The 72,089-nt window shown below is 39.8% G+C and overlaps 1 protein-coding gene across 1 annotated transcript; it reads left to right on the forward strand.

Moving 5' to 3' along the window:
- The first annotated feature begins 6,736 nt into the window (after window positions 1-6,736).
- Window positions 6,737-51,204, forward strand: PLPP4 (phospholipid phosphatase 4). Its single transcript, XM_041415754.1, has 7 exons — window positions 6,737-6,792; window positions 24,448-24,556; window positions 28,458-28,548; window positions 30,593-30,656; window positions 31,839-31,963; window positions 46,141-46,311; window positions 51,005-51,204. The coding sequence occupies exons 1-7, from the start codon at window positions 6,737-6,739 to the stop codon at window positions 51,202-51,204; spliced, it is 816 nt and encodes a 271-aa protein (XP_041271688.1).
- The last annotated feature ends 20,885 nt before the right edge of the window (window positions 51,205-72,089 follow it).

The raw sequence follows: 72,089 nt of genomic DNA on the forward strand, positions 1-72,089 counted from the left end.
TAGCATGATGTTAAACAGCTTCCTTTCTACCCCCAAACAGCATAAAAGCTCATTATTTAAAACCAGTTGATTAAAATGTGTCTGCAGTCTCAAAAAGTAAAATATGCATGAACTGATTTTACTTGAGTTTGTTCAATTATCTCTATTTATAAATCAATGCAAAAAAATTGCATAATATGTTTTAAAAGGCAAATAAATATTTAATATTTGCCTTTGGCTTTCTGAGGGGAAGTTGCCCAGTGACAGAAATTCCTTATTTCTACTTCTGAGAGGAGATAAAGTTGCCTCATAAAATGAAACCTAAATATTGGTGACATAACCAGTGACCAGAATCCACACTGGAGGCACCAAGCTCAGGGGAGATAATCTAAATCAGCTGCCTGTGATTGGATTTCATCATTATCAACAGATGTTATCATTTCCCACTTAGATATGGTCAGGGATTTCTGGCTCACCTGGAGAAATGCATTTGGATGTGCCAGCTCAGAGAGCTGCTGGTGTCCAAAATTGTAGGATTATTACAGCAATGCTGTACACTTCCCCTGCTAGGCAACATTAATGACAAAACTGTCTTGGAACACTGACTGCTTGGGATTCAATCACCCTTTAATTAATTAGTAGTCTTTACTTTGAGGAACTGCAGCAAAATGTGCAAAATTAGCAGTCACACACATACACACAGACTCAATCGGCTCCTTAGCCTACTCAAGTTGCAGAGCTGCTGATTTTTTAAATATAGATAATATAGAAGGCAAAGAAAATGAGGCTGTCACAGTGCAAAAATAAGTACCAAGCTTATCTTTCAGCAAATAATGAAATTGTGAATGCATTTTCCAGGCATCCAGAAGTTAATACTTCTCAATGCTTTCTCTGTCCTTCATCTTCTTGAGAACTGGTAAAATATACCTTCTAATATATATTGAAAATGATACAAATTAAACTAAGTATCTTCATTTGACAGTAGCCTACATCATGCTAGATGGGCCGGACAGAAATGACTTTGGCATTTAAATAAGCACATAAATTATGACTTAATAAGTGCTGAGAAGAATGAATTCCGGGGTTCAAATTGGGAAACAAAGTTTTGCCACCTCAGTTCCAAACAGCACAAAGGGTTCATGTCTAATTTTAATGTGCCTTCAGTGGCATTCAAGGATGTTTCCAGTTCTCCTCTGACCCGTGCTATGACTCTGACAAAACATCATCAATGTATCCCAATTAGCCATGGAATTAAGGGTGCTTCCACTTCTGCACTTACTGACCAGGCACTGCAGCCTGCAGCTGATGTGAGGAAAAAGTAAAATGCTCCTTTTGCCACAATGCACCCAGTCTCACAGCATCACAGAATTTAAAGAGGAATTGGGTCCCTGATGTTGTTTCCTGGGTTAGGAAATCGCTTTTGCAATCGCTCAGAGCTACAACTTAGAGATTGGTCTCATTCACATTGAGCAGAAAATCCTGTTTTTCTGCTCCTACAAATCACTGACATGATCAGTGGTTGAGGAAGCCCTCAGAACAGCAGCAAGATGTTTCCTGCTGGGAAACTCCTGGCACATTGCTCCTGAAGCCCTCAGGTAGCACTGCAGAGAGCACAGTTCCCAGAATTCAGTGTTTCCCAGGCTGGGGATGCAGATCCTGTGCAGTCACAGTGTGGGATTCCTGGGGCAGAGCAACAAATGGTATGCTTAAAGGGGAGTGCAGCCTCAAAGTGTATTAATACACTGTCTCACCCTACTTTACCCTTCCTGGAGCTATTTCCACTAAATTTGGGTTAGAACAAATTCCTGCTGTGAGCAGCTTCAAAATTGTGGCTTTTTTATTACACAGAATCCGGGAGAAATGGCTGGTGGTTTCCAAGAATCCAAGTGAGAGATGAACAAACAGCCCTTTATTGTTACCAGTACCAAACCATGAGGCCATGTTCAAGGTCTGGAGTGTTTGTTTTGCAGCTCCCTCCTGTCCAAGACAATTGGCCATTTTATTTTGTTTTCCTCTACTCATGTAGAGCTTGTTCTTCCATTTACCTCTTCTATTTAATTATCCTGCATCACTGTGCTCCCTTTCAAGTCAAGAGCAATTTAAAATGACTGCAGAAATGGTTGGCAAGTTTCTACTACATTTAGAAGACCAAAAAAAAAAAAAAAAGAAAGAGAAAAAGAGAAAAAAGTAATTACACAACAATTTCGTTGAAGTCAATAAGGCCATTCTTGGCATGAAGTGTTACTCAAGATTAAAGACAGCAGATGTCTGCTTTAAGTCACAGTCTCCTGTTAAACCCTGCTCAAGAGCCCTAAATATTGTAAAGGTTAAAGACTTGAATTTATCACAAGTTTATTATAAAGCATGAATACTTTTACAACAGTAACCCCATAACAATATACACAGTATATTGAGCACTAAAAGCACCAGTGCTGTAAATGTCAATTGGCTCATAAATAATTTATCTCAGTTCCATGTATAAATGAATTTAATTGTTTAGACTGATCAAATTTTCCCAGGATGCTGATTATTAGGGGCAGTGGTGTGGTGGCTGAAAATATGTCAGTTCTTGGTCTAGAAGAGTTATAAAGGACACATTTTGAAACGAGTCAGTGTTTAGTAGAGAAATTCCATGGACAGCAGACAGAGGAGAGTGCAGAGGGCTGGCTGTTTCGTAGGGTGGGATGTCTGGGATGCCAGGGAGTGGCCAGCTGAGTCAGGGCTGGATGTCTTGGCAGAGTGGGATGTCTGGGATGTCACAAAATTCACAGAATTCACAGAACGACCAGGTTGGAAGAGACCGCCCGGGCCGGGCAGCAGCACGTTCAGTGCATTGTAGTTCTGCTCCACCAGATGGCCCCAAGCACATACACTCACCCCCCAAAAAACTCCCAGATGAAACATTCGACACAACTTCATTAAACGGCAACTGCTGAAGCTCGCTGATGCATTAATGTTTAGAAGTGTTTAATTAGGCACAATCAGGAGCCAGTTGGAGGCACCTGCACAGTAACTAAACAGAAGCATTAGCGGTTTGCTTTTATAAATGATTTAAATATGATATCCAGGGCAATTAAGATGTGCATGGCTGCATCAGGCTGATGGAGGTTTTTAATTCCTTTGGAGTTTTATTGCTTGAAGTTTCTTTTGTCCACCAGAGTACCAATAACTACTTAGGAAAGAGACCAGCAGCAATGTATGTGGAACAGCAGCCAAATCCAATGATAATGGGAAATTCCCATTGCCATATGCATCTGTGTAGACATGTGCAGAATAAATAAAATGATCTGTCTTCATTCTGGTTTTTTTTTTTTTTTTGGTTTTTTTTTTTGGTTTTTTTTTTGTTTTTTTTGGTTTGTTTTGTTTTTTAATCAAACCCTCCATGGCTTTGGAGCTCCTCTAGAGCTGAATCTCCAGCCAAGGGCTGTGCACTGCATCTGGGTGTGCAGACAGATCAGACCCTGCACAGGGAATGCGTATGCAGGAAATGAAGGGAAAAAAGGGCTTTTCCCTATTGTGACCTAGATTTAAATACTCAAACGGGCAGGAAAAGAAGTGGTTAAAGGTAAAAAGAAAAAAATACTGACAGAAGTAAAGGCAATGTAAGAAACAACTAAAATAACCCTTCATTTATATCTTTGAAAGAATAAGTAGGTTGTTTAGTGGACTGTAATTGCTAAAGAATAAAAAGCTGCCCTGGTGTCATGTCAGGCTGGATTTTAGTGTTTCTTTGACCAGTAGCTTTTGTTTAAACATCTGGTTGCCTACAGACTCAGGTAATGGAAAACTGGAAATGTTGTTCATCCAGACATGTCTTAATATTTTATCTCAGTGGATCTGAACCCTCATCAGTTTTATGTCCTGTGACAAATCTGAGAGTATATCACTCCAAAAGGAAACTTGTCTGCCAAGCTGTTCCTGTTTTTGTGTCAGAACTATTGAAGGTATGAAAACTTTATTCAACATCCTTTGAATCCTTCTTAAAACATGGAAAATTATTTTACTTTTTTGTTTTGTGTTCAGACTCTTGCCTGGTTTCAGAGTTTCAGGTGTTACTGCCACCTGTGTTTTTGCCATGTCGCTTCTGCTGCAAGCTTGCTATTTTCCACAGCCCTTTGGCAGGATAAAGTTAACCTCCTTTGATAGAAAAATCACTTTTTTTAAGCTCAGCTTACCATCAGCTGTAAGATTTTGCCCCAGGGCAGGTAAGAAGCATGCAAAAGGCTGTAATCTCCAGAAAAGCCAGGTCAGCTGTGCTGCTGGTTCTGGCTATGAACATCTCTTTGAGGACTGAAAGTTGGCTGCAGGTGGCTCAAAGAGAAACTAATCTTTGGGAGAGAAAAGTACAGAGAACCCAAGTGAGCCCCCTAAAAGGATCAGGGTGGGATCAGTCCTCTCTCCTCTGCAGTCACTCTTAAAAACATAAACAGCATCGAGGGCAGCTGCTGTGCCTGAGATAGGGATGGATAAAAATCTGGGATGTTCCCAGGGCCACTGTGGTTTGCTCTAGGAATATGCTGTACCTCCTGTTGCCTTGTAGCTTAATTCCACAATGTAACCTAAAATCTTTTCCTTGCTATTTACCGCTACAGCTCATATTCAGTTTAAAAGTCAAAGCAAGTTTTTGTTCAGCAGCCAGCTGCAAGCTGGGTCTAGTTTAAAAGCAAAATCAGTCTGAAGTATTTATGCTTCATAAATCACCATCAGCTGATACATGTTGGAGAGCCAGAACACTGCAAGCAGATGAAAAATCAAGAAAATCTTGTTTCACTTGTAATGAGAACCCCTTGTTTTATGAGTGGTTTGATTCACACAAATTATGAGGCTATTTCTGTCTATTAATAAAAGTAAAGATTATTCCAGTGCACACCTATCAGGAATGTAGGTACACTTTCAGTCAATGAGGGCTGAGCATCCTCAAAAGAAGGTGGCCTGTCCTTTACCATCACCACCAGTTGAATACAAAGATTTCACAATTTAGCTTTGCTTCCTGAGGGTGAATCACATTTTTTAAAATCCAGACTATAAGTAGTTGACTGAGCTTTGTCTGGAAATTAATGAAATAAGGTGTACAAGGGAGAGAGATCTCTTTTAAGTAACATTTTTAGTGTTCTCTCCGATGCCAGTCACACATCTGGGTTTTCTGGGTTTCAGTCCTTGCAACAAATCTAGCACTGGTGTACTTCTCTAGCACTGGTGTAGGTGAGTTCAGCACAGTCTTATGTCTCTACTCTTCCACAAACATGGTCAATAAAAGTTTTACCACTTAGTAGTTAATTCAGAGTTCAAAGCTTCCCTTTAATGCACAGTGCATCTATTAGGCAGATAGGTTTAACACAGCCTCTCTGGCATTAATTCTCCAGTAATAATCACGTAGCAAAGTGGATTGGATTCCTGCTGCAGTCCTGATGGCTGTTCTGTAGCTATGTGCAGTGTTATAGCTACGAACACTTTCCTGAAGGACATCCCCTTCAAATGCCCCAAGAAAGCAGATAATTAAATACATTTAAATGTGAATTAGTTTGCTGCATTTCATGACTTAAGGCTGAAACTCTCTTACACTAAAGATGTTCAGGAGTCTCTCCATGCTTAGGAAGTTAAAGGAAGAGGAACTTAAATGAACTCTGTGCAAAAGTAGACTAAGGCAATATAAGGATTTGGGCAGTTCAGAGAATTCCATTAAGAGGAATGGTTCATGGATTGGAGGGATCACAGGAGCAAACCAAGTCATTGGTTGTTTTGCTGCCTTTCTCCCATCTCAGCAATTTGGGGTCCCATATAACTACAACCTCTGCATATTTAGCTAAACTCATCTCTGAAAGAACAGGCGCTGAATTAATGACATCTTTAGGCTATAATACCACATATTACACAGAATCTGAACCGGCGTGCCACACTGGGTTATCTGCATTAACAATGAGGAGTAGGGTTTAAAACGGCACGGATGTGCGAGCAGGTGAAAAGCCTGTTACATAAATACATCCAGTAGAACGTGTCCGAACGCTGTTAATCCTTCATGCAGACATAAAGCGAACAGGCCAAACTCAGCACGGCTGGTGTGGGATTGCCCTTGGCACAAGCGGCCGGCAATTCGAGTTTTTATGAACACCCGCCGTTATCTGTGCGCGGCGATGCTCCCTCCCGCCGGCCCCATTTATTATTGTTCTTCTCCATCTTTTCCAAGCGCGGGGCTTCATTATGAGCCAGAGATGAGCACCGGAACGCCAGCCCACGGCCGGGGCTGCAATCCAGCGTGTGGCGGCGGTGCCCTGGGGTGTCAGCCCCTCACACCGATGGGTCCATGGCCCTCCAGGGAAGGACGGGGAGCGCTGCGCTGAAAGGGGCAGAGAAAGCGCTCCCACCGCTCCCCTTCCCCGCGTTAGGCAGGGACATCACCCCGGTGCCGGGGAGCCGCGGGCTGTGGCGCAGGGCGGCCCCGAGGGGCGGGCGGGACGGCCCCGGCTCGGCCCCGGCTGCGGCTCCGCTCGGCAGCGCCGCGGGGGCGGGCGGGAAGGCGGGCAGGGGAAATCCCCAGGATCGCCGGCGCCCTCCCCCCGAGCGGGGACACCGCGTTAGTCACCGGGACCCTCCCCCGAGCGGGGACACCGCGTTAGTCACCGGGACCCTCCCCCAGCGCTCCGCTCCGCTCCGCCGCGCCAGCGCCGCGCCCCTCACAGCGCGCGGCGGCCTGAGGCGGCCCCGCTGCCCCCGGGCGTGAGAGGCGGCGGCGCGGGGCTGCGGGAGCGCCGGACCCACCATGCGGGAGCTGGCGATCGAGATCGGCATACGCGTGCTGCTCTTCGGAGTCTTCGTGTGAGTAGCGCCGGGCGGCGGCCGCCGGCGGCACCGCGGCAACTTTGCTCGGTGCTGTCTGACAAGCGAGTGCCGCTCGCAGTGCGGGCAGTGCGGGATGGAGGTGCGGGGCTCGCCGGGGCATCTCCCTCGGGATGCCCGAGCTGCCGCCGGGGTGCTCGGGGGTGGAATATTTCCCCCGTGTGAGTCTTTGAGGGAACTCTCCCAGCCCCGGGGTTTTGCCGAAGAGCCGAGTGGAATTTCTCTTGGAGAAGCTGCTGTTTGTGAGAGAAGTATCCAAAAAGCGACTAGCCAAAACAACGCAGCCTCAAAGGTGCTGGTGGGTTGGCTGCAGCGTGTGGGGTAAGGTCTCACCTGGCGGGCTGTGAATGCGCTCCCGCAGCTGGTTCGGCGGCAGCGGAGCCCCGGGGCCGGGGAGCTGCAGCGCCGGTGCTGGGGCTGAGCGGGAGGCGGAACGCGTGAGAAAGGGTTTGGGAAGCTTCTCCTCACGCTGTTGGGCAGGGAGGAAAGTCATGAAAATCTGGTCGTTGAAAGATGTGCAGCTGTCGCTGCAGGACCATTCTTTGCCTCAGCCTTTTTTTAGGAGAAAGCAGTTAGGCATCGTTTTGCTTTGTGTATTTCAGCCCTTTCTTTCATGCAGTTTGTGTTCTGCGTGCATTTGAACAATGAAAAGTTCCACTCTATATAAGTTTGCATTTCCACTGCTTAATGTTTAAAGATGAGTGGTTTCAGTGTTTGTGATCTCTCAGGAGTCTCACAGAACCGGGATCAGATTCTGCTGTTTGCTCGTTTGTTTTCCTGAGGATGGATGCTGCTGGTCACAGGTGCAGGCAGTGTAGGACATCTGTAAAGCTGTGATATTGACTTAGACCCGGTGACACTGAATGCTTTGATGAGTCCTTTCTCAACCTCTCATGGTTAATTAATAACTTGTCCAATTTACTGGTGTTTGATTTTTTTCCTCGGTGCTCATTTCTCTTGAATATTGATGCAAATCTTTTGATTTGCAACAAAACCCTGTGAGGTGCCTTTGATATCTGTCAGTTCAGTTGCATCTCACTTTGAAAGTAGACCTGTTCCTGTCAACAGAACTCCTTTCTGGAATACATGGAATTACAGGGTGAGCAAAAACCTCAGAGGCTGATGCTACATCAGAACCTTCCAATTCTTTATGATTGTGTGTGTAATTCATCACCTGCACCACCCCTGTAGGAGATATCTTCATGTAGCTTATTACTATGATATGGAAATCGTGATCCATTGTAATCAGTCATTTCTTGGTTGTGCTTTTCTTCTGTCTAGATTTCCTCTCTAAAAGATTCCATTATTTTCACCATTCTTTTTGCCTTGGTTCCAAAATTCTCTGAGGAGGGGTAGCTAACAGAAAAGCTCTTGGTGGAGTTACCATAATGGCAAATGCCTATGGAAGAATTCCTCATATTTTCACACAGCTCAGCTCCTGCCTCATTGGGATTCTGGGGAATAATTCTGCTATTTCAATAGGTCATTCAGAGCATTCATTGATATCTGAAAGTGATGGGCATGGTAGTGTTCCAAATTCAGGTCAGTGTTTAGTTTTGTGAAGAACTGCACTTTATTTGCTGGTAATGGTTGCAAGAATACAATCTCTAGGTAGACCAATGGAAGAGCTTTCCTATTCAGATAATATTAGCCTAACAGAAGTGATCTTTTGCTATTGCAATAGGATTCAGTAGTTCTCTCAGTTTTCTAAAGTGGCAGTTACTCACATTTTGAAACTTTTATGTTGCAGAGGTTTAAACTCTGTTTCCTGTGGTTTTATAGAGAGCCAGTGCAAAGATCTTTACGGAGCATTGAGGTCAGTGGAATATCTTTTCAGAAGTGAACATTCACTGGTGAATTTGGAAGCCCTGGGACTGGAATCCAGGCAGCAGCAACTTGAGCTCTACTGCAGAAGAGATTTCTAGGAATGGAAAGGCTGTTCAGGTTCCACCTCCCTTGGAGAGGAGTGCCATTAACAGAAATTAGTTGAGGCTGTGTGAGCTCATCTCTGTGCTGAGTGCCAGAAATGAGGAACTGGACAGAAGAGGAAGGAGCTCTTTCTGAAAAGGTCTTGATGGCTTTGTGTCATTACCAGCCCTTGCAGTGTCAGAAGCCTGACCTTGAAGGGAATGGCTCCGCAGCTATTTGAGAGTTCTGAACCATCTGTGCCTCCCAGATGTCTTTGGGCTTCAACCTAACAGTTCATGTCACTCACAGCAATAATGACTGGCATATTTTGTACCACAGAATGCAAAAGAAAAAAAGTGCACATTCCACTCTGGTGCTTTGCTTGGTAATAAATGTCATCTCATAAAAATGGAGGTGTGAAAACTTCTGTTGGTGATTGCTGAAATTGAATGTATTGCCAATTTGAATGTATTTTAGATCAAGAACAACCATGTTTTCTATGTTTAAGGCTGGCTTTTTTTTTTTTTCCTCCAGTTGCCATAATTATCAACGTCAGTCATTCCATCAAAGGCAGAAACCTGTACTTTTTATATAAGATCTCTTCCATCCTGCAGATGGGCACCCTTAGAAGCAATGCACGTTTTTGGTAGTTGAGTATTGATTTGGTTGAATTCAGCAGCCATTTAGGGAGGATAATGATAACAACTGACTCAGTTCTAGGTGTTGTGTTCATGGCAATTGCTGAGAGCTCACTTAGCAATTAAAGACCAGATTAGGTATTGAAATTTAGCAACTCAAGCTTCTCTGCCTTTACAGAGATCTGTGCTAAAGAGCATTTTAGCCTTCAGGATTTAGTGGTATTGAAGGAGGGATTAGTTAGAAGATATTTATTAGAAGGACTGTGTTGGTCTGAAATTGAGAAGCAGGAGTTAAAAAAAAAGACAACAAACCCAGACTCCAAACAACAGAGTCAAAACCCAAAAACAAGTGGTTGCAGTAAAAAAAGACAAACCTAAATACAAACTTTACTGCAAAGTTAAATAGGTATTCTTTGAGTACCTTCAGCAAAATAGCTCTCAAGCTGGAAGTTACAAACTGCAAGGATAGTGATATTTCTGTTCTGCTCCACAGTTTCTCCCAGTTTCTAATGATCAAATTGATTTTTAGCATTCAAAATATTTATCCTTGCACCTTTTGATTGTGCTGACCTGATCTGATGGAACACGGGTGGTTTGTAAATTTCAAGGTGAAGAAAATTCTCATGCTATAATTTGATTATTACATTTTGAAGTTTCAAATATTTTCCAGTCAAATCCTGACTTTGATCAATTCTCACTTCATATTTTTAGTTTAATTTTTTTTTTTTTTTTTTAAGGAATATTTGTGAGTACAGAACTGAGTTTAATTTTTAAAGTGAGGTTTTCATGTAAGCCCTCAGAAGTAGGAATGGTCTATTTAATATAACAGCCATGAGGGTGTACTTTTTACAGGAAAAATCCAATGCTAATTTGCTAATTTGAAGAATGATTGAATTAAGGTCATGCAGCTCTGTTTTTTTTTTCATTTTTGTACTTATTTCTATAACATGGAGCATCTTAAAATGCCTGATTAGTGCTAAAACATGTTAAAAATGACCAAACTTTCATCTCCATGTGTGCAGTGGCATTTGTCACTTACAGGTTGCTTGAAGAAAGCAAATTGTTTTGCCTGACTTGGTTTTATTCAGATAAGCCAATTATAAAAGGATTTGTGAGCAAGTCTGATAGTTTTACACAGGAGTGATGCCCTTAAAAGAAAGTTTTTCATCTAAAATGAATTCTCTGAGTAGCTCAGAGTGAGCCTGAGGGATGTCTTTATTTCTTAGTGCTCCGTTTTAGGTGTCTTCTATTAGGAAAACTTTTTGCACCTGTTTCAGGAGTTTTGGAAGACCACACTGTTTCCTTCTGGCAGGGAGAGAGGATTTGTGTGTGTTGTTGTATACTTAACCCAAGGACTTGTCAACAGCACGTCACTGATGTTTAGAGAGCTAATTGATTAAAAACGCAAAGTCTTTCAAGGATTGCTTCATCAAACCTCGAGCTCTTCAGTGCATGTGATGTGATTAAAATATAAATGTCATTTGGATTAATTGGATATCTTCCCCACAGCAGAGTCTCATTAGCAGCCTCCCTTGGGAATAAATGTTTATCTGCAGGCTAATATACAGATATATATTGCACATGTGTGAGTTTCCAGCACTGAGTAATGCTGACATCCTTTGTGTGTGTGCCATGTTCTGTTTCTGGTGTAAGTAAATAAAAGCTGTTTCTGTGCCTGTTGTGTTTCTTACAAGTTTACAGTATTAATATTTTAATCGAGTTATGAATATGCATGAAATAATTTGGTGTGCAAAGCTCTTTCAAGTAGCTTTCTTTGTCAGGGGATGTTGTCTTCTGGATATCCTGCATATGTTGCCTTTATAAATGATACTGTGTATTGTCTTGTTAACACAAACAGAAAATCAATTACCCGAGGAAATTCTAGAATGCTGCACTTTTTGCACTGCTCTTCTCCCAGACTGGGTTTGCCTTTTATCTCTCCTATGGATGGGATTTTTGGAGGATAGACTGAGCTGAAAATTGTGACTGTAGGTGGCAAAGGCAAGATGGTATTGAGAAGAAATCACCAGAATGAGACATTAAGATTTATTTTCTTATTCTGACTCAGGTGCTGTGAATTTACACAAATCAGTTGGACCAAGAATTCAAAGCACCTCTTAAGCCTTGGCTCTCTAGTGAATGTTTCAAAGTTGGTATTTGGCCACTTCTTAGTGGTTTTATGTCCTCTGTTCTTGATTTGAATATCCCATCATTCTGACTTTGTTTGGAACCTGATCTTTGGCTTCTGATCCTCACAGTCTTGGACTTCATTTCTGTGTATCCTAATTTCTCATCAAGAAAGCAAGGGCAATCCTTCTTTTCCTCACCCTAAGCCTTCAGTTAATTGATAAATTCTTTGTCATGAGGTAGCCAAACACATTGAACAGTCTTGGAGCTTTTTCAGTGTTAGTTTCACAAACAGTAATACAATAGGAAATGAAAACATCAATATGTTTGCTAACCTGCTTAAAAATAGCTGCATCGTTGTAAACTGTAATTTACATGTGATTAAAGTGAGGGAAAGATTTGTTTTGTGGTGCAGGTTGAAGTCTAATTCACTGAGTAGAGTTAATGAAGCAGTGAGGGCAAGACCTGCTGTAGAAAAGAGCTTTTCTGGTGCTTGGGATTTGAGAGCACCTATCAGAGACTTGTTCCAGTGCTCAGCAGAGTCAATCACACCTTTGAAGGGATGGGAGCTCTGAGAGCACCTATCAGAGGTTGCATATTGAGCAGTAGACTTGTTCCAGTGCTCAGCAGAGTCAATCACACCTTTGAAGGGATGGGAGAGCTGGAATGGAGCTCCTGTAACTCCCTGATATACCACAAAGTAACCTGAATTTTAACTTTTCTCTGTCTCCTGGACAGGTTACTATGAAAGCAAGAGGCCCCAAATGCCAATAATACCTGGTGTTAGATGAGGCACAGAACAAAATGACTGTGTGCCTGCCCTGTGTGTGAAGTACCAGGGTGCTCACAGGAAACTTGGTGCTGTTTTGGGTTTATGGGCAGGTTTTGGTGGCAGGGGGGCTGCAGGAGTGGCTGCATTCCCCACCCCCCATACCATTGCAGGGGAAGAAGGAGAAAAAAATTCCACGTTAAGCTTGGGGAGAACGGTGGGAAGCTGTTTTAAGGCTTAGGTTTTATTTTCTCATTTTCCTCTATGATTGGAATAGCTTCCCTCAGTCAAGTCTGTTTTTCCCATGACAGTAACTGCTGAGTGATCTCTGCCTGTTCTCACCTCAACCCAGGTGCCTTTCAGGGAATTTCCTCTCCCCCATCCAGCTGAGGAGGGGAGTGATGAAGCAGCATCCACTCAGTGCCATCCTGCTGTTCATCTTGCTTGGGGTTTCAGCTAGCTGAATCTTATGATTTCATTGTTTCTGTATTTTATTTATTGGAGTAGGATAGGATTTTACTAACTTTGATAACAGTTATTCGGGAAAAATTGTACCTGCCTGTTTTTTTGTGCAGACTCTGGTCTGAGCAAAAGAAAGACTTTTTGTACAGACTGTTGTATCAATACTTTTAGATTGTGGAACTGAATTATTTATTTTGTCTTCCCTGAGTCTGGGGGAAAGGATGGGAAGGGGATTTAATGGTAGGAATTCTAGTTGTCCTGCTAATAGGATAGGATTTACAGTTGATCTCCATGGCTAAACTCACAGCTGAATGAATACATGCTAAAAGAGGATGCTATTGTAAATGCCAAAGCATCTGCTCCAGATTTTTTGAGAAGTAAATGGTGACTTTGTGTTTCTTGTTGAATCTTGTTGTTGAATCCCATTTACTCACAGGCTTTGGCACTTTGTGTTTATTTGCTTCTAGCCTGATTGAGGATGTTTTATAGGGAGAATGCTACTGATAGGGTTCCTGGGGGGAAAATTTTTCTTTAATAAATTGATTCTTATACTTTGATCTAAGCATAGTCAAGATAGGGCACAACTGTGATTCTTATGGGAAAGAATTTAATAAAAATTATAGTCTTACTGCTGAGAATGTACTCATATCTGGCACAGTAAATCAAGATCTTTATGGTCTCCCAATCTGTCAGTGACTTTGAAAAGGCAGTATTTGGAAATAGCTGGCAGAATTATTGATGCTAAAAATGAATTAAGGGTAAAACTTAGTGTGTCTTGTAACTCTTTTGTGTAGTGAGGACTGTGCTGGAACTGAACAGGGGATGCCTGAGTGCTGCATTTGTATTGGCAAGAATTAGTGGACAAGGACAGAAAGCTACACACAGCACTCGTGTCCCTAATTAAAGTATTGGTTGTGATCCACTAATGAGCAGCAGGGACTTAGTCTTGGATGGTTCAGGAAAGCTTCCCTTGTTTCTGGGTCAGAACAGCTCCTTTACAGTGGATCCAATTTCATTGACTGCATGGAAGAGACAAAGCTGTCACCAGTTCTAGGACTTGAACTAAGATTTTCATGACTATATGGTTTTTAAAGTACCTTCCATCCCCATTTTCCCCTTGCCTTTAAATGTTAAATTTGTCATCATTGGACCACAAATCATTGATATATAAAAACTCTGTGATTGATTGATATGATTCTGTAGAAAACTAGATTGGGGTTTTTTTTCTTCATTTTAAATCAGATTGCTGCAGTCACTGTGTATTGTATTTGTTTGTTTCTCTGCATTACAAAATGCTTCTAGTTTTACTATCTGACTGGCTAAATATTTTCCTTGTTAAAATTTGAATTAAAATTGCATAAGAATGCAACAAGTGGAAATTGTTTTACTGTAGGGTAGGTATCAGGGTGACAATTGCTGTTTTCATAGTAAGTAGCTGATGGAGATTAATTATTTAGGAAGATTGAGATTATGAGGAAGATTGTAAGAGAGGTATAGAAAACTTTTTTCTTTTTTTATTTCTGGCAAAGGTAGAAATAATTCAGTTGTTTTATCTGAAGATCTGAAGAGACATGGCAGTGATCTTCACAGGTAAGCAGCTCCATAAAGGTGTATGAAGATAACAAGCTGCTCTTCACATCCTCTGGGAATTAGGAAGGAAAGATTTTTAAATTTGTAGCAAAGGAAACTCAGGTTGAGTGTGGGGAAATATATTCTCATGTTAAGGACGTGGAGCACTGTGATGGACTGCCAAGGACAGGGAGAGTCTCCACCAAGGGAAGTTTTAAAATGCAAGTTGCACTGAAGTGTTTCAGGAGTATTTTACATCAAGTTTTGCTTTGCTGTGAGGAGACAGACTGGCTGCTCCTGTAAGCTGGCACTGGGTGGACTGAGGTTTCCATTGCCTGAGAGAGTGGGTGAAAGTTTGAAATGAAATTTCTTGTAAGAGATTTTTGACTCATCTTGGTGGGTGGGAAAGGAAACAGAGACAGCAATTTGAAGTTACTTGGAGAATATTTCAGCAAACCCTGAACAGAAGCTGATGGTCCCTTCTGCAGGGCAGTGCCCTGCCAGAATTTGTGTGCTAAATATTCTGCATTAACCAGATTGTGGGACAAATGATATCCTAGATTAGGCACAATGTTTTACTCCACAATCTGGCATTTTAGGCTTTTTTGGGTGAGAAGTTTTACTACCTCTTTAGCATGTATAATGGAGCTCAGAAATGCTAGCTCAGAAATGTTTCAGCTGTGAAGGGTTTGTGTCTCCCTGCCAAGTGTTGTGAAGCCTTGAAAAGGAAGAACAGAGGGGAGTACCACCAGATAGAAATCTTCTATTTTCATTAACTGCTAATTCTCACTAATGGGAGGACAGATCTAACAGCCTGTCTGAGCTCTCACAGCCTGCAGAGGCCATTAATAATTAATAATCAATAATTTATAATTGTGTTTGTCTCTGTCCAAGGTGCTTTCCAGGAGTAGAACTATTGCTATTGCATCTCAGCAGGTGCTACAAACTGCAACAAGTGATGTTCCTATTCCCCATTACTAGATCTTCTTCTCTTAATATCATTATTTTTTTTAATCATTACTGTTACTCTGGAACATGTAGGTTTCACGTAAATGTTTTTGGACTGAATGATTTTAACACAGTTGGATTTTATTTGGAATATCATTAGGAGGAGGAGTGAGGGAGGGACAGAGATAGCTGAGAGGGGGAGCTGTTGTCACAGAGAGAAAACTCAGCATGTTTGTGAGTTTACCCCAACTTTCACTTTAGGTCCAAACATACTCAATAGTGTGTGACATGCAGATATGAAAAAAAGGAAAAAAAGAAATTTAACTAGACTCATCTCCATCAATTTGCTGTGAAGCTGTGTAGTTGTGCAGGGAACTGTGGAGAGTTTGACTGAAAACAGTTTGAGATGTAATCAAAATAAACATTAAAAACATCAAGAGGAAAATTTTGACTGTCTGCAGTGTGTTTGGGTTCATTATTCAGGCATGTGCTTAGTTCATTTAAGCCTGTAATATGAATTCTGTTTTTCACTTTAGGATGATCTTCAGCTGCCAGCTTTGACACTTCTAATGGCTGCAAAACTCATTATTTTGTTTTCCTCTACTTTCTCCTCCCCAAAACCATATTAAAATGGCTTTTGTGAAATATCTTGTATCATAGGGTATATTTATAAATGTAGAGGATAGAGGCAACAAATAATACCATAAATAATTTTTTTAGTAAATAAAACAGGAGGTGATGCAATGAAAGCAGGAGCCAATAGTTTTCATTTGACCGATATTGGTTATTTCTATTTAATTTTAAATTGGTTATTTCTATTTCTGTTTAAAACTACCACTGTTGATTATTTCTGGATGGCTTGAAGAGTTGCACCTTGACAGTAAGCAGCAGCTCTGACCTCCTTGCCTTGTTTTCCAAGGGCAGCACTGCTCCATGTCAGCAGGGATCACAAGGGCTGAATGGCTGTTTCAACCCAGGAGCAGCCAAAACAAAGTTGTTTTTGTTTCAGAATGGTTTATTTTATACTCTGCTGACCAGAAAGCAAAGCTGCAAAAATTGCTTTCAATGTTAGGTCAAGGAAAGTTGTGAAAATTAAAAAACGAATTAAAAATTAAATATGACTTAGACTCATTTTGCAGTAGTTTTTTCATGGTTCAGTATAGTCACTCTTGTCTTCTGCTCTTTTGATCAAAGCTGCTTCATGACCAACTATTCCCTCTTTGTTCCTTCCACTTCCAAATATCCCACTCCTCTGAGGAAGATATGATGGTGAAAATGCTGTATTGAAGCTAATTAAGTGCTTTAAGGCCTGGAAATCCATTTTATTCCCATGGAATGCAAGTTTTCTAGATTTACAATAATGATGCTCAGTGATATTTAGCTCTACTTGCTATCAAAGGCTCAGCCCCTAACAAGGAGAATGCATGGACTGGAAGGTTTTGGAATCTTTCAGGTGCACAAGAACAACTTCCTAGCTATGTTAACCTCTTGTTCTTGTGCTGTTCATGCATGCTCAGATAATCCTTTCCCTTTCCTCTGTATCACAGGAAGGAAATTTTTTTACTTAGAGTTCAAATGCCAGGGGCTGGGAAAACAGGGATAATATAATTTAAGTGCAAAGAAACCTAACATTAGGTTCTAAAACTCCTCTCCAGGCTGTTCTTTCTGTTTCAGCATTGTGAAAAGATTGTTGGTTTGCTCTTTCATATTATGTATTCTAAGTATATATCTCATTGATATGTGATTTCATAAGCTGCAGAACTCCTGTTGTGAGCCTGTATTGTTTTTAGTTTGAGATCTGAGATTTTACGTGAGCCCAGGCTCCACAGCTGTTGCCTCCTTGCTGGGTGCAGTGTTGGCTGCAAGGAGGAGAGGCCATTCGTCTTTGGAAGAAGTTCTACCGTGATATAAATCTGTAAAATCATGGATATGTCAGGCAAATCTAGGAAACCTATCAGTAAGTCTGAAGGAAAATACTGGAAACTCTTCTTATTTAGCACTTCAGGGAGATATGGCAGCTGTGGTAATATGTGTGTGTTTTAAAACCACATCAGAATTTATTTTCCATCTTTTCTTAATCAAAATGATTTCTTGTATATCTGAAGGGCTAATGGAGGCATATGTGCTAATTAAATGTCACACTGCAATTGCTAGCTAATTTAAAGTATTCAAAAATATTTTCCATCAAGTCATACTGACTCATCTGAAGCCAAAGCTACCCTCCAGAACCAGTCCTCTACTTGCCAGTGACATCAAATAAAAACCCCAAAAACATTGCCAGTGCCCTTTGTCTTTATCAGTCCCAATAAAGCTCTACATGGGGATTTCAAATTGTTAATCAGGTGTAAACACTGCTCTATATGGGGTTTTCAAATTGTTAATCAGGTGTAAACATTGCATGGCATAGTACTAGGAAATAAAAAGTTTTTAGCTGTTAAAAAGGGTTAATTTATTGATACTGGTGTTTCTGTGTCAGTGTGAGTGTACAGTACTTAACTGGTTTTAGTGCAGTTAAAAATGATATTTACAGTGACATGTTTCCATAAAAGTCTATGAGGAACCAATAAAACATTAGGTCTGTTCTGATGGCAACACCTCATTTGCATTCAGTACCTACTGCAATATAAATGAGGATATGTATTTAAAATTAACTATTTGCTTTTGGTTTCTCTGGAGAAGTTAAAGCCGTTGCTGGGTGTTTGTCAGCAGTGCATACTTGGCATGTGGAGCTAATAAAGTCCAGTTAATAAACAAACTGCAGAATTCAGAGTTACTGATACTGGAATGGTTTTCCCAACCTTGCTTTGTAAAACCATCTCAGGAAAGATCACATCTCTTGACTCCCAGTGTTGTGCCTTAACTACAGAGAACACTTCTATCAAAGTAGAGTTTATATTATTGAAGTTATATTTTTAATTCATGCCAGCTTCTTCCTTGCTCATCATTCATAATTGAGTCTTGGCCAGATATATTGTAACCCTTCTTGATGGCTGAGGAGCTATGGATTTCCCAAATTACTTTAGATATTAAATGTCTCAGATCTCTTTGCTTGTGCTAACCTGAGCTGACACAAAGCTGTCTCATCGTGCTGATACACACAGGCAGCAGCATTTCAGAGTATGAATTGCTCTAGCTCCTTGGAGAGCAGAATCATGGTGATAAACCACAGGCTTTGCTTCTTATCTCCCCTCATCACTATCCTCTCTCCTTCAGTTTTGTTAATTTTATGTGCCAGACACAGAACTTCTAAAGCTTTTCAAATTTTGTCAGTTTTTGCAGGAATTTGTAAAATAACCTCTAAGATGTTAAGGTTTTGGTTGTTTTGCTTTTTTTTTTGGGTTTTTTTTTTTGTTTTTTTTTTTTTTTTTTTTTTTTTTTTTCCCATGACATTATTTGTAGGCAGTAAACAAATCTAGGTTTTCTCATGGCTTGAGAATCAGTGGTTCTCTCCAGGTACATCAAGTAACACGAAATGAATGTTTTCCCCTCTATTAGTGTTTTTCAGAAAGGGTAAAACTTGAATTCAAATGTGAGCCAAGGTGATGTGAAGAGTGTTCAATGCTGATGCAAACTCTGGGGCTCTCTCTCTCAGCCTGGATCACTTGTGTGAAGCCCCTAAAGCAAATCCTGAGTTATGAATTGTGCACATCCTCTGCAATTAGGGCAACTTCATTATTACCAACTTCAGCACCACTGACACCACTCTCAACTTTGCAGAACAGCTGATTGCACAATTTAACATGGCAGGCACACCAGAAAAGCTTTTACTACTAGCTTTGAGACCCAGCTTGGGGTATACTAGAGGAAATATCCATGTAGAAACATGAGAAATGGAGTTCCAAGAGTCCCAGTTAATCTGTGGTTTTGGGAGAGGCAGCAGTGTTTGCTGACACAGAGTTCTGCAGTCAGGGAGTGGTGGTCAGAGCCAAATGTATTCCCCACAGGCCCCCAGAGGTGATTTATAAGAGAAGTTGATGAACATGCCATGTTTTTGTTGTTTGCCCCAGTGGGGACATGCAGACAGAGCCATTTGAGGATAAAATCTGCTTATCACCAGATGAAACTTAGAAAAGAGGAGGGGCATTCATGAGGTGTCTGGGATGAAAGTCTGGGTGTCACAATCCCAAGTTTCTTTCATTCTCTCCTCGTGCTTTGCCATCCCGAGTATACTCCTCTATCCTCTCAGCTATTGTCACTTGGTATTTGGGACAAGATTTGTCTGTGAGAGGAAAACTGAAAGGCAAAAAAACCCAATTTCCCTTTTCTCCTGCCAGCCAGCCAACCAACCAACCACCCTTTAGCTGATGCTCAGGACCAGGCAGAAATTTCAGCTTTGCTGTGTGGTTTATGCAGCTGAGGGCCAGGCAGTGCAAACAATAAGGTGAGGTGTCACTGTCATATTTTCTGAAAAATCCCTTGGCCAGGATTACTTCTCCTGGGAAGCTGAGAAGCCTCAGAGAAAAATGTAAACAATAATTATCTGAGGTGCTTCTCCTGTGTTTTGCTTCTTTGGAATGTGGTAGGTGATTGTTTCATTGGGTGCATGTGAATTGTTTTTAGTTATTGGCCAATTACAGGCCAGCTGTGTCAGGACTCTGGAAGAAGTCAAGAGTTGTTCATTATCATTCTTTGTAGCCTTCTGTCTGTATCCTTTCTCTATTCTTTAGTATAGTTTAGTATAGCATTCTTTAATATAATACAGTATCATAAAATAATAAATTAGCCTTCTAAGAACATGGAATCAGATTCAATCATTCCTCCTTCGTCCTGGGGACCCCAAAAATAGCAGAGTGAAATGCCAAACAATATCCTGCTGCTGCTTATGGGGCATGAAAACCCCTGTGGAAACTCAGGTCAAAACATCTATGAAGATATTTATGCTCTGTTTGATTCTTCCACTACCAGTGAATGGTTTCATAAAAAGATAACCCCAAGTTATTAGTCCATAACATCACAAAACTGCTTTTAGTGAGCTGTTACCTGGCTCTGGCTGTGCTGTGGTGCTGGCATGAAATGATCCTAAAGGGCTGCACGCTGTGAAATGGAAATGAAGTTAATGTACCTCGAAGACCTGGGAAAAGAGCAGCGTTTTTACTCAGTGTGGAGCTGTAAGCAGCAGTGCTGGCATGGCCAAAGCAACCCCAGGGACTGGGGCACCTGTTGCTCACTGATGCTTTTAATGGAGTTTGGACTGCTCTTTCCCTTGGGTTGCTTTGAAAGTCACAGTTAAAGGCTCTCGAAGTTAATGGAAATGCTTTTATGCCTTAAAGACTTGTCATCAGGCTGAAGTGTTTGAAATCTTGCTTGCTAAGCTGTTAAAAACGTTGGGCGAATATGTAAAAATGGAAAAAGGCCAAAAAGCTAAGACTAAATTTTTCTGTACTAAAACAAAGGAAGTTTTTTTGGGGACACTTCCATGGCTGAGGTTGTACTTTGGGCCATAACACAAAAGGATCAAAACCAGTTTTCTCTGTCCGAGGCCTGCATTCATTTCTCATCACATCTTGTCCTTTAAACAAGCTTGAGCTGACTTTTGAATAGTGATAGACTGCACTTTTGGTTGGGACAAAGGAACATAAATGCAAGTGTCAGGCAGCTTAGAAGCCAGTATGTCCTCATGATTGTTTAATGGAGTACAAAGGGAATTGCCTTCAAGCTAGTGAAATCTCATATCCACTCACCCATTGGTGATGCTTCAAAAAAGAAGAGAATTGTTCTCTTATGAGTCTTGGCATAAAAATTTAATTAGCAGTTGAGCTCTTTTGGAAGCTAAAAAAAAAAAAGTTATTTCTTTTTTACAGTCTCTTTCCTTTAACTGTTTACTTTCTATTTCTGTATTGTTCACAGTGACATCTGCTGCCTTCTGCAGATATGTTTTTTTTCTCCTTCAACAGTGATTCTGAAATTATTTTGCCTAGTTTCAGAAAACTTTTTTGTTTGTTTGTTTTCTGGGGATTTTTTTTTGCACTATGTTGCACTAAGTTTGAACACAATTTTGGGGAGATATTCAGAACACAAGTCAAAGAAATAGATGAAAACCTAATCAGATTTAATATATAGTGGTTACAAAACTGCTGCTGTTGCATAAAATAATAATAATTACAGTCATTGATGGATTTGTTGAAATTACTCATTCTTTATATGAGTACAGATGAGTATATATTAATCAAAAAATCAGTCCTCATCTGAAATCAGATACTATTTATGTTATTTATTACATTTCATCTCTTTAGCATGTGTTATTTTGCTCTTAAAGGCATTAAATCTTATGACAGTATGTACCTGCAGTGTGTTTCCTGTGAGAACCGAGTTTGATTTTTAAAAAATTAGTCAGATTTAAACAAAAATAATTTCAGCTTTCTTACATCACAAGGGGCAGGAAACAAAAGATCAAGAAGAGCCCCAAACCTTTAACTCTGTTGGCATTTTTTCATAATGTCAAATGTCTTAACATCAAATTAATTACACTTCTGATCCACGGTGACAAATTTTCCAGAAGTGCACTGGTGCACGGATCTGTCATGATCACCTTGAAGCACAGATGTTTGTCTGTGGTTTGCACTCTGCAGTTACCAGAAACACTTCAAATAATGGACTTTAGGACTCTCTTAGTTGAGATTTGGAACCAAACCTGCTTGCATTGTCTAGGAGTTGACCTTTATTTTTCTAGTTGAAAACTAGAAAATGAATTTTTCATATGGGTGATATGGAGCTGTTCTTTAGAAATGTTTCCTATTTTCATGTCTTGTGTAAGTCATTGTCTTTTAAACTTAAAAAAGATTTTGAAAACACTGAAACAAATTGTTTTGACACTTTTGAAGTTCACTTTCTTGGGAGAGCAGACTCAGACTGTGGGTTTGGAGAGGCTGAGTACAACAGTAAATATTCCCCTTGCAAAACCAGACTCCTTAAGCTCCCAGAACAATCTTGTTGTGCATGTAGGCCAGTATAGAAACTGAAATATTGTTACAAGTGACAAGGCTGTGTTTGACCTTCTTTGGTCCTTAAATTTGGTTGTTTTCCTTTGGGAAAGTATCACTGGAGGGGTGTTGGGGACAGCCAGAGGTGATACAGAGACTCCATCATCAGAAGGCATGAAAAGACACTTTATTATTGGAAATCTACATTTCTTATCGAAACAATGGTGGACCTAAGACCTGATTGGCATTTAAGAATCTTCTCTCACACCATTGGTGAATAGCACACTCTGGAGAAACATATCTGTAAACAATGGTTACAGAAAGGGAGATAATAATAATTGAATTCTTACCTCCAAGTTTCCCACAGTTCTACACAGCTTCCCAGGATTTTCTTGGTAGAACCATGTCTCTCTCTGTTCAGAGGGTATGTAATTATACAGGAAAGGAGAGGAAGAAGAGGTCAGGGAGTCTGAGTGTGCCCAGATAAAGGGGTCAGAGAAGGGTTTGGGGTGGAGGAGACCTTTGAAGATGCCCTAGTTCCACCCCCTGCCATGGGCAGGGGCAGTGGCTTGCTTATCTTGAGGAAATTGCTGACCCAGCAGGGTTTTTTGAGGTTTGTCTTCCCTGGGGAGAGCTGCATGTGTGAGTATGGTTTAATTTCACTCTGCTCTGCAAATTGCTTTGGGCTTTTTCTCTTTGCAAAGTCACTTGATGTGCCTGCTACTATGTAATTACACAGGAAAGGAGAGGAAGAAGAGGTCAGGGAGTCTGAGTGTGCCCAGATAAAGGGGTCAGAGAAGGGTTTGGGGTGGAGGAGACCTTTGAAGATGCCCTAGTTCCACCCGTTGCCACGGGCAGGGGCAGTGGCTTGCTTCTCTTGAGGAAATTGCTGACCCAGCAGGGTTTTTTGAGGTTTGTCTTCCCTGGGGAGAACTGCATGTGTGAGTATGGTTTAATTTCACTCTGCTCTGCAAATTGCTTTGGGCTTTTTCTCTTTGCAAAGTCACTTGATGTTCCTGCTACTGATGTAAAACCTGTGTTTGGAGAGGTTTAAAGCCCTTGGCTTTGGAAAACTTCCAGAAAATAAAGATTTGGACTACTACACCTCTGAGTTCTGGCTCTGGTTTATCAAGTGATACCAACCTGCAGGAAACTGTCCCTGTGTCCTCCCTCAGCACCCATTCCTCGAGCCCTAATAAACTAATAAACTGAAACGAGCAGTGGAAAACAAAGGCCAAACTTCTCAGGTTGTCTGATATTAATTCAAAGCCAAGAAAAGTTGAAGAGCACTGAAGGACTCTGTGGAAAAAGGAGTATGGTTCAAATGAAGTGAGATAATTTAGGTAGCCATGGAAAGCTTCTGAAACTTGCTACTGCAGCCACAGATCACAGTTCCTGCTTTTTCTTTCAGTGCATGACAAAAGATACCCACACAAATTGCTTTCTACAGCACAATGGAGCCTCAACATTTTATTTTGATGCTCTTAGTTGTAAAATAACGTATTTACAGAATGATTAAGTTTTTCATGTGTTTGGGTGGATTTTATTGTTTTTGTGGTTGCTTTTTTTCTGTTTTTTTTTTTTGTGTTTTTGCTTTATAAGATGGCTAATAGACATAATAATGAAATTAAAATTATTTCGGTAGAATGAGATATTTCAGCTAGACTTAGATTGTTCTTCAGCTTGACAGTCCATCCTGTTTTAGGTGTAAGTCTCTTTTGGAGATATCCACTAAAGTTATCTCTTTTTATCAGTAGAAGAAATTTTCCGGGCTTCTTCTTTCTTTTGCTTTGTGATCCTGCAAATGCAGCTATCAGGCTTCAAAGTCTAAATCTTGACATTTGAAAGACATTTAATATTTTACATTGCTTGTATAATTTTTTCAGGAATTATAAACAATAATTATAAAAGACAGGATTACATGATTGTAAATTGATAATAAATGACTACATGATTTATTTAATCTCACAGTCTTATTTGCACACTTTTCCCAAGAAAAAAAATAAAATTGTTTTCCACAGCAGTGTTTATGTAACTTTTACAAAGTTGTAGAACAACTTCAAAAGTGTAGGCTTTTAAAACCCATTTTCTGAAGGGTGTATTTATAAAGTTTGTCTTACTTAAATGCGGTGAGGTAGGATGGCAAGGTAACAATTTACTAATAAGGATAATTCATGCATGCTGTGTCATAGTCAAATTTGGGGGAAATTCTAAATGAGCAGAAATCTTCTGGGTTTTTTTTGGTCATCACTTCAAATTGTGAAACATCTGTACCTTTCATTGTTTTTTTCAGTTTTACGGAATTTTTGGATCCATTCCAGAGAGTGATCCAGCCAGAGGAGATCTGGCTGTACAAAAATCCCTTGGTGCAATCAGACAACATCCCCACACGGCTCATGTTTGTAAGTACTAAAGGCCATTTGATGGCTGCAAACTGAGTAAATGTTCCTTTGATGAGCAGCAGGAAATATTTCACAAGTAGAGGACGTTCCTTTAATGCTAAAGACAATCCTTTTCCAAGCCAATGTTGTCCAAAATGTAGCAAATTATGGGAAGTCTTTAAAAAGCAGCATTATCAGTTGATTGAATTTATGAGTGTTGATTTTTCAGTTTAGTATTGAGAGCAGTGTTAGCTGAGAGGGATGTGAGAGAAATGAGTAGAGAAGTTTTTTCAATTAGCTGGTTGGGTGACCTGGCAAAACCTTGCCGTGCTCTTAGAAGGTTAACTGCTTAAATTTGGAGATCCGATTTGTTTTAGTCATGTTAGGCACTGAGATACTGGACTCTGAATAATCTTTTTCTTTTCCCTAGAGGCAAAACCTTTGTTTTAGCTTCTGCCAACACTAAATGTATCACAGAGCTGCCCTGCTGTCGCTGCTCTTCTGGCTCTTCCCTGCTCAGCAGATACAGACTGGATGGCTGAATTTGGTTATCAAACTTCATAATTGTGACAATCTTCACCAACAATGATTAATAATCATGATAATCTCTATATATGACTGCAGTAAAACAGACCACCTCAGAAATGCTGACATTATGACTGTAGTTCAGGCTGTAAAAGTGATAGTTCAGTCTTCCCAACAGCTGTCTCAAAGTCATCTTTTCCTGAGTCTTCAGTGTTGCCAGGGTTTTATTTTTCAAACTTGAATTCAGATTAAATGCAAATCAGCTACATAATTTCTATTCAGCTTTATTTATAAATGCTTAATGCTTAATTTATAAAATGTTTTAAATTAAGGAACAGTTTAAAGGTATCTCCTGTGTATGAGGCAACCATTTATCTCAACCTTCTAAGACAGATGCTGAAGGCCTGATTTTTAAATTTGCCTTTATGAACAAGAAATATTTTGTTTATATTGCACTAAGAAGCAGCTCTATTTTGGACTTTTTAATCTTGGATGGAAGAAAATATATGTTTTTCCCGAAATGGAAGACAGCTGTGTAAAAAACACCAAAACGAAAAATCAAAAAACAAACAAACAAAATAACCCCCAAGCCAAACATTAAATTGTTGTGCTGGGAAGGACTGACTTTAATTGTGTGGTTTTTCCTCCTGCTCAGCATTACTTTGCTGTATGGTTTCTCTAATGTGTTTGTAACTGAGGAGTTCAAGAACCAAGAGTGAATCATGGTACAGGGTTTTACTGAAGTGCTGAAACGATTTTTGGAACCAGTTGGAATAATCATTAGTCCATCCTCTTACTCCCCAGGCAATAGGCACTGGGAAGCACAATTCTGGGATATAATTATAATGTATTCCCATTTAATGTGTTCCCATAGCCCCAGATTTTGGGAGAGTTTGTGGTGGGTGGAACTTTGAGGCAACTCTGTGTCAGTAACATTTGTATGGCCTGTGTTTTCTTTCTGGCTCAGATTTTAAACAGTCAACAGCTTCTTACATTAAGAAACATTGGTAGTTTCTGTATTCTTTTCTTTTTATTTTATTTTTTTTTTAATTTAAAAGAAGAAAAATCTGGCTCTGGCATTGCTCATAATCTTTCATTGTGAAAAGAATTTGTTGCCACCACTGTACTCTGATATTGAAATTATGGCCATGGCTTATCAGAAAGCAATCTCTAAGACACTATGAATTGCTGGATTATTTTATTTGCTATGAGAGACTTGAATTCAAGAGAAATGTTGTGATTGCACATCCAAATTAGACAAAGCTGACTTCTGCATGGGTAGCAAAAACTGGAATGAGCTCAGCGTGGTTCTGTCTCTCTATCAAAGGACATTCCTCGTCTTGGAAAGTGCAGGTAACTGCCAGCTTTCCCTTGGAAAAGTGGAATTGTGTCCCTGTGACTTCAGCACCTCTCTGGCTTGCCAGGATGGATAATAAATGACAGAGATTTTGTCCGTGTTTCACAAAAGCCTGGCAATGCTGGAATATTTCACTGCAGGGAAAGGAAACATAGCTGAGATGCATCTGAGGAGAGTATTGCTCATTAGAATGTTTCCAAATCTGTTTTAGATATGAGCCATAGAGAAACTTTTTTTGCAAAATAAATAAAAGGAGTCTTTCACAAGCCAAAATTTATGTGTGTGTGCATTTTGCTGCAGAATAAAAAGCACCTTCCAGCTAATGCATTTGTGTAAGGAGCAGCAATACACCACGAACATGAATAGTTCATCTCCCTAAAAAATTCACATGCTTGTGAAATATGAGGAAATCTGCAGTTTTACCAGATTTCTGAAGATGGATGGGGAAGCGGTTTGGAACAAGCTGCCATCTGAATGCTATTCTTTGTTGATAATTTCTGATGCTCCTGCTTGTTCAAAAGATTTCTGACTCCATTAAACCACCACTATAAGCCTGTCAGCCTTGGCTATATTTCTACATGTTCTTCAGTCCTGGAATGCAGATATTTTTCATCTTTTTTTTCCTGGTGGCAATCCTTATTTTTAAGAATGAAACTAGAAATTCTAGGATTTGCTTCAACTTTTTCTCTTTATTTATTTTTAATTTCACACTGTCTCTGAAAGCAGAAATTAAATTGTTGATGAGGAGAGAGTGAAGTGAATATTTCTGGAGCAGTAAAGTGGCATTGGCATCCAAACTTGAATTTCACACATACTTAGACAGGGGGAGATTTTAAGTGGAAGTGACTCCTCTTTTTGCACAAATTCTGGTGCCTGCTTTCCTAAATGTAGAAAAGGGGAACAGACTGCAGCCTGTGTTTTAATCTGAATGGTTCGCTGAGTTAGTATTTTGGAGATGCAGGCAAGGACAATCTGGTACAAGATGCACAGCCAGAATTACAAACATAGCCCACTGTCATGTTGTTTCCTACTCAGATTGTCTGAAATCATAAAGTGAGGGCTGGGATTAATTTAAAATTTGAATTAATTAAATAAAAAATTAAATTCTATTTAAATTTAAAGTTTAAAAAGAAGACTGAATCACGTGTCTTTTGCCATAATATATCTGTCTGGTCTGGTTTTTCTATCACTGGGGCTATTTAAGAAGTAAGGCTCAATTCAGCTTCAGTAAAGAAAGCATAATCTTACTTAAGACCTGGCATCCCTTTTGCCATTTACAGCTTAATTTTTGCCTTGTTAAAAAAAAATAAAAACCAAACCCAAACCTCAGCCAGTAACTTTCACTTTTTTAAAAGAGAATAAAGTGTGTACACTGAGGCATAGATGCCATTTCAGGTTCCTTGTAGGAGGATTCCTGTCCTCCAGCACTGACAATTCCAGGATATTCTGTTTAACCAGTAACTAAACCTGTAGTTGCTCAGGTGTTGTTTTTCTGAGTTTGAACAAAACAAAGCAGCTCGTTCCACATCTGAACACTTGTAAACAAAAGAATCATAAAGACAAAATCTTCCCCATGCATTCAACATGACAGTTGAAAAGAAAACAAAAAGTAAGAAAAAGAGCGTTTTAAAATGCCAGGTGCTGCAGGCTGTTGTGTTGAGTAGGGGCTTACTGAGCACTCAGCCTGGGTGGGTGGGCTGCCTTCCTCAGCAATGCACCCTGAGAAAAAAATGTCCAAAATCTGTGTCTTGGAATTTTGTGGACCTTATGGACTGTTACTTTTTCATTGGAGGAGCTGACATTTTAAATGCATCTCTGGGCAATTACAAATCAATTATAGTTGAGGGCTATATTGGAATATTAATGTGCTTGTCACCCTGGAGTTGCAAAGACAAATCATCCCACTTTGCTTAAGGTCAGGAGTCTGATAAAGATCGTTCAGCCTTTCAGTTTAAATGGAGCTGGCTGCAGCTAATTATTAATCAGTGGGACTGAGAAGGAATTGATGCTCTCACACATGGTGTTTGTTATCTCTCACAGGCAATTTCGTTCCTCACGCCACTGGCAGTCATTTTTGTGGTGAAAATAATCCGTCGAACAGACAAGACCGAAATTAAAGAGGCTTTCTTAGGTAATGTATGTCATACTTCAAGGTAGAAAAATGTCTTATGGCTCTCAGAGATTGATTCCAAGTGTAGTTCAAGCCTTGAAGAAAACCTGTTTCCATTACAGCCCATTATAGTCATTTTCAGTGCAGTCTCAGGGCATTTCACAGAAGCCTTTGGGTTTATGTGTTTGTAGATGTACAGATTCTGTGCCTTAATTCCACAATCTAGCCAGCAAGGACTGGAATTTGATCAGCAAAGACAAGTCCATCTGAGAGGCTGTTCAGATGTGTATTTTTTCTGTCACACCCAATCTATTACTTACCTCTTATTTGTACTTGCAGCTATTCTAAATCAAAGCTTTGACTGGAAAGTCCTGTGCAATTCAGCTGTTTAGTGTAGGAAATTACTCCTCTCATTGTTTTCTCTGATCTTCTCCTGCAATTTACTGCTACCCATTGCAAAATCCATGCTCTTGGCAGAGTTTTTCTAATTAGAAGCTGTTGTTTCATCCTTAACTGCCAGTTGAATTAGGTGTGCACTTAATCCTGGGCTGTGAGCTGTAGTGACTGTGCTGTGGGTGAGGTCTGATTACAGTTGTAGGCAAGAAAACAGAGCAGAGGACAATGGAGAGGGTAAGTTTTAAGCTGTTCCAGCTAATTCTGGCTGTGCCTATCTCTTGAAATCTTACAGTAATATGTGCTCAGATCCTTTTTATTTACAGATATTGCCAGAGACCAATATTGATTCAAGCACTTTCACTGGCAAGGGATACCTTGAAACACTAAGGAATGCAAATGTTTTTGTTTGTCTTATGTTTAAAACATTCATAATTCTGAAATTCTGCTTTACTGGCTAATTTACACTTTTTTTATTGCCCTTTACATGGTAAAATCAAAGCAATACTTAACCTTGCTTTAACTAGGTAGGATGTAAATGGCACTGTGTAATTGGAAAAAAAAAAACTTATTTTTGCTTTGATGAAGGTCCCACTTTTTTTTTTTTTTTTTTACTTTAAAAAATATAACACACAACACTATAATACATTTTTATGATCTGTAATATCCTCAGGCAAAGGTTTTATGGAGACAGGATGAGTGCTGCTGAAGTGCAGCATCTGGGGCAGCAGCCCAAGGAGAAAATAGCTCAGTGGCTGTCATAATCAAAGCTATATTACTGTAAATGTTCTGCTGGAAATGAGACATTTGCCTGATAATTTTTTTTTTCTGGTGGGAAATAAGATTCATTGGCTCCTGGTTTGCAACAGGGAGCTACAGTGTGGACTGCAAAATTAAATCAGTTTTAATCTAAAATGTGTGTATGTGCAGGATCCAAGTGCCAGTAAAATCAAGGCAAAGATCTCCACAGGCTTGAGGTGAGGTTCTTTGCAAAGTCTGGGGACTTGGCATGAAAGCACAAATAGAAGAGATGATTAATTCTCACCTAGTATGACAGTTCCTTCTTGTTGTCCAATTTTATCAGAAAAAAATTGTTAATAATGGGTGCAAATGTAAAGGGAAAACACTGAAATATTTAATCAAAACATCCAAATCCTCTTGAAAGAGAAATAAAGTCATCTAATTGTAGTTTTGGCCAAAAGACAATGCTTTAGCATGAAAGTGAAGTGTTTAATTGCATCACACACGCATATATACACTTGTGTGTGTACATATATTTCTCTATCTTGTGTATTGGTCTATAAAGAAATTCTGCTTGACATAAAGAAAGGGCATGAGAGTTTAATCCAGTGAATTACAAAACACAAAAATTGCAAACCCACCGTACTTCATTCTCTAATTTTTTCCATTTATTAACTTATGCCTGTGCGAATGGCATGGTAGGAAGATTGGCTTTGTGTAGGGAAATAAGAACAAAGTAAGTCATGATTGTTACAATGCTCTGAGGTCTGTCCTTAGTCTGGGTAACAACAAAAACAATAGGCTGAAAAGAAAGATCATTCAATTTTCAGTCCAGTAGTGGTTTAAGTCTGTAAATCAAATGCTGTAATGCTGCAGTTTATTGCTTGGTACTGAGGTTATTATTGTTCTCTTTGTTCATTGTGTTTTGTAGCTGTTTCCTTGGCTCTAGCTCTGAATGGTGTCTGCACAAATACTATTAAATTAATAGTGGGAAGGTAAGTCCTGTCATGTTCTAAATGATGGGTTTAACTTGAGAGGAATGGAGACAGACTGACAGCTACAGCAAATCCCAATAAATAGAGAGCTGCTGTTCCAGTGGAGTCAGAGGGGCCCTGTGGAGCTGTCCTTGGCCTGGTGAAGGTGTTGTACAACTTCATTAGGTGACACCCCACTGTGGCAGGAATCCGTGCCCGTGTTCTGCTCTTGTTTGACTCGCCGGCAGACCCAGACAAGTGAGGGCTCTGACAGGAGTGGTGAGAGCTGAAATCAGTTCATTAAATTGGCAGCATGGGAGGGGAGAGTCACAGCATGTGGGAGCTCAGGTGCCAGTGCCCCTTGTCTGATTAAACAGGAATCAGTTCATTTTGTGAGAAGTACAGTCTGTGTCCAGGTGACATCAACATGCACAGCAAAACAAACCTGGGAGCTGCAGTAAATGGATTCCTAGGTAGAACATTTCTTTAGGGAAGCATTACTTTGAATGAAGGGCTCAGAAAATATGTTTTAGGTACTTTTTGCCTCTTTATCAAAATTTTGAATAATTTCAGCTGAAAAATACACATTTGACTTGAGTTCATACACTGTTTGACAGAGTCCAGTGCTGCTTTTGTTGCTGGGATGTTTTGCAGCATTGAGGAATCAATATTTGTGTTTGGTTTCTGATGAACCCTCTCTGCTGCAGAACTGGTGCCCTGACAGTAATGGCACTTGGCACTTTTATTTGATGGGTGCTTTTAAAATAATTAAAAATACACCCACTTCTTTAGACAGGAATAAGCTCATTTTTCCTGCACTCCAAGCCAAGTATTTTGCTGTCAGCTTGTCTCTGAATCTTTTCTTCTCCACGTGGTTTGTTAGCTCAGGGTCAGTGTGACACCAGTCAAACCTACAGGCCCAGCTCACAGAGGGTCAGGAGAAGCTCAGAGGTTTTCTCAATGCACTGAGCCAGTCAGCATCAAGGCTGGTTTAGATTTTGGTGGCTGTTTTTTGAATATTCTGAGTTGCACTTTTTGGCAAGACCTGTGAAAATTTGGGATTCATTACACTTTCTGCAAAACTGATCACTCTAGTCAAGAGTAACCTGCATGTGTGTGATAAGCAGTAAATGTAATAATCACTCTGAGGTTTGTTTGTTACTACAGCTTTTGTATTTTTAATATCCATGGTGTTTTTTGTAGACCGCGTCCCGATTTCTTTTACCGCTGCTTTCCAGATGGAGTAATGAACTCTGAAATGCACTGCACAGGTGATCCAGACCTGGTCTCTGAAGGCAGGAAAAGCTTTCCAAGCATCCACTCTTCCTGTAAGTTCATTTAAACACAGTGCCTCTTTTGTCAAAAGCTGTCCTTTCTGTGCTTTGGGGTTGCTCTTTTTCTTCTGGATTTTGAACCTAATTTTTGCTGGAGGAGTCTGAATTTCTGACTTTCAGAAAGTCAGAAATTTCCTTCTGGAAATAAAATTGTGAGCCTGTGACCCTTCCTCATATTGGGAACCACCTGAGATCATTCAGAATCACAGCTGGGCTGTCAGAAGAGTGAAGAATATTCAAGGTTCCAGTACAGTTCTTTTGGTTTTGAGGTGGTCCTCAATCTTGGTCTCATGGTTTGATCAGGTACCCCCAGTTTGTGCTGTATTCTGACAGGTGTTTAGGTGGCTTTTTGAGAATTCATCTGCCTATTTTAATTAGTTGTACTAACTTAGGTGTTTGTAAAGGTTCCTTTCTCTATCTTGGGAAGATGAGTTCTAGTGTGTTTTATGTCATGTTTGACAAAACTTCTTTGAATCTGTTAAATAACTTGATTACTGTAAGCTTCTTTGGGGTTTTTGGCCAGTAATGTTTGTTGCTTTCAGCAGTTCTAAGTGTTGCCAATTGAGAACCAGTGAGTTGTAGCTATGGAATTTTTTGGAAAGTGGTGACTAATTGTACAGAAGTATATATTGCACACAGGTTGGGTGATGAGATGAATGAAATTGTGAGCTGATTTTGCTCTTTCTTTCTTGTCTGAGTCACAGAAATAAATAAGAGAGTAGTAGATGTTTGTGGGTATGTTATAAGCTTCAGTTCCAAGCCAATGGGGCAGCCACAGGAGGAGTCTTGGGGTTTTCCTTTTACCTGGCACTGGTTGTATAAGCTCTGAGTTATGGTGCTGCAGCTCACACCTAATTTATTGGAGCAGAATGATGTCCCAGAGTATTTTGATCAAAATTATGAGAGCAGCTTTCTCCATCACTGGCATAAGATTGGTGTGGCTCAGTTGACTGTATTTCCCACCACAAAGCCTTTTATTAAAATGTGATAAGAATGAAGAGATATTATATATTCAGTAATTTTTATCACTTGGTAAGTGTATGTTAGAGAGGAAATTCTGCAGCTGCTTGAGCTACTTAGCTGTTTGAAGCCTGATGTTGTAATATCTAAGTCTCTGACAAGCCTTAAAAATCCATACATGTTTTAGTCTCGGAGAAGGAAACCATTTAATTTGACAATCATACAATGTTAACCCTTCTTCTCTGCAGCAAAATTATTTCCATAACCAAAATTGTCAGTTTTATCAAGAACAGTTTATGGTTGTGATCACAAATTTAGTTTCTTGCTATTACTTTATTCCCAGTAGTATAAAGAGTGGAAACCAAATTATTATTATTATTATTATTATTATTATTATTATTATTATTATTATTATGGGAAGCACACCATTATGTTACTTTCCTACACCTATGGAGCAATGAGGATGTTTGGGATATAATAATTCATGTTTGCAAATTGTGCTGTAGTTTTCCATTTTCTTAGCTCAGTTTTAAAAACTGTCCTTCCTGTCTTCTTAGCGTGAGCATTTATGAACTTTGCTTCCATAATCTCAGTCCAAAATTTTTCCTTGGCACCTTTCTCCCTTCCTTCAGCACAAGGTTGTTACGAGGTAAATTGAAGGAGTTCCACTCTTCAGATTTCTGTCATCCTTCAATGTGTGTTGTGAAACTCATGAAACAGCACCAAAAAGGGTTGTTTGGTGGCTTGTTTTTTTTTTTGTTTCTGTTAGTGTTTGGGGGATTATTTTTTCTATTTCATGACTGCAGAAATTTAAGTGGTGAGGATGAGAGCTGACATAATGGTTTACAAGTAGCCCACTACAATTTGGTATTTTCTACTTCACTTGAACCCATGGGGAAAATGTTTTTTGCTTCTGTTAGTGTTTGGGGGATTATTTTTTCTATTTCATGACTGCAGAAATGTAAGTGGTGAGGATGAGAGCTGACATAAACTATAGTACCTCTCTTGGTATGATGGTTTACAAGTAGCCCACTACAATTTGGTATTTTCTACTTCACTTGAACCCATGGGGAAAATAAATCACAAGTAAAAGCTGCCAGGCAGCTCATAAAGTGGGGTTAGAAGCTTCAGTCAAGAGCCGTTCTCATCTTCAAAACAGTTTTTCTTAAGGCATTTCTAGGATAGGCTGTCAATCACAAGCTTTGTTATACCAGAATCTAAAGCTTCATCCATGCAAGACGAGGCCTTTAACAAGAAAATCCATGGTGCTGTAAATGGGGAGCTGTAAGAGTGTAAAATGCAGGGATGTGTGTCAAGAGTGACAGCACTGGCACTCCCAGATGGCCTGGCCTGACCTTGCTTACTCCATAAAAATGTTGTGAACAACCTGTTACCACTCTCAGAGCCAACTTGTGCCCTGAAGGAGAGTTCTCCTTTCTTGGAGCACAGATGATTTCCTTGGCTTCACTTCCCTGGGCCAAGGAGAGCATGTCATAAAATAAGAAAAATGTGTGGAGCACAGACTGTTTCATAAAGCCAAAGAGTGACTTGCACGTTCCACTGGATCAAAGAAATCTCTGGATCTTTTGGATTGTTCGGAACCCATTTTCCTTCTTTTCCAGTGTGCTGCCAATCTTTTGAGAGGGGATGGACCTTTGGCTGTAGGAGCCCAGACTCCTGCCTGTGCTCACAAGCTCAGAGGTGCTCCTGAGTGGCCCAAAATAACTCCAAAATATGCATTTGTTTATCCCATATTTAGCATTTCCACGGGTTTATAATCCATTGGCGATTTTATGCTAATTTAAAGCTAGCACCTGTGATGGAACTATGCAGCCTCTCTATGCCCATACTTCATCAAAACAGTGATGTTTAAAGATTATAAATGCAGCATTTTTTCCTGCCTGTGTCCTTCCTGTGTGCCTTCTGAATAGTTTTCTTGCAGAAGATTTTTGGGCAGCCTGCTCTGGAGAGGCCTCATGGCATCCCCACCTCTCCAGATGTATTTTTCTCTCCTTGCAACAAGATGGAAACAGCAGCAGCAAGCTACAGTTTTGTCTGTATGTCCTGTATGCATGGACATACAGACAGAATTATTGAGTGTATTCAATGAAACAAACAGAACAAATTGTGCAGAAATCAGCAGAAAACCTTTTATTGGTAATGATTACCCAGCATACCACTTAATGAAAAATGTGATGTATGGATAAAGAGAATGTAACTGAATGCAACACATGCAAGAGGAAAATTAAGGTGAATGAACACAGGACATTTAGCTGGACATGCCATGTGCACAACTGGGACCTGAAAAGATCACTGAATTTGCAGGCATACATTGTACTAATGGGATGCATAGACAGCTTTTTGTAATTGAATTCTTCCTTTGCATCTAATGTCTGATGTCATTTTGACACTTGTGTCAGGCTGACAAAATCTATCCACAAACAAAATAGGAACTTATGAGTCCTAGAGTGCTATTTATCTAAAAATCAATGTGCATGAGAAAGAAATGCTTGTAAATCCAGGTTTGTATCTAGTGAAGCAATTCCAGGTAGGCTAGATAGGCAGTAATAAAAAATGGAAAAGAAATCAGTAGGGTTCATTTAATTAACAGTTCTTTGTTACTTGGAGAAGCTTTATATATTTGCCAGCTCAAGGAAGATTTTACAATGTGCCAGTCTTTATACAAGCTACAAGAACTGAGCATTTCATTGTCTGGTATTTGTGTGGACAGGGAGTCTATTTTGATGAGAGAATTTAGAATTTGAATTATTACCATGGGGTCATGAGAGAGAATGCCAGCTTTCTAAACCCTGTGTTAGTCTTAAATTGCAGTTAGCTATAATTGGTTATAATTGCTATCACTGGGTAAATATCTTTGTTTGGAGAAGATACCTTAATTTTTTCAGGGAACATGTTCAGCCTGGAAGCCACCAGGGTTTTGTCATGCACAAGGAAGGCTGATTCTGCTTGACCATATGTCAAGAACATGTGTAATTAAGGTGACAGGAATACTGAGCATGGCAGCATGTAGGGTTCATGAGCTGCAGCTTAAAAATTGTTGCAATGCCCTGGGACCTCTAAAGAGTTCTCAGAAGAGAGCAGAAGAATATGAGCAGTAAATTTCCTGTGATGTTGCCACATCGCCACTCAGGATGTGGCTGGAAGGAGGGGGAAAATAAAAGGGCAAATTCTCTTTTCACTTTGTATCCTGGTAATGGCACAAATATAAAATGGTTCTACCAAATTTTATGAGTTGGGTTTTGTCCATGTCTTTTTCCAGTTGCTGTCTGAAAATGAATTCTGGCTTAAAATATGGATCCAGATCATCTTTCCAAGTTGGTGAGACCAAGTTTTGGATACAGAGCTCTAAATCAAAGGAATAATTGCATTCTAACTGAATCTTTGACCCAGATTTCACCTGTATAAATGAGGACAGGCCACCAGCAGCAAACAGAAGTGTTGCAAAAGTAATATGAGTTTATGTTAAAATAGATAATAAATGAGTCATATTGCCAAAACCAAGACAACTTCATGGTTACGTCTGAAATGTTTATGTTCATATGTTGCTTATCAGAACAGTAAATAGCAAATCAGCATCACAGCTTGCTTCAAATATTGTTCAGTAAAATGGGCTGTTTAGCTTCAAAGAAAAAATTAAATCCCAGACAAGGAGATGCTGCTGTGATTGTAGTAATGGAGTCCTTGTACAAGCAAATATGGGTAAATAATAGTAACACAACTCAATTGATTTAGAAACACCAAAAATCCTCTGTGATTTAATGCCAGATTCTTGACCCTGTTTTCTTTCTTAGAGGAAGTGATTAATTCTTCATGATATAACTCCCTTTAGGCTCTTATTCTGCTCAAAACATTTGCAAGCAAATTGCAGTTGCCAGTTTTGGCTTCAGCTTTTTTTAGTGACTATTTTTAAATGTGTTATTTCTGAATTGGCCTGAACTACTGAAGCTGTGTTTTTCAGCTGAGGAATTAGATTGGAGAAAGTTGCATGAAACTGGTTTTGGTACCTTTTTATTGAAGCAAAAATGGTGGCTTGGTGAGAGGTTAATTCAAGCTCCTTGGGGTTTGTACTGCTGAGTGTTGGTGGTCAGGGGGAGATGGAGCCCATGGTGGCCATCAAAACCCACACAGACATCCTGAAACTGATGTGTCTGCTGTGAAATAAATGAACAATCACTTGCTAGTCTGGTTTATATCAACTTGTAGTTGGATTCACAGGACTCTGAGGTGCCTCTGGAAATTGTGCAGTTCCAGCCACAACAAAGCAGAGTCAGGGTGAGAAGGTTCCAGAGGATGATTCCCAGTTGAGTTTTGATTTAATGTGAAGATTCCACTACCTATCTCACAGGGAAGCTGCTCCAGTGCCTGACCACTCAGTGAAAATGTTGTTTGTAATATTTAAATGCAGTTTCCTGTGCTTCATCTGGTACCAGTTGTCTCTTCACCTTGTACTGGCTGCCACACAGCAGAGCTGGGATGTTCTTCCCCCAGTCCAGGAATTTGAGTTTCCCTGTGTTGGACTTCAGGAGATTCCTGCTGGCTATTGATCCCTGAGAGAAAGATCCCATCAACTGATTGGAAGCTAAACTTGCTAGAAATTAACCATTTTAACATAGTGGCTGCAGAGATAATTGAACATACAATTTCACATTGGATTGGATGGATTTATGGGAATAAAATAATTTAAAAATTAACATATCCTGTACAAAATTGCTATTAGCAGCAAAATAAATAAAACATGATTGTTATTTTTTGATCTGCAATTTAGTTACTTAAATTAGTTTGGAAAATTGGCTTTTTGGCTAAATGGTGTCTTTTTATTAATAAAAATCTTTATTGAATCTAGAGACTCCTTTTTGCAAGGAAAAAACAGAGTTTTGAAGAAATAATTTTGTGGTAGCATCTCAATTTTATATTTACAGAATGAATGTTGATGTGCAAGACTTTTCATTTTTTCATTTCTCATGTGGGTGTTTTTGTTTTTCTTCTTTTTATTGTATTGCTGAAAGAGGTTTGTAGAGATTACTGTTGAATATTGTTGAAGAAATCAGAGAATTCAATCAGAAATCTGAAATTAATGCAGTCAGAGGCTGTGGGAACAATAGCACTGACTTGTGTTGTCATATGTTTTTTAATTGCCTCCTTGATGAACGAAGGTGTCTTGATGTGTTTGAGAAAGTAATTGCTCTTTAGAAGTGAAGAAGAAAATAATTTTCTTTGCCTTTTGAGCTGTAGTTTACACTTTCAGACAAAATGGAAATATGGAAAAATCTGAAGTTAAAAAAGTGAGCTGCAAGTGTAAGTAAATCTCTGATCTTAGCTCCAATAAACCAGTTTTTCCAGCAGCTGCTGATGGTTCTGGGTTGTTATATTGCTGTTTCTTAGTTATTATATCTGTTCAGTTTGCTTTCATCTGTGCAGGAAAGGAGCTTAATTACCTTTCAGTCTAATTCTTCCTTTCTTTTTGCCTAACTTTAGCTTTTTAGGCAAATTTTGTAAGCTAAGCCTAAGGAATTGGTTTCACAGGCTGCAGAAGACTTTGTTGTGCTGCTGTAGATTTCAGCTGTATCTAAAGTAAAGACCATTGTTCTTCTGCCTGACCTTTTCTGTTCAAAGGTCTCTGAGTCACAGCAGAGATCTAAAGATCAATTTCCATCTGTGAACTGTGGTGACAGCTCTTCTCTGGAGTGAAATGGGTCAGAAAGCTCAGGTTTGGTTTGAAAATGGAAGGTTGTGAACTCATGGGAGGCTGGCACCTCACTTTCTGACCATCTTTAAGGAAGAAATCTCACTCCAATGCTGGCAAATATTGAGATTCCTTGAAACTGCCATTGGAGCACATAAATCAGAATATGCAGGAGAGTGTTCTACCTGTATTAGAGCTACTTGCAAGTAAACTCAAATATTCTGTACCTATGAGGACTTTAAAACTCCGTACTGAGCACTCACCTTTGTAAGCTGGGTTGGGTCTTTTCCACCCTAAAAGAATTATTTGTGATCAGTCTCCAAATCCTTGCACACTCAAATCCCCTTTGAGCAGCAAAAGGGATACACCTGACTGATGCAAGATCATGTTCTTCTAATGCAAACTACTCCGAATCCAGAATAATTTCATTAAAATCAGGAGTACCAACTACAATTCTGCTATAAGCAAAAGAAAAATAACTCAATAAAACCCTTGAAATTGAATGATAAACTTAAAATGCCAGGCAGCTTCCTTTAGAGGTGGCTGACTGATTTATCAAACTGCAGAAATCTCAGTCATAACATTTTCTGAAAACATTAATTTAGGTCTCTTGAAAGCAAGGGGATATTAAAAGGCTCTTGAGATAAAAGCTATGAGATGAATGCAGGAAATCAAGTATACTATTTATGCCAGAAAGAAAAAAAGCACCTGCAAAAGCCTAATTTGGATTTTGCTAATGCTGTCAGTTCCACATAGAAAACATGAGTTATTAGGTAATTTATTTCCTCTTCCTTCTGCAGAAGACTGAGCAAATAATGACATCAGTGTTTTCTCAAAGAAAACCTACATGACAATTATTTATGCAAAATATTTTTAAAACTGATACTGCTTTGTTGAAAATTACTGATTTGACTGGTGTTTTTTTTGTTGAGACTTTCAGTTTTCCTTTGTTTCAGCCTGAACTAAGAAGTCTCTCAGTCTGGTTCCTACATTTTTTATAAGTAATTGGGCATTTTTGGAGAATGATTATATTGAGTGTTTCTAATCATGTTGGAAGGCAATGCAAGTTGCATTTGTGGATGAAGTAACACAGGAAGTATTTATAAAAAAATCACTTGCAGGGGAGGTGGGGGGAAGGAAGAAATCTCTGGATGATTTTACTGAGGGAATTAATGAGAAAATAGCAATCAGAATGATTGACCCATGTTTAAGCTATCATAGCATTTCCACAGACACTTGGGACTAAATATGATATAGTCCTGATAACTGCTTCCAGACCAGTGCTGCCTTTATGTGGATGTGCCCCATTCCCCCCAGCTGTGCTCTGCTGATTTGGGCTCAAAGCATCCTCAGGATTACTCCTAAATTAGGCTTCTATCTAGTCCCCCTCCTCAGTTTTGGGAGAAGAAGAGAGAAATCTCTTGGTTTTTGCTTCTCTGAGCCAGTTATAAATTCCATGACAGCAGCCTGGGTGTGGATTCTCTTCTCAGCCAGGTAAAGACTCTACAACAACTCTGAGAACATCCCAGCACTTTGCTGGTGACTGGCTGGTTATTAATATTTTATTGTCTCTTATCTCATCACAATTGACTGCCCAGCTCAGTGTTTGTCACTGTATATCTTCAGGGATATTAAAGCTGATTATATCATTTATGCTCTTGCCTGATGAAGCACTAATTAAATTAACATGGCATTTGTGGTGTTTCTTGCTGTGCCACTACAAAGAAAAAAGGTGACTGGGAAATATGCTGTCATTAGAATGAAAGGACAGGCAGCTCCTCCTCTCCTTATCCACTAAATAATTAAAATAGTCAGTAGTAAGAACGAAAATATTTTTACATGTTAAAAGACACCCATTTGTTTGAAAAATTAAAGTGATTTATGTGCTTCAGAATGGAGAAATTATTGAATTTCAATAAAAATGTTTGCTATCCTGTGGTAGTTTTTATAAAATATTACCTCAGTACTTGTAATTATAGTTGGGTATCTAAATTTGAACTGTTAATTATCTTTAGCTAGCAATTTCATGGAGGATAATCATATTTCCTTCACTTGAAAATGAACATTTTAGGTAACAAATGAGCTGCAAGCCACAGGTTTTTGGCAGTAATTGCTGCTACTCTCCTATTTTCATGATAAATCTCTTAATTAACAGCTGTATGGCAATGTCTCACTGAAATATTTCATCCTTTTATAAAAGAATCCAAGGAAATATGAAACAGATTTCTTAGATACACAAGCAAAAAAAAAAAATCCTGTGGGGTTTATTGGCTTCTTAATTCAAACTCTGAGTGCACTCAGGAATGGTTATGTTTAATGCTGCTACCTCTTCTCTGACATAATTACCTGTGAATACTCAACAGCAAGGGCTGTTGGAATTCATGAGGGGCTTGGGAAATGAACTCCTTAATGTTCAGTTTTCCAGCCTTAATTATAAATCAACTCTTTCGAGCCTGTTTGAGGTTCACATTATGTGTATACCTCAAAAAGATATTTCCTTTTTTTTCTGAATTAAAAAAAAAAAAAAAAAAAAAAAAGTAGGTGAGTTTTTAATACAGGAATCCTGGAGGTGTAGAGAAGTGGTTCCTCACTGGGATTTATCATATCTGGCCAACATTTTATTGAATTTATTTTACACAAAGGATGTAGGGCCATTGTGGGATTTGGGTTGGAAGGGACCTTAAAGATCATCCAGTTCCACCCCCTGCCATGGGCAGGGACAGCTCCCACCAGACCAGGTTGCCCTCAAGCCTTGTCTTCTCCATGCTGAACAATTCAGTTATTTAGCACTTTGAAAAATTATATTTTCTCCCTTTTCTTTGTATGTTTAAAGGTGTTAATCCCAAATCTACTGTGTACTCCATAACAGAGAGCAACTCTAGTTTTGCTGTCTTGAGTCAGCAAACTTCATTCCAGATGGAATGGGGAATGAAGATGCCCAATTTTCCAGTCCCTGATTTTTCCAAGACAGTTATTTAAAAGACTCTCTCAAGAGAGTTTTTGGCAAGTTTGGAGCCCGGTGCGTTCAGTGACAGTACAATCCTGCTGTGCAGCCACTTCCTCCTTGGTGTCCTGGCCCAGTTTGAAAGTGGGGCTGAAAAAGGCTCAAAGTAATTTGTCTTCCCCTGTCCAAACTCTACTTCTCTCTACAAAACCCCAATGAAAAGTTCCTCTTGCAGATGGTGGATAGATCAGGCTGCATTGCTTTGCACTTTGCAGTGTTCCAGGAATAAATAACATTTCCCTATTCCTGCTGTGTGTCACACCATGAAAAGAGAAGAAGTAATTTTCTGTATAACCCTTCCTGCTCAGGTTGGGCACAGTCCTGGGGTTTCTCCAGTTCCTTTTGGAAGTATTTAAGGGGATTATTTGCAGCACTAAAACTGGTATTTTCCAGTAAAGTCCTTGACACTGCTGATCATGAGTTTGACAGAAGCATTCTGATCCTCCACTGTAAAAAGTTTTTATCCATGGAGAAACTCTTCAGCCTGTCTTCTAACTGAATTTTACATGCTAGTCTGTATGCTTGGGCCAATTTCCTTCTAATAAGTTTTAAATTATGTTTTATTATTATTATTATTATTATCCCTGAATGAGTGATGCAAATACTTGGCATGACAAGAGGTTGAGCAGGATGTGATCCTTATCCAGGATGTTACTGGTGATATGATTACAGAAAAACAGGAAAGCAACAAGTTACCCATTGGTTGGAATTTGATATCTCCCAGTGTTGACCTGGAAGACAAAATTGCTCTTGGTAGGGATTATTTGTTGTTAAATATCTCATAAATGCCCCCATGGCCATAATTTGTATTAGAGCTGAAAAGGCAGTGATCTAAGGCTTGTACCTAGGCTGTGCTTAAAAAGAGAAATTATAAAAAGTAATTCCAGTATCTGGTTTAATCTTCTCTTTACTATGTTCTCAGAGAAGGAGGGTTTTTTCAAGGTTTCTACCCACAGAAATGGAAAAGTAGGCTGTGGAACATGTTGCTTTTAGGACTTTGGTAAAAGGTGTCATGAACTGAACAGATCAAAACTTAGTTCTCATTTTTGGTGGCAATGAGATGAATCCTGAGGCCACCTAGGAATTTCAGGTGAGATGGGGTATCTGGAAAGGTACTTAAAAACACGTGTCACCAAAAAAACCCAAAAGAGTTCATAAGAATTCACTGTGACAGTGGTGCAAAAACAATCTAATGACTAATGCTCTTGCTTTTCAGATAATGAGTCTGTTTTTATTCTAACATGTCTCTGTCTCCAACATCCCTTTTTTGTTTCCCAAGCCCCTGCATGCATTTGTAGTTTGTGATGTGCTTTTCATGTTGCTTCTGCTGAACTGTCTTTCTCTGTGAAAAGAAATTAATAAAGCTAAGCCAAAGGGAAGGTGATTGACTGTCCCACTTGGAAAAAAATAATTAAAAAATATTTTGTGATAATAAGCTCATAACATTCATTGGGAGTTGTACTTCTATAAAATGCTCTTTGAGTTGAATTTCAGCATTAAAATTTATGCACTCATTTGGTATCATACTTTTTCCTTCAAGAAAGATAAATATTTCAGTCTTTGAACAGTGTGAAACTGAAAACATTCAGCAGTAGCCCTAGCTGCTGGAATTCCTCAGTAGGCTGCTAAGCAATTCCAGTGATGAATAGTCTGTGTTTGCACTTGGGAAATGTACAGTTATCACTGCAAAAATAAACCATTGCAGACAAAGGGATGGATCATTTTATCTGATCCTTAAAGAGGCCATTCAGATGGTTGTTTTGTAATTTGATGTCACTTAAGTAAGTTGAGGGGTTTTCTTTAGTTCAAAAACTGCTTAATGTAAAAAAGTCATTTATTGTGTGCTTAGCAAAGCATCCATTAAAACTTGAGAGGCTGAAGATCCTCCTGGGGTAGTTTAAATTTCAGAAAAATGCTCACAAAAGCAATTACATCTTTAAATGAATAATTTATTTGGGGTGCTTTAGATCAGATTCTTGTTTACAGTTTCTCACCTTATGCATTTCAGCTTGGTAATTGGTTTGGTCTGTACAGACAGGTTTTCCAGCTCACCTAAATCCCCTGTCTGGAGGGAATCAGGTGTCACGATGGGATCTGTGGTGTCTCCAGGTGCTGTCATCCTCATTCCTTCTGAACTCACTTTTTAAAAAGAACTTCATAGAAACAAACTGAACAATTGAGTCTATGGTATTTTTATTTATTCAAGTAATGAGAACGCATTTTAAAGAATTTTAACAAGCCATGACAGAACCTGTGGCTCGTCTCATGAGAGTTTTTCCTGAATTCAGCAACTTGTGGCATCAGCATTTTGATTTAAGTTAGCTACACCAATTGGTAAAAATATCTCATTTGCTCATTACTTTCTCCTCTTACAACATTTAAAATCAATTGAATTTTTGTGTCTGGAATTTGTATCAACATGTTTCTTGTGTTAACATTGTTTTAAACTAAATCAGACTAATTTACTTCTGTTCATTTACATCAATGTCTCCAAAAAGGGCTGGTTGGTATTGTATATTGCTTTTCCCTTCTTTATATAAAGAGAGTTTGATTTATTTTCTGGAAAAAGGCAGCTTAGAAGTGATTTTGTATTGTTCTGCTGAATCTTTGGGATCTGTCTTTCTAATAACTTTTACTAGGACAGTAGGCAGAGTGTGACCCTTCAGGGCATGTGTGGATTTGCATTTCCTTCATGCTTCAGTACTGTATTGACTCCAGCTGGTGCAGGAAAAAGTGCTCAAATATATTCTACTGAAGGACCAATTCTTCAGTGTAAATATCACCTTTAGGCCCAGGATTCTTGAAGAGTGAATTGTTTTTCTTTATGTTCTTGACTGACATCTCCACAACAGAGCCATCAGGCAAAGCTGCCCACATGGGGTGCACAGCAATTGAGCTGTCTTGAATTCTGCAGTTACTTTTATAATGGATATCCCACATCCCAGAGCATTTTGCTGTTAATTCCATGGGTTTTGCTTCTGACTCTGCGTGCACTGGGACTGTTGGGTCAAGCAGCTCTTTCTGGATTTGCACACTCCAGGTTAAGGGAAGTCAATCTGAAATTCTGCGGTGTAAGCTTCTCTGCACATTGTTCTACAGCCACAATATTAGCTTTATATGTTACTATATTTTAGAGTGTTATATATTTCTTTTCCCTCTTACATTAGGTGTGGGTTCCCCTAGAGGAATGTTTGTGACTCTCTTCTTTCTGCCTTTTAGTTTGAGGGAACACATCCACCTCCTAAGGCAAGATCAGCCTTTGTGTTTATTACAAATATAGATCCTGCTGTACTTCCATGTTCTTCCATGAACACCTACTTCTGGAAGACAGACCCTGAAAAGAACCCCACAAATTTGGGGGAAATAGTATTTTGAAAATATCACCAGATTCTCTCGGAAGTCCTTTTAGCTACATCTGCTGCTGCTGTGCACCATGCTGACCATTGCTGGTAAAATTGCCTGATAAATGGTAGTAATCCTAAATATGAATCTGTGTGAGCTGAACACCTACTTTATAGTTTGGGCAATATTCCTTTAAGCCCTCTAAATTGCTGGGCATTGTAGATTGCCTGAAAATGAAACCAAAAAGCAATTTATTCTTCTGCCTGGGAATGATGCCTTCAGATTTTAGTTCACCTAAAAAATAATAACTCAAGGTGAAAAATAAAAAAAATGAAGACAAAAATATTTTTGGGGTGGGAAAGTTTTTGCTTCAGGATTGCCTTTGATGTTGCATATCCAAGACAGATTTCATTCTGATCACTCCATTAACTCATCTGGAAGATGAAATGATGCAAACAAGTCCTTTATTTGTCCAGTGTCTCTCTGGAAGGTGTAAGAGCTGCAACAGGAAAGAAGTTCAGTGCAGAAACTTGGTGCCTGAGTTCTCTTGTCACTGCTACTTGTGCATGTTCTATAGAAACTGGGTAATGGAACCTAAAAATCTCATTTAAATGTAATTCAATTACAGTGCAAACTGTCTGAATCCTTTTCTGCTTTGAACCTTAACATTTTAGAATAGGTCTAAAATCAGGAAAGTTGTGCTGAAGGTTGAAGCATGAAAAAGCTTTTGTGACTCAAGTTAAAAATTTGCTTAAATGTTTAATTTAGTGTCTGATGTGTCCCCCAGAGGAAAAAGGTAAATTGCTGAAGGAAGAAAAAATTTAAATTTCTATGGGATAGGTGAATGTCTAGAGGCAGCACAGTGTTTGCAGACATGTCAGATTATGTGAAAGCTGAGTGTATATATTAGCAAAAAATCAAATTGCTTCTGAGTGTTCCCTTGCCTGGTTGCTTGCATTGCTCCATAGGTAAAACCACCGCTGTGAAGAATACATGTTTGTCGTGGATCTTGTTGGAGAATGTATTTTCTCATTCACTTCCCCAAAAATGTAATATTTTAAAGTCTGCAAGATCATGACTGCTTTAATAAAAAAATCCCAACCAACCAACCAACCCAGCCCTAATTACAGTTCACTGTAGTGATGTGCTTTGCTTTATCAGTTGCATTTTCAGGCCTTGGCTTCACCACCTTCTACCTGGCTGGAAAGCTGCACTGCTTCACGGAGAGCGGCCGAGGGAAGAGCTGGAGGCTCTGTGCAGCAATCCTGCCCCTCTACTGCGCCATGATGATCGCCCTGTCGCGGATGTGTGACTACAAACACCACTGGCAAGGTGAGACACGGACGTGCTCTTTTGTCCTGCTCTTTTTTTCTTAGTTAGCCATGTGTTTCTTTGATTTTTTTCTGTTTCACTACATGGTGTGAGTTAAAACACCATGCTGTGCTATAGATTTTCCTTGCTCCTGGATTGATGCTGGGGCTTCCTGGCAAGGCTGGATTAGCTAGCACTGACCTTCAGAGCCTCAGGCCTCTGCCACAGCATCCTTCCCTCCCTCACAGCAGGCACTTCTGGAGTGCAACACCCATCAGGTCACTGCATCTGTCACTGCTGTCTCAGAGTCCTTCAAAATTCTGTAACTGATGGAGAAGGTTGTGCAATTTATCAATTGCACACTCATGTGACAATTCAGGAAACCCTGCCATCAATTATTTCTTTTACCATTTCTTGACCTTCTTTATGGCCATTTTTGTAGCTTCCTTGCTTTCACTCATTCTTCTGCTAAGTAAACCAGCTTGTAATTTCTTTTTCCCTATTTGTCCCTGAATTCCTAGAAGAAATACCATGCATGGTATTTCTGATGCTGTTATGTAGGTCACCTTGGCTTTCTGTGGTATTGCCAGGACTGTACTGCTGGCCTTGCAAATTGAACTCCCCTCAAGGTCCTGAGTGCTCCTTTCAATTACCTGAAATTTCAGTTCCATACTGGTTACCTGCTGTTTCCTGTTTTCCAGCACTGTGGTGGGTTGACCCTGGCTGGACACCAGGTCTGTCACTCCCCTCCTCAGCTGGAAGGGTGAGAGAAAATGCAGTGACAAGTTCATGAGTCAAGTTGAGGGAGAGATCACTCAGCAGCTGCTGTCACAGTGCCTGGAACAGTTCCTGCCCCTCCTTCCTCAATGACCTGGGTGTCAGCAGGGCTGTTTCTCTCACATATTCTCACTCCTCTCTCCAGCTGCTATTGCAGGTGTCCAGATTTTTTTCCCAGTTTTTTACATCTGTTATCCCAGAGGTGCTCCCACATCCCTGCTGTGCCCAGCCTTGGCCAGCAGCAGACCCATCCTGGAGCTGGCTGGTGCTGGCTCTGTTGCACATGGAGAAGATTCTCACAGAAGCCATCCCTGCAGCTCCCTCTGCTACAAAACCTGGCCCCAAATCTCAGTACAAAGACACAGCATTCTGGTGGTTCCTCACATAATTTCAATTAATTGCTGCATTGCTCTGTCCTCCTGAGCTCCTTCTCATCTACCCAGCAGCAGAACCCATCTCAGCCATGCTTCCTCTCACCCTGCTGTGCTGCTGCAGCTGCTTAATCACCAGCCATTAGCCTTGACATGTTCTCTGAGGAGCCTCCTGCTTTCCAGCAGAGCCTTGTTGTGTTTCAGGACCCATTTCTCCTTTTCTCAGTGGCACTGGGGCTGGAGAGAGCCTCCAGCACAAACCTTCTGAGCGTGAGGTGCTGCCTGGACAGGCTGGCAGGAGGCACAGAAAATATTTGGCACTTGGCTTGAGCTCCCTGTTAAAGAGAAAAGGAGGAGTGGGAAGAAATGTGGAGAGTACAGGTTTGCTCTGGAGTTTGGCACAGGTGTTTGCAGAGTGAACTGTCCCTTGCCAGAATTATTGATGGGCTGAAAGGTGAGGCAGGTGATGGTTGTGTGCTTTGTGCATGGTGGAGGAAAACTGCGCCTGGGGGAGGGACTCAGTTCATCACAGCTGCTCCTATTCTGCCTTTGAATTTTAAGGAGATGGAGCTGCAAACTTATGGGAATAAATTACTTGGGACTCCATTTTCTTCATGGTGGAAAGGGCCCATTCTTTATACACATATTTCATTTTTATACAGATTTACAGACTTCGTGTGGTACTCTAATTGGTTAGGAGTTTTCTTGCCAATTACCTTTATTGGTTAGTAACAAGTTGTTATTCTGTATTGATTGGTCACTCAAACTGTCAGTGTCTACATGCAGGGAAGCTGGTTGTGAAAGATAGTTTTCATTTTTCTATCTAATTGTGTAAAAGCAGTTTATACAGGTGCAAGTTACTTTTTCCCCAGGAATAGCTTGCTTTTTTAACAAATTGCTCCCAACAGAATTGCTTTCACATGGGAACTTTCAAAATGCTAGCTTTGACAAGGCCAACCACTGATTCTAGGAGAGCAGGCCTGATTTTATAAAGCTTTTCTCGATGATTTTTCTACCTTCCTGAAACACAAAGTCATCTCCTCCCAAGAGCAGTGCTGGCAGACATTATCCTGCAGGTGACCTCTGCTTTCCCCTGAAAGAGCTGTGCTCCCAAGGGAGAGACTGGTCCCCTCTGGGCACAGCCCAGAACCTCAGGCTTTGGCTTTTCTGCTCAGCAGAGTCAGCTAATTGTGCTAAATTATTTGTGGTGGCTTTGTGATGGAGCCTTTACTATGCTGTGGGAAATGAAAAAGGAACATTAGTTCTGAGTCCAAGACTTTGCACAGAGCAGATGAAAGATGGAGTGTCCCTCTATTAAAAATCCATTGAGTGTGCTTACAGCATTAATATTATGAGAACTTAATGAGCTCCCTTCAATTTGGCTGGAGAGAGTGATATTCAAGGCCTTAGTATTGGTATTAGTGGATAGTAGGATATTGCACTGTGAATCCTGAATATATCAATTCCATATACATATCTATCTATCTATCTATCTATCTATCTATCTATCTATCTATCTAATGTTATATATATGTTATGTATATAATATATATATTCCCTGTATAGGCTTCTAATTCTGAAAATGTCAATTTACTCATGGAATAAAGGAGAATTTTGTATGGAAAAAGGTAAAGTTAAGTGCTGAGAATGAAAGAATATTCATTTTCCTTTATGGGCAAAGTGGGGAAAAAAGGAAAAGAATAAAAAGAGGATAATTGTTTCTACCATGAAATCAAACAAAAGACTGAATTGTTTTTTTCAAAAACAGGAGTTTAAAAAAGTTGCCTGTGATTTTTGCTATTAACCCCAGTCAGGCAAGGTCAGTAAGATAGAGACCTTTGGCATAAATCAAGTAGTGAATTTGTATTACTGTGGTGCCCAGGCTGAGGTCCAGAGTTGCATAATTTGTGTAAAGGCTTTGAAAGAAATTATCCGGGCCAGTTTTCAGCAAGCCTTAAAATCCAGGGATCTTAAAGAGGACTGGCAAAAATCTGGTGTTTCTCCATGATTAAAAATAGTAATTTAAATAGTCATAGATGTGACCTGAGTGTTAAGCAGAATAAAAAAGCAGATGGAACACTATTCAGTCAAAGTAGTATAATCTGAGAATTGCACCCAACACAGGTTTATAGAAAATTATTCTTGTCACAATAACTAAGTTTTATACAAGTTTAACTAAGTTTTTGATTGATGCTGTACAGTGAAAATTCTTGCCCTCAGTACCTTTAATACCATTATAGTTTGGTAGAGGCAGGCTGATGAAATCAGTCAGCTTGCAGTGTGGGTACTGTCTGCACACAATCACCTTTTAAATTCCCGTTTGAGCCCCTGTTACATTAATTTGTGATAGATTCATTTTGTCCTTTTGTGTGGAAGAAGAGAACACAGGATTAGAAGGCATCTCCTGGGTCATTCCGTGTAGTCCTGTTCCTCAAATGTGACTTACAGTCGCATTTCTTAGATTTATCCACCTCACTCTTAAATTTTTCAGGTTTTCTTGCCCTAGCCATTCCTGATAAAAGGCATCTCACTTCTCTGATGATTACAAACCATCTATTATGCATTGAAAATTGAACCACATTGTCTTTGTTCTAATAAAAATTACAATGCCAAACCAGGGTATTTAATCTGTATTTAAGGACTTCAGACAAAAGTAATTTGCATTGATTTACCCTTCTTTGCCAATAAGCTCAATGATTTACCATTTTTATTACACTTTGAATTTTTTCAAATTGAAAGAATGGAAACACATTTATACACAGATTATGTGGTGCTGAATCAGTCTTGTTAAAATAAAATGTGTTGTCAGGTCATTTTAACCAGTGCCTTTTGCCTCACTTCATTATTCTTCATGTTAAATCTGAGGCTTTCACAGAGTCCGTATTTCCAGTGAAATTTTTCTCTTGTTGATTATAAATGAAACACAGGATGAGGTGAGTATTTTAGTGAGGTATTTTCTGGTTATTTTAACAACCAGAAACAGAAGGAATCCTCTATAGAAAACTTTAAATTGCCTAAGTGTGAGTGCTGCAAATATCTCATCCAATAGCCTTACTTATCTTATTTTCTGATAGGAGTATGGGATAGTAAAAAACATCAAAGAAAGATATTCAAAAGGTATTAAGTTAACAGGCATGCTTAGTCTTTGACCTTTCAGATGCTTTTGGTAAAAATTCATCCAGCTTGAGATTGTTCTTAGCAGTTTGCTTTTTTAAATGGGTGAAGATCCATGGGCTGTCCACCACAAATGGTCAGCTGTGATCTGGAACGTCAGGAGTGTTTGATACCCTGTGGAGGCTGTTCTATTCCCAGTGTTCATCTCCCAGAACTGATCCAACCATCTACAGTTTGGGTGTTCAAAATATTACACAAGTCCCCAAGGATGGATTTTGTGTGTCTGGTGTAATTGTGGTATTTGGTTCCAAATTCTTTAGGAAAATTCAAAATCCACATTTTCCATGCTAAACACTTTTACATCAACCAAATGTCTTTTATTTTCAGTTTTCACTCCTGGCTGCCCTTCCCCTTGTGACGTGCTTCTGGTTTTGTTGCTTTTTTTCCTGCAGATGCTTTCGTTGGAGGGGTCATTGGCCTCATTTTTGCTTATATTTGCTACAGACAGCACTACCCTCCTTTGGGCAATACAGCCTGTCACAAATCTTATGTCAGCCTGCTGGATCAGAGCTCAGTGAAGAAAGAAGAGAGACCCACAGCAGACAATGCTACTGGGCTGCCTCTGGAGGGAATAACTGAAGGTCCCGTATGACTTTGAGAAATGTGCAGAATGAACTTTTAGCCTTCTCACATTTCCTCCAAACTGGTCTCTTAACAGTGGTTCTTAATGTACATTTTTTCTTTTGTTTCTTTCCGTTTTATAAAGGGAATTTAAATATTTTATTTTTAATGCCATGGTACCATCATACTTTTAAAGTTAAATTTTCAGTTCATACTCACTTGCTGAATTATCTGTTTTCAGTCTACTGCAAGCAGGTAGAACTACTCTAGGGAAGGGGAAAGTACATTATTAAAAAGAATCTCGTGTGGAGAATGGTTAAGAGAGTACTTTTAAGATGTGGTTGGGCATATACTAGATCTGGAAACAGATTTTCTGAAGTACTGAGTATCTTCTACAAAGTTCTGGTCATCTTCAGCACTCATTGATTTTGATGGGTGGTGAGTACACAGAGCACTTTTCATCAGGTGTTCAACTTCTGTAATTTGATAATTTAGGGCATCATCCTTACATTTATCCTGCTGCCTTCTGACATTAACAAAAATCTCCACATGCTGGTGGAACTTTGTATTAATTGTCAAGTTTGCCAAGGTTGTTCTGAGCTACTAATGGCTAAGAGGCGAAAGGTGTGGCTGGTGAAGTGCTTGTGAGATCCAAGCCTTGTGCATTTGTAGTTCCACAGGATGATTCTCACGTTCAAGAAACTCCATGCTGTTAAAATTGCCAACTAACAACATACAGGATGGATTAGAAAATTGCTATTGCACCATCAGCAAGTTTTGAGAACTCTTGCAATGTTTACCATCAAAACAAATTCGAAAGAAAAGAACACCCATTGCATTTAGCAAGCTGAAGTCTTTCAAACAGATGTTTTAAACCCCCTCACACTGGGAGGATAAAGAGACACAAAGTTTTCTGTGGATTTCGTTGTGCCATGTTCATTCTTGTGTAGTGACTCACTGCAGCATTGGTAACCTGAGGAAATGCAAAGATTCTCATTCGTGACTTTGGGCACACAACCACGAATGCTTGTGGTGGTTTCCAGCACTGTAACATATCCAGAGGAAGGCTGGAGACAGTTTTCCACCAATCCCATCCCACATTTTCAGCTCACCATGCTCTTGGGCATGGTGCTTGCCAAGGTTGGTACCTGAATTGGAACTCACCTGAATCAAACCACTGTTGGTGGGGAGAAGGTTGACAAGTGTGTGACTGAAGTTAATTTATTATCAGTAGGATTTTGTTTGTTACGTATGCACTATGCAGTATACATCACATTCCTGTGAGATGATGTACCTTTGGATGGCAGAATGTCAGATTCCAGGTTTTTTCTCCTTAGGTATCCTGTGAGAAATGCAGGCAAAATATTCCAGACCACACCCTGGCAGTTGAACATTTCTTGGAGCAATCAGGATAATGTTGATCAACGACCACAATTACGGTGCTTCAGACTGGAGGAGACTGCTGCCATGATTATAATTTCTGTGTTCCTGTTGGAATATGCATCAGCCTAGTAGACATTTTGTGATTCAAACAGCTCAATGTCTTTATGTAAGGCTTGTCATTTACTTTCCTCAAAGCTAAGCTTTGTAGATTTTTTTTTTGAGAAGAGCTGCTTCCTGATTCGCAACACTTGAATTTTTATAAAAAGCAAGTAAATTAGGGTCCCTTTAAAAATAAACCTAATAACTGTGTACAAGAGGATGCAACCTTGCTGTTTATAAATTTATATGATATTTGGAAATGGCTATAAATAGGAAGTGACATTAAGGAACAGAATATAACAGGAGTGAACCCCAGAGGCTCTGTAGAAATCAGGCCTTGCAAAGCTGGTACAGTTTAACTGAGTCAGAGGAAAGATGTTTCACTTACAGAATTCTGAGCTCTACAACAGAGGCAGTTGAACTTAGCTGTGGTTTTCCTGGTGAATATACAGTAATTCACAATACCAGCATCAGCAAAGCAAAATTACTTGGCATTTTCACTGGATTTGACAGAGCACTCCTCTGGTGTGGTTGAGATCTTATTCTAGAAATCCACAGAGTTCAGTGGAGGTTTAATCTTCCTACAAAGTTTTTAAACCATCCTGCAGAATTCTGTAACAAATATAGTTTTCTATCACTTCCTGTGGGAGGCTTGCTGAGAGCCCCAGAGCCAGGGTGAGGCTTAGCCATTAGCTCTTTCTTTCAGCAGGAACCCTAGTCTTCCAGCTTATATGCAAATGTTAAAAAAAGAATAAATCTTCAATCAAAATTAGAAGTTTAATACTGATGCATAGAGCATTTTGCATGTTTTTATATAGATCTGGCTTATTCTCAAAATGGAGTGGGGCCTTCTAACTGTGCTGTACACATTCTTAGTATTTTAATGGCTTTTGGTACAGGCAGACTGTCTTTGGGATGAGGAAAAGCTCATCCAGTCCTCAAGTGGCTGTTAAAGGATTGGAACATGAAGTGTAATACAGCATAAAAACTGAAATTGCAGGAGTAATTGGTGACCAGTAAAGAATAACACATTTTAATGGGAATAATTAAATTGAGAGTCATAAAGTAGACAATGTAAAAGGTTTGATTAAAATGTAATTAAAAATATGAAAGACTTAATGGAATGAAACTTGTGGTGCCACAATCACCAGTGCAAAGTCAGCGTAGGGAAGGCATTTTTGTGGATCAATGTATTTTAATCTCATGCTTTCTCAATGTGAAGGAAATGTAATGTTGTAATGCACCAATAAAACAACACATGAATGTGGGTTTGTACATCTGTATGTTATCATTTTTTTTGAGACGAATGTAATTTAGCAGTTATTCTTGTTAATGAAGCATGTAGAGCATCACACACAAAGAAAGCCCTAAAGAAACAGTGTTACTGACAAAGAGTCATTCCTGGTACTGTTAAAATGGAACAGCCTCCCTCCTTTAACCAAAATAATGCTCTTCAGCTTTCCTCCAGGCAAAGGTACAGTGTAACTCTGCAAGGCTCAAATTCTGCAGTTGTTACCCAGCTAAACCCCACAGGTCCCTTCCCCTGGTCCCATTCCATACCCCAAATAATGCTGCAAGTGCCATATTTAATAACAAACGTGGTTAGGCTAGAACAGGAGGACAATATCAAATCAAACACAGCAGAGATATCCTGAAACCACGAGACTGGCAACCAGCAAAATGTCCCCACAGTGCCTGAAATCTCAGGAACTGGGTTAGGAATAGAGCATTTGTGCTGATTCATTCAGATTTTGTTGCTTTTCTCTAATTTGGCCCTCTATTCATTTCCCTGTGCATAGAACTAATTATTTATATTTAATGTGAAAAGAGAACCTCATTTTCCTTCTTTCTATCCATGGCAAAAAATACTTTGCTGTGGACTGGGGGGGAAAAAACCCCAAACCTATAAAAAAGCCATATTTTTGTTTTGTGGTACTGAGATTCTAATGACTTTGGGAGAACTGCTCTGGATCACTGAGCACATCACATCTTGTAGGTGAAATAAAGCCTTTAAATGGGTTTTTTTGTCTTAAAATTGCTAAGCAGGACCATGTTGTTGGACAGTTAGGAGTAGCAGCCACAGGCATTATCTGAAATCAAATTTCTTATTGCTCTTACTCATCTTTATAAGATAAATAGTCTCACCTGCATCAGAGTACACTCCATACATATCTGATAAGCAGAATGAAATAAGCATTGCTGTCCTAAGAGGCTAAAATTAAATTAGAAGCTTCCACTGGGATGCACCCAGTTTAATTCAGTTTATTATACAGAGAACTCCTGTTCTACAGGTGTGCACATTACTCCCTGCTCAGGAACTTGCCCTGAACAGATAAAAAACATTATCATTTTGCCATTAAAATTTGCTCAACCTATATAAAATTAAAATTACAAGACTGTGTAGGTAACTCCAAATGCACTGAATTAACTGAGATTCTTTTTACACATGCTACAGGATTTTTGCTGAAACTTGCAGAAATTAAAAAAAAAAATTAAAAAAATCAGCATTCAGACAGGTCCAAACTTGGAACCCAGATAAGTATAATAAAAACATCTGAGCTGCAGCAGATGTGTGCTGAAGTTACAGAAGTGAAGATCTGCCCATTATTATTTTCTGAAAAAAAAACTTTCCAAAGGGAAAAGCAAGAGGCATTTAGGATAACCCACATTACATAATCTGAATAGCAAGGTATGAAATAGAAAGTCCTCTCTCAGTGCTTTGGCTGGGTGAAAACAACAGAGAGATGCTTTCAGCCAGTTCAGGAGGACTGCAGAAAGTCAAGCATGAAACACAACTGAAGCAGCTCCAGAAGCCTTAAACCTTTGGACTGAGTCTCTTTGCTGGTTTGCCAAAAAAGCTCTTAATTTCACTGGCAGATTTGCAGCAGCCATGCATTATTCTACTGGATTTTAATGTGGTCTGAAACAAGTTTATTTCTGGGAGTAGATGGGGCTGGGCACAAGGACACTCTGTTTTTTATAACAGTGATTAGCTATGGTTTGCTTTTATTTGGCTCTTGCTCACAGATGTAATTGTGATTTTCAATTACAACCCACAGCACTGTGCCTCTGAGCTCCTTTGGGTCCCTGGTTCTTTCCAACTGCAGAGCAGCTTCTCTCCTGGGGAAGAGAATTGATGGTGACATGTACACACCTTCTGGATGGTGTCTGCCTTCCTTCCTTTTCATCTTTATTAGATTTCCAAGTCTAATTAATGCACTTATATATAAGCAACATTCACCCACAAGACAGAGTGCAGTTCCAAAAAAGACCAGGTGTCATTGCAGAACTGCCCAACTGAATCCAGACAAGCTCCAGCCAGAGAACTCAGGTTGCCACTGTCCAATACACAGAATTTCTCACTTTTTTAAGCCAAAGGGCATTGAAAGAATTTTAAGGCTTTTACAGCTCTTAGTGTTGCAGTGAGAAAGGGCAGTCAGGAAAGGGAAGTTTCCAAATGCACTTTCACTCCTGAATTCAAGTGAATTCTGCCCCTGACTGACAGCTGGAGCAAAAGCAGATTTCTGTTCTTCCTTTCTCAGGTTAGAGGCTGAGCACACTCTCACCTGATCTGGGAGGGTCTGGTGAGTGCCCTGACACACGTCTGGTTTGGATACAGCAACTCAAAACATCCTAGTTAGCATCACTCTCAGTGACCTTCTGACACCATTCAGATGAGGAGAGAAGAGCTAATTAAGATCCAAGCCCGTCACATAATGCTGGAAGAGATCTGAGCCAGGGAAAGTTTGATTTATTAGTTCCAACAGGATTGCCCAGCACCCCTTGCTGGACACAGAGGAGGGGCTCTGAAGGCTCCCAAGAGGCAGATTATTGTCAAAAATCTCCTTGAGCTTTTTATTAATTGTTTTTGTGTGTGTCAGGGTTATTAGGAGAAAGGAGTCCCCACTGTATTGAGGGTGATATTTACAAATCATTTATTGCTACCTAACAGACTGTTGAAAAATATCTCCTTTACCAGGCAGGCTGAATGCACAATTCTGTTGTGTTATTCTGTATTCTGTTCACATCACCCCTTATCAGCATTACAGAGCATTTGTATATACAAAATCCATTTCATCTTCATTCCCAGCCCAACAGGTTGAAGCCACAATCAAAGTTTCAGACGTGGGCTCCTGCTGAAACCAATATAACACAGTAAAAAAGGAAGGGGAAAAGAACATTGCAGCAATGTCACAATGTCACTCTAATCTAAGAGGTGTAAACTTGTCTAGGGAGTGAATGGGATTCATATCTGCAGCATTGTTCAACAAAGATAAAGCAGCTTAAACATCCTCTATCACTGAGTGTGGAAAAGGCTGGAGCTGGCTTCTTCAAACAAATCATTGCACAAGGTGAAGGGAGGGAGATCACGTTTCTGAGGCTTGTTTGGAAACAGGAATTCCGTTTCACAGAGGTTGGGAAATATTTTTAATTTCTTGTGTTAACAAAACTCATAATTTTAAGAACATGCTAATGGAAAAAAACATAATCTCTTGTTACATCTCAGTATATAAAGACTTTTGCCAGCCTGTGGGAGAATGATTTCCACCCTTGCTCTTTTGAGGCTTCCAACCCTCTCATGTCAAGAAATGCCTGGAGAAACAGGGTTATTCTTGAGTGGGTGAATCACTCCTTCCTAATTTGCCCCTTTCCTAATTCCATTCTGGTCTGAATAACCTTCCTTGGAATTTCAGTGCAACACCTCTGCTTCTGTGAATTGTCCTGATGGGAAATAGTTTCATTTTGATTTTTGACCACTTTATTTTCAGCATCAGCAGAAGTCTCCTCGTTTTAAACCCTGAAAGGAAACTCCTGTGCTACTGCCCCAAAAGGGGTGAGAACAGCTGATCTAAGTTTTCACTTCAGGCTAATGGGGAACAAGGATTATCACACAGAAACCCACCTGCAGCAACATTTTGAGTGAGAGCTGGCAGGGGGGACACAGAGAGCTCGTGGATGGTGCAGGAAGAGATGCCACAGGAACTCATTATCAGTAAGTGGGTTTACATTTTTTATGGGGTGATGAAAGCAGCCTCTGCTGTATTTGGGATTTCCCAAAGTAAATAGCAATAAATCAGTTGTGAGTGCATTCCAGCTGGGAATTTGTGAAGTTTAAGGACTGCAAGGTTTAATGTGGAGAAATTGTGGAGCAGCTTCTGTGCTATGGCTAAAGGGGGGAGCAGAAATATCGACCTTGTTTCTGTATGGCCCTTACTTTGTCAGAGGTTTCTGCAGTAGGGAGAAGCAGAATTATCACCTAAGAAACTTTTTCAGTTTTTTTCAGCTTTTTTTTTCCCTTCAAATCAGTGTTTGTGTTCTCCTATCTGCCATTAAAAAGGGCTAGCTTTAAACTCGAGGTTTACTGGCTTAAAACCAATCAATATTATTAATCTCTTCCATCCTTTTATCGAGTGATTACACTGAAGAGGCCAAGTGGGTTTTTGAACACATTTATTTAATACTTACAGTATTTAATACTTAGATTTCTCAGGAGTTATAAAGAGCTGTTATGCAAATAAATACATGTTTAGCCATAATGCTGTCCTTGCAGAAATAAAAAGGAAAGGTTACACTACTTCTACTGCCATCTTTCTGTAACACTCCAGCGGCGAGAGCATGGTTAGATGGGTTTAATGGCACTGGTAATGGCTATGCAATGAGAAGCATTTACAAAGCAGTAAATGCAGCCATGAAGAGATGTGCTTACAAGGTAAATCATGGCAGGAGTGCCTCGTTAGGTTGTGGTAATGCACTAAATAGCCAGAGTCAGTGCAATAATTAATATTACAGCATTTTGCCTGATTCTGAGCCCTCTCCACACCTGCGGAGGTAAATCCTGCATGAGGGGCTGAGTTTGCTTTCCTCTGCTCTGTCTTTGTGGATATTCACCCAGGTACATCAGCATCATGAAGAATTTGTTTAAACACCAGAACTAACAGGTGCAATAGGATCTAAAACCATCCCCTGACTTGAATTTCAATGGCTTTGCTGAGAGAGAGAGAGGGACAAAAATACATTTTGTTGTCAGCTGAAGTAGACTAAAAGCTTTTCTGTCACTTTCCTGTCCTGATGTATTTTCACTTAGTTTCCAAGTGAGGCAGAGGTGTAATTGACTCTCTGGATTTGTTAAAGGAATAAAGGTTAGGTCCAAAGGGGGCAGCTAATCACACAATGTTCAGGGAAGTAGAGAGAGATTCACAGGCACTTCTCTCTTCTATCCCTGCCCCCAGTGTAGCATCACAGCTCCTATTTTATAGTCTGGTGATGTGATTTCAGGAAACACACCGTGCTTTTCTTCAGGCTAAATTGTGTGTTTATGTTTTGGGTCATTTCTAAACCCTTGCATTAGTGCCCCCAGCAACTTCTGTGAGCTAGGGCTGCGACACGGTAAAGTCTGAAAGCTGAGCTTTTAGGTGTGAGGTTTTTAAAATGGGCTCTCAGTATCTGTAGTGTGCAGTGATTTCTCTCTGTTGTTAAACGGTGATCCCCCAAGGTGATTCTTTGGGAGAGTGAGATTCTCCCTCAAGCTCTCACTATTTCAGTTAAATGATGGTTTCTTTTTTTTTTTGCTTTCAGCAGTGCAGGGCACACAGCTGAGCAGTTCAGGGTCTACCTAGAGATGCTGGAATTGGCTCATGTGAGCGGGGTCTGAGCCAGGTTTCTGTCAACATCAGCCCTTGAATGAGGTTTAGGGCCTTTTTTTTTTTTTTTTTATAGCCAACACACAACTCTGTACTTCGATTACACTAGAGGAAGTTTTAAACCTGCAGCTGCAAGTGAATCCCTGATTAGGACAAATGCAGATATCTGCCTACAAACCTGACAGTGAAAAGTTTATATTAAAATTGATGTGGTGATTAGGAAAAAGCTTCCTTTGATCGCTGCTGAAATCAGTGGAGGCCAAATCAAGTTGGGGGATCCTGGCATTAATACTGTGCATTGTTTTCTGTGACTTTGTCTGTGGGAAGGTGAGCTGGCAGGCATGACAGAGCTCCTAAAAACATCAGCATAAACTGAAAATAGTTCATTACGTGAGATAAACTCTCATGAAGTCCAAGAGTGGGTCAGTCAAATTGTTCCATTTCAACGAATTTTAATGTCAGTTATTCAAACTGCTACTCAAGGCCTGATACAGGCTTTCACTCTTTCCTGCTACCCAGTAAATGCAGGTGGGGGATGGACGTTCATCTGGGCTGAACATGCCTTGAATCACCTTTATTACCTATGAGGGTTATTTTTTCTGATTTTTATTGATTCCTGATACCATCCAAAGGACATGAAAGGGCTTGAGGGATGAAAGCAGCTCTCATCTTTCCTTTCACTCTCCTGGCATTAAAATCCAACAGGCAGGAGCTGATTTTTGGTTCATTCTTTGTCCAATTATTTGTTTAAACGAGCCCAGTGAAAGCACCTTCCTCTTTCACACGGTGTGTTCTAAGGAAAATATTTGTGTCGTGCTGGATGAGTGGCAGTATTTCACACAATGTCTGCATGAATATCATCAGCTTAGAGAGCATTTGTTTGCACTGAGCATTGCAGAACTATGCCTCTGGGCATTCAGGGAAGTATCTCCCATCCCATGGGAAAGATTATTTTTATCTAGTATTATTTTTATCTATCTTATTTATTAATTTTACTTTTAATCAAAATTAAATTAAAATTAATTAATTAAAATTTTCTCTATCTAATTTATTAATTATATATTTATTATTTTTAAAATATTTTTATTTATTACCTGATTATTTTTATCTATTATTTCCCTGCATGCAGCAGTGGTTAGAGACCTGCTCTACCTCGATACAAGCAGGAAGGGCTGTGCTGACATTTTTCCTTCCCTCTGGCCTTGATCTGAAGTCCTTCATTAATTTAAATCACTTCTGGAAGAACACCTTTAATTTTTCCAGCTTCATGCCTCCTAGCAGAAAAACATCTCTAAACTATTTTATTGATGTATTTGGGAGCTTCTCCTCTGTGTATGCTCGGGGACAAGAACATCTGGAAAGCTGCAGACAATGACACGAATAAATTATCCTGCGAACTTTTTCCATCCCTCAAACCATGCAGACTGAGTTTGGGCTGCTCATTTGCAAATGGATGTGTCTCTACCCGGCTGGATGGATGTCCTGTAGTGACTCCCCAGCTCCAGGCCATTGAGGATATGGTGAAGCTGGCTGCTTTTTGTCTCTCTAGCTGCTGGCCAAAATTAAAATCAGAGCAATGTGTGAAGTACAAATAGTGTTGTACAACGTGACTGCAGCAGGAAATCTGACCCTGGACCTGTAAAATACCTGGCAAAGCCTAAAATGAAGAGAAAATAAAATAAAATACCAGGAAGCAAGGCAGTGCAGAATGGAAGTACCTGTCTGAGTACCTTTGCACTAGAAATGAGGCATCTCTAATTTATTTTTTTCTTGTATATTAAATTTCACAGAACCAAGCCATTTGGCTCCAGATGGAAGTACCTGTCTGAGTACCTCTGCACTAGAAATAAGGCATCTCTAATTTATTTTTTCTTGTATATTAAATTTCACAGAACCAAGCCATTTGGCTCCAATGGAACCAAATGTTCCATTTCTCCAGTCAACCCTTGCAGGTGACATCAGTATTTCTCAGGTGACCACCAGATCAGAATGTTTTAAAGGGAATATCACTCCATAAAACCAAAACTAATTACTCAAAGTCTGGCATTTTCACAGCAGCACATTTTGTGGCCTGCTTGTGTGAGCTCTACTCAGAGAAAGCCTGAATGGTGCTGTGAAAGCAGATCTCTGCTGTGTCTCTGGAGAGGGAAGGTTGGTAAAAGTGAAGATCCTGAAGAGCCTGGAGCCCCCAGGGCAGGCTGGGCACAGACATCCCGTGCTCCAGGGGCTCTGCCTCCTGGGCAGTAAAAGCACCAGCTGGGTTTTGGCAGGAGCTGTAAATTTCGGCTTCCTAAGTGGCACTGCTGTACCTCTGGAGATTTTGCCAGCAGTTAGTGTACAATCGGCTTTTATTTCCTCTACATTAATTTGGCCTGAATTATCCAACCTAGATTATATTCTGAAAATTAAGTCCCCAGAGTGACAAGTCTGGAAACACCCAAGAAAGAAAATCCATCAATTAATTGGAAAAGTTGGCTAAGTAGCCAACATTAATATTTACTGGTGAATTTTAATGACCAGTGGCAGAGTAATCACTGTGATGGGGCAGCTCTTGCATTCCAGAGCAGCTTAAGCAGCATCTCAGCTCAGTTATTGGTGACAGGAAGATCTTTCCAAAATCTTTTCTGCCAGGTAGCACGTTTGGCACAGCACACACTGACACCTCCCTCTGTGCTGGCAGAGAGAGACTTACCTGGCCACAGGCTTGAAAAAAAGGATTAAAATCTTAAAAATAATAATTATTATATTAATATGTAGTACTGCTGTATATTACCTATAATTACATTTATATTTATAATATCAATATTATATAATTAATTCTATATAATATATAAAATGTCTATTATATGAGATATAACATACTAATATTATATTAGTATATTAATAGTAATCAATTAATAACAATTGCAATAATTCAATAATAATTATATTGATAAATATTATATTGGGGGGGGTCAATATTTAACCCTGAATATTTAACCCTTCCTATGCAGGACCTGGCTGAATGTCCTAAAATCTGATATTACACCAAAGCTGAAGCATCTCTAAAGTAAAAATCAAACTTGGACCAAGAACTCCTGGTAGAAAGTCTGACCCAAATAATTGAACTGGAACAAAGGTGAAGAGATATATTCCTAATATTTTCTCATTGTTAATTACTGTTATTGTAAGTAATATCATCACTAGTTGAAGACATCAGGTCTGTCTTTCTTAAATATATGCTTCAATTAAATCTCAAGTTGATGGGAAATCAGGCTAAAGGAAAATTATATTTTTTGCTGTCAAAAATCCATTAGGTTGGTGATTAAACTGTCAACTAGGAGACAACCTCTGGCTTTATGATTTGGATACTGGATTTCTCACCCCACAGATTTTTTATGATTGAAAATACATGTTTAATTTTCCAAATATCAATTACAAAAGCTATCAGGAAGAATTCTTATTGTATTTTTTCCCACCTATTTTTATCTACTAGGAGAGGGAGGTTTTTTTGTGGGTCTTTTCCACTATAATTCATCATTATTAACCCGGTAATGTACATAAGAAAACAGGCATGTATCTTATGTAGTAATTTTATCAGAAAAAAATAAATTAAGTGGCTTTTGGCTCTGGATTCATGAGCTGCCAGGCAAGATCTATGAAATGCACTGAAGAATTAACATTCTAAGTAACATTTTCTGTAACATCTGTGAGCCCATCTCCAAACTGGGGAGCAAAACTGAGTCAAATTATATAATATAAATTTTTATATAAATAATATAAATATATTACAGTATTATATAATATATATTTATATTGATTTAGACTTGATACTAATAAAAACATGGCAGCATTCGGCATCATTATGGTTCCTACCACAATTTTCTGATTAAGCAAAGCCTATAAATTCTTAAATAGGAATTATTATGGAATTATTATAAAATTATTATGTAATTATTTTCTGAAAATAGGAAATTGTGTCTTTTTTGAGTAAGGATGCATCCTGAGCCCCTGCCAGGGTTGGTATTCATGCCCTGTCCTGGTAGCTCACCATGCCCTGGGGAAGGATCCACTTCCCACAGGGACAGTGGTTACCAGCATTTCCTGTGCTGGTAATGTTTGTGCAGGAGGTTTTTCTTTGCCTTTTGGAGGAGTTTTTAATGCACACACACCAGGTGCCTAAAGCCTTGCATATTCTGCCGTGTATTTATACTCCTGTATAGACTTTCAGTCATTTTAATGCCTGGGGTTGTTGGAGAATTAGGAAAAACATCCCCATAAATAGAACATGAGAGCTAGCAGTGATGGGCATGGACAGATTTAGGTTTAGACCTTGCACAGGTAATACCCTGCACAGAATTATTCTGTGCTGTTTTCCTTGTGGGAGGATTAACAAGTCTTATCTGGGTAAATAATGAATAATAATCACAAACCAGCCTCAGCTATACCTGGGCAACCTGGAGGAAGCTTTGTTTAGCAGAGGTACAGGTCAGCTGTGTTTACAGGATAAGGAATTGCACTTTTAATTTGGGATGTGTCCTCATCCCATCAGCTCTGTGGCATGGAGACATCCTAAACTTTTGGGTGTCTCTTAAGCTGATTACAGGCACTCATTAAAGCAGTGTGCCTGTTGTCACTGATTGCTGTTTCCCTCCAGGACAAATCCCTGCAGGGCATGCCAGCCATCCTTCACCTGAGGTGCAGCCCCTTTTATCTTCTTCTCCAGGCAAAACACATCAATAGCCTTCATAAAACCCAGCATCCATGAGGTGCACAAGGCTGGTGCCTGCAAATCCTTGCCAGCATCACTTGTTGGGCTGTTCTGTACAGCAGCACTGCAGCCAGGAGATAAACTCTGTCTGCTGTGGCTGTGACACCTGCCCTGTGGCTGTCCCTGCTTCCTGAAATCTCTCTGTGTCTCAGTATTATATAATATTATATTATATGCTGTACTAAAGCTCTACTAAAAAGAATAGAGAGAAAGGATCCATCAGAAAGCTAGAAAAGCAAGGAAGGAATGGAATGATAAAATCTTGTGACTGCTCACAGCTTTGACACAGGTGGCTGTCATTGGTCATCAAGTAAAAACAATTTCACGTGCTGGGTAAACAATTCTCCAAAGCAGCAAAACATGGAGAAGATGAAGCTTCTCAGGAGAAAAGATCCTGGCAAAAGGATTTTTCATAAAATATGCCTGTGACATCTCAGATCTTGCTGAAAAACCCAATTTAGCATCTTTGGTGGCCACCTTGGGGACTGCAGGTGACCACAAGGAAAGGAACTCCATGTAGGCATCAGACAGGTTTGGAGAAGTTTTCCTGCTGCCACTTAGGAGCACAGCTGCCTGATTTTGAAGTGTCCTGTGTCAGTCCTGTGTTGAGTAGGTTTGGACTGGATATATGGAAGGAATTCCTGGCTGTGAGGGTGGGCAGGCCTGGCACAGGGTGCCCAGAGCAGCTGTGGCTGCCCCTGGATCCCTGGAGTGCCCAAGGCCAGGCTGGACAGGGCTGGGAGCACCTGGGACAGTGGAAGGTGGCCCTGCCATGGCAGGGGTGGCACTGGGTGGGATTTAAGGTCCCTCCCAACCCAACCCATCCTGTGGCTCTGCCTGCCCCCAGAGCTGTCCCCTGGAGCTCAGGGCTGCTGTCCCAGCCGTGGCTGCTGCAGGGCTCAGCCCCCCAGCTCTGCATCCAGGGACTCCCTGAAGAGCCAGCGCTGGAGGTGACACCTGCATGTGCTGCTGTGTGCACCTGGGTCAGGAGAGCAAGCCCCAGCCCATCTCTGGGGCACTGAGGCTGCCCTCAGCTCTGATAAGGGCTGCAGTGCTGCCTCAAGAGCATTTTGACAACTGCCCAGAGAGTTTTGCATTGCTGCTGAAGCCTAACAGCTCAGGCATTTTCCAAAGCTGCTCTTCCCAGCTTTACATTGTTGGAGTGCTTGTCTCCTGCCTGCTCTTTTACCACTTGCCACGTTGCTATCTGGGGTGTCTGGAGCACCAAGCACAGCTCAAAATGGGTACTATGAATTCGATATTTTTCAAAATTATTTTTAGGGATACCATCCATAACCCCAGTGGTGTGCATCTTTTGGATATTTTCATTCTCTCTCAGAATTTTTGCCTTTGGGGGGAGCAGAATGTGCTCCTCTGTGCTGGGGATCCAGTTGGGTGTGTAAGTAAACAATCAGGTTCTTTTTCTTTAGGAGCAGGGGAGTTAAAGGCTTCAGGGACCACAGAGATCCCTTCACCTCTGATCTCTGCCTGCTCTCAGAATCCATCCTCACTCTCTGCATGGGAAGTTTTATTTCCCTGCTTTTCTAATGACCTCGAAGGGTTCTAATGAACCCTTCTCCCCGTGGCAGCCACCATATTTTACAAAACCTCAATTAGCATTTATTTCCCAAGTTTCAGCAAGAGCTGGCTGTTTGCTCTCTATTGCCTGAAGCATCTTCACACCCTGGTACATTCCCCAGCATCCAAACCATCACACAGACAGGCCACTGCTCTTGCACTCATAATCACTTACAGCAATGTTTGCTGCTTTTCATCGAGTGTGGCACACTGCTTACAGAGCAGTCTCCCAGTTTTATTGGTTTCCTCAGAAATAAGTGCTCCCAACCCCAGTGTTTCTCTCTCTGCTGCTTTACAGCACACCAAAGCAGATGCTTTTTGCCTTGCAGCTTTGCAAAAGCAGGTGGAAAAGGCAGTGCTGTCATTAACCCCTTTGGCAGCCAGCTGTGCTGCAGTTTTTCTGTTTGGGAGTTTGTGCTTTGCCTTTCTTGTCAATCTCTTGGATTCCTGCACTTAGAGCACTGCCAGTTGTAGCCTTTGTTTGTTTGTTCATTTTACCTTCTGCTGTATTAATGAAGTTTCCCCTGTGTGCTCAGCTTAGACCTCCTCACTGAGTAATTTTAATTTTCCTTAATTTTACATTTACAGTTTTTGGTCTGTGAGGACTGTGCCCGCTTGGCCTTGCAGGTGCTGATTGCCTTGATAGGGGCTCATTCTGGACCAGTTACATTTCTGTGGGGCCTTTTTCCTTTCTCACCATAGTAAGGTCCCAGAAAGGATTGGCTTAGCCAATGCTGTAGGATTTAGAATTTTTTCCATTCACTTGGATTTGTGAAATGGAAGAAAACATCAGTGCTTTGGCTCAGTTTAGATGGAGCTGTTTGCATCCCCTTTTCTTCCATTTTTCCAAGGCTTTAACTGCCATCCTGCTACTTCTACAATTTTCTACTCACAATGGTTTTGTTAATGAGATTTGCTTCTCCTAGCTGTTCATTGGGAACCACCAAAGGACACTGACAGAGGTTTTCCATGTTAAAATCCTGAATTCCAGCTGAGGGGTTGGGATGAGGTGAATCAGATGCTTTGGAAAAGGCATTTGCCATTTCTAACTCTGTTGCTTGTCTGGCTCTTCAGAAGGAGCAGGATTTTTACCTTGAGGATTGACTGACATCTCATTACAGTAGAAAAACAGAGAGTTAGATAGATCCCTACAAAACAATTCTAACATGGTCATATTACCTCTGGGAAATCTATTGTAGCAAGAGATCATTTAATTCTTAGTTAGCCCCTATTTCCTCCTCATTAACAGCAACTTGAGGTTGCTAGTTTTCTCAGAAAATACATGTACTGCAGTGATAGTGTGCCTGTGCTTTCTGACTGCCCCCAAGGGCAAAAATATGTTTGTATTACCTGAGGGTTGAGTGGAGTTCAATAGATATTACTGTGCCAGTCAATAAAGAGATGAGCAGAAAGGCCTACTGCAAATCGTGTGTTTGAGGAGAGTCAACTCATTAATCTAATTATCTACAAGCCCTTTAAAGATGTGTTATTGACTGTGCTTGCTGAAGCACCAACTCAAACAGAAGAACTGCACACACTGAGCTGAAAATCCCTCTCCATTCTGGCAGAGCAAATTCCAAATTCTGTTACACATTCCCAATCCCATTGCAGAGCAAAGGGCATGTGCTCCCTGTGTGAAGGAGCCAAGTGCTTCCAAGTGGGAATAAGTGGGGAAAGAAGGCATCTACCCCCAGAAGAGTGATCTTGGGTTACCTTGGTCTGTATGCAAATCATTTGCTGATTATTGCCCACCTAACACAGCCGGTTGTGCACGTGTGGTTTTAGCTCACTGAAATATAAAATGCTGAGAAAGCAAACACGTGGGGTTTATTCTGCTTTGTAATGATGAAATTTGGAGGGGCACTCTTAAGGCCCACAGGCACTGGGAAGTTTTCCTTTTACCAGGCTCCCCCCACAGTTTGTGTTGACTTTTTTTAGAGGAGAAGCAGCATCTGTCAGGGCAGAGAAGTGACCTTGACTCATAGTGAAGCCTGGAGATGCTCCTTGGGACAAACAGGCAACATTTGATTTCAAACAGCTTAAGCCCTGAGGCTGTTTCGAGATTGAATAAAATGCATAATTGAGCATAAGATGCACAATTTTGGCTCTAGGTGGTGGCACACCAAGGAAGTGAGAGAACAAACCTCCCTAGGGAGCATGCTGGTTTCAGGGGCAGAAGATCTGATCCTTCAGCACTTGGCAGGCTCCTTTAAAGCAAATTTTGCTGATGCTTTCAGAGCCAGGAGAGCTCAATAAAGAGTTGCCACTGAACAGCCCAATAAAGCAATAGCCCATGTGAAAATATGGGCTTTCAGTGTGAGGATTTAAAAGTAACCCCAAGAAGGATGGATGTTTCTTTCTAGAGCACACAAAAGGTTATTAGCTCACTGGGGACTTTATAAGAGAGCTAAACACTGATGAACATGAAATTAAAATTTTACATACATGCACAGGATGATTGGTTTTATTATCTTAGTTTTATAGCTTAATTAGAAGAAATCCTTTCCCCTTGCCAATAATGTTAATTATGAAGATCTTGATGCTTTAATAGACTGGGTAAGGAGATGTTATTCTTAAGGAATATTATCATAAAATCAGGGAAGGGTTGAATGGAGAAAATGGTTTTAGGTAGAGGTCTCAACCATCACACCACAGGCCATAGAAGTGGTGTCAAGTGAGCTGTGATGATTTTCCCAGCAAGTCAAAGAATATCTCAAAGCTTAGGCCAAAATAAACACAGAGATCTTTAATAACCTACAGGAACATATTTAAAATCAGAAAAGGGAACTGACAAAGTGCTGAAAGCCAGTTTCACAAGGGAGCTTTAAAATTGCACCTGGAGCTCTGGTGAGTGCATGATTTAGGCCCCTGGAACCCTCTGCCTACATGCTCTAAATGGATCATTTTACTTCTAATGACACATTTGTATTCAAACAGAGACTGAAACCCTCCTCAACTCTTTTGGGATGGTAGATAGGGGCCCCAGTACAAAACAAACAGATGAACCTTCAATTTTCAGGCTATTGCAAATTTGAACTTAATTAATAGTCTTTCATCTCCAATTTCTTACAATCTGTAAAAGGTCTGCATTAAATATTTAACTTTGTCCATCATGCTAACAGAACAAAGTCTGTATTTTTGCCTTCTGTAAAGTTTTCCAATCTGAGAGATATTTGAATTAGGAATAATTTCTAATAGTTTATTTGAAATTTGTTATTTCTTTTTTTTTTTTTTAAAGTCTCCAGACTTTAGTCTCATGTAGTAACTTCTTTATTTCAGATCTTGATTTTCATTCTTTTGCTGTCTCGTATATACAGGAATTTGAAACTGTTCTGTTCTCTCATCATTATCTAGAACAGGTGTAGTTCTTATATAGTTAAATGTAGCAATATATTTTAAAAAATCTGTTACCTAGGAAATATTAATGTCATTCATGTCATCAGTTGTGTGATGTGAATTACTGTTATTGGGTGTAAACTCTTTTAAACAGCTTCAAGAGTTTGTCTCCTATGGTTTTATCCTGATAACCTGTGTCATACAGAGCTTTCAGACTTTTAACCATTTTTAAATAAAGATCTGACTAAGGTAGCTCAAAGCCTTGCCCCCACATATTTTATTTTGAAGGAAGTGATGTGGAACAGCCAAATCCTGGAACTCTTGACATTGATAGGAAATTTGGGTGAAATTTCAGAATATCTGGGTGGATTTGGGATTTGTGTTGCAAATACAGATTTGTTCTTCATTTGTGTTGAAAGAATGAACCTATCCCTCTGTCAAAATAAGTTTTATATCAGGTAATTTGATCAAAAATTTAAAACCCGTGAGAGGGACAAAAGATAACTTAGAGAGCTAAGCTTGGTGGCATAAATGGTATATTCACCATAAATGGTATAAATGGTATATTCACCAGCACATCTGAAATGGAACAAGATCTTGAGAGTTTACTCAGACCCTTCAGCAATCCAGAAGTGGGAGTAGCATTCTGATTTCTGCAGCCTGCAGGGGCTGTGCTGATTCTGGGGTGGGAAGGCTCCTTGTGCCAGGGTGAAATTCCTGCAGCAAACTCTTCTCAGCCCTGAGAGACGCCTGGCACAGAGGCAATGCTGCTCTGGCCCCTCTCCTGGCTGCAGGGATAGAACCTCTTTGGAGAAAGGTGCATTTCTGTCCCACCAGGGAATCACACCAAGAGGCTTAGCAGCAGTTTTGTGTCATAGGAGGTTAATGAAAGGGAAAATTGAAGGCAGTCAGATTTTGATTTTCCTCTGAAAGTTCTTCTGTTTATATTTCTATTATCTTGGTCTTTAAGCAGACTAAGAAAGAAGTCCCCAATATTAAAGAAGTTTAATAACTTAATTTTAAAACAAATATGAAATAAGCTGATTTAGAACAAGTGTATGGAGTACAAAGCTAACCAGGGAATGGGAAATACTTCTTCAAAACGTTTATGGAAATGAAGACCAAATACAAGAAAGGCTGTCATTTATTTAGATTGGGAAGGTGATTTTTGTTAATATTTTACTAATTTGACCAGGTGAAGACTGGAATTTAGGTACAGAAGAGTGAGCAGACTCACCTGAGGCCATGCCAGGAGCCTGTGGCTGCAGCCCAGCCTGCAGCTGCCCTCTGCTCTGCAAGAGTCTCCCCAGGCAGGAACACTCAGCAAATTCACAGGCAATTACTCCAGGCTGGGATTCCTTGGATCATTTACATCCATCACTTGCAATTTGTTGCATTAATTCCACCAGCTCAGCAAAAAACCTGGGGATTTATCACAGGACTAACACCATTGCTCATCTCATGATCTCTCCAGTCAGAGCTGCCACCAACTTAATGATACTGGAGGGTGAAAAATTGATATTTGCAGAGAGGGGACAAGTTAATACTGAAACTTTGAATCATTTCTTTGTGCACACATATCATAATGGTTTACAGGGAGCCTTTTGAAACTGAACAGCGGCATGCAGGAACAAATGCACTTCAGTTTCTGTGGGTTTTTTGGCACAAACCTTTAGATGTCCAAGCTTGGAGAGGAGGAACCAAGAGATGCAGATCTGTAACTCACCCTGTCACACAGCTCTGCTGCATTCCTCAGTTAGTTGGGGTAGACAGCCCCTCAAGAGCCCAGTTCTCTGACACTTTCCCTCATTTCTGGAATTTAACTGTGCCCAATGCCTTCACAAATTATCTTCCAAACAATTGTTGTTGGGTTGGTTTTTTTTTTCATAGTTGTGGGGCTGCACCTTCTCTTGTGTATATAAAAAGTGCATCACTCTACCTGTAAAATCTCTGTATCTCTGAATTTCAGGCATTATTTAAACACACTAGAGCAGCAGCTTCTTTAATTGCAAAGGTTTGTAGATTAAAAACCATAAAGGAAAAGAAATGAATGTATTTTGATTTGAGGTTGTTCTGCTCTCTTGTTGCTAAATGCTGCATGTATTAATAAAGTTTCTTGGCATATTTCTGTCCTGAAATGACAAACATTCCTGAACTTATATTAAATATAGGTGGTTCTTGTGATAAGCACAGCTAAGTGTTGCATGAGCTGATGAGAGAGGGAATGGCTCCTTTGATTTAACACACACTGATTAGCCTAAAAATATTCACTTAGGATAAAACTAGAAGTAAATGGGGGAGAAACTGGTTAGTTATGACCTTGTAATACTTCAGGATGTGCGTGGACTCAATAACAAGTGTGGTAATCTCTGCAAGTGTGTAGAAAAAAATGACACTGAGGCTAATCAGTGAACAGTAATTAATTAATAATTAGGTATGTATAGGCTGCACAATACCAAAGATGGAGATATAATCTGTTTCCAGAGGTTACTGCCAAAATACACCTTTTTTATTAAGACATTATTGTGAAGGGTCTGCTTTCCCCTCTGTGTTTCTGTGTTTTTCAAAGAGGTATTTTCTTCAGCTTTTTCGTGGTAACTGGTAACTCCCAGAACAGCTGGACACAAACACCTCAAATATGCTACTTGAAAAGGCAAAAAGTATATTACAAGTGAAAGGAGGGGTGTAAATTCATGAGAAGGTAAAAGCTGTTTTACAGTTTAATCATTTAACCATGCAAATATCAGAGAAGTTTCGGAAGGAAAATTTTGGTACAATGAGGCAAAGACCCCAGGAAAACACATCTGACCCTACTTCAGCTTTGAAAAGAAGAGATGCAGAACTCCAGCTGAATGTCTCTGCACCTTGGATATGAGCCCATTGATTTATTCATGACAATGCTCCTTCAAGGAAGGCCTTGTGTCACTGCCTGAAAATTTGCTTTATATTGAGCCTTTCTTGCAGGCTTGAGCTCAGAATACTCAATAGAAATGAAGAATATAGATCAACAGCAAGAATAATTGGATTTTTCTTTCTGTTACTTTGCACAAGGAAGAGATGGCAATTTACATTTGTGGGTTAAAATTAAAAAAAACCCAGGAAAATAAGTAGGGAAAAGGAGTTGGAGAG

Source organism: Onychostruthus taczanowskii, unplaced genomic scaffold (genome assembly GCF_017590055.1).
Source record: "Onychostruthus taczanowskii isolate IOZ18803 unplaced genomic scaffold, ASM1759005v1 scaffold5, whole genome shotgun sequence".
Lineage (NCBI taxonomy): Eukaryota > Metazoa > Chordata > Aves > Passeriformes > Passeridae > Onychostruthus > Onychostruthus taczanowskii.

What these genes read in the sequence shown, in the direction of transcription:
- PLPP4 (XM_041415754.1), top strand. Translation starts at nt 6,737, where the DNA reads ATGCGGGAGCTGGCGATCGAGATCGGCATACGCGTGCTGCTCTTCGGA. An exon ending in TCCAAGCATCCACTCTTCCT is followed by an intron (nt 31,964 to 46,140) that starts GTAAGTTCATTT and finishes TTGCTTTATCAG; the next exon opens with TTGCATTTTCAGGCCTTGGC. An exon ending in CTACAAACACCACTGGCAAG is followed by an intron (nt 46,312 to 51,004) that starts GTGAGACACGGA and finishes TTTTTCCTGCAG; the next exon opens with ATGCTTTCGTTGGAGGGGTC.